The sequence below is a fragment of the Anser anser genome (assembly GCF_964211835.1).
Source record: "Anser anser genome assembly, chromosome: 11".
NCBI lineage: Eukaryota > Metazoa > Chordata > Aves > Anseriformes > Anatidae > Anser > Anser anser.
In genome coordinates, this window is record NC_139732.1 from 4,133,888 (window position 1) to 4,194,835 (window position 60,948).

The 60,948-nt window shown below is 41.5% G+C and overlaps 2 protein-coding genes and 1 long non-coding RNA gene across 6 annotated transcripts; 1 reads left to right on the plus strand and 2 right to left on the minus strand.

Moving 5' to 3' along the window:
- Window positions 1–21,993: 21,993 nt before the first annotated feature.
- On the minus strand, window positions 21,994–35,377 carry CCNE1 (cyclin E1). Of its 2 annotated transcripts, none has more exons than XM_083852175.1 (12): window positions 34,794–35,377; window positions 34,499–34,565; window positions 34,293–34,383; window positions 33,971–34,039; window positions 28,579–28,721; window positions 28,366–28,501; window positions 27,024–27,170; window positions 25,723–25,818; window positions 25,223–25,357; window positions 25,025–25,136; window positions 24,778–24,935; window positions 21,994–23,953 (listed from the first exon to the last, which is right to left on the minus strand). In XM_083852175.1, exons 1-12 carry the CDS (start codon window positions 35,359–35,361, stop codon window positions 23,831–23,833), a joined length of 1,845 nt encoding a protein of 614 aa, XP_083708301.1. In that variant the 5' UTR covers window positions 35,362–35,377; the 3' UTR covers window positions 21,994–23,830. The 2 variants fall into 2 exon arrangements, with proteins under 2 accessions (XP_083708301.1, XP_083708302.1); XM_083852176.1 differs by having other exon boundaries at window positions 34,895–34,983.
- Window positions 35,378–36,328: 951 nt separating this feature from the next.
- Window positions 36,329–59,899, plus strand: LOC310905633 (uncharacterized protein F13E9.13, mitochondrial-like). 3 transcript variants are annotated; one of them, XM_083852187.1, is made up of 5 exons: window positions 36,329–36,411; window positions 42,775–42,955; window positions 50,675–50,825; window positions 52,831–52,958; window positions 58,963–59,899. In XM_083852187.1, exons 2-5 carry the CDS (start codon window positions 42,796–42,798, stop codon window positions 59,151–59,153), a joined length of 630 nt encoding a protein of 209 aa, XP_083708313.1. In that variant the 5' UTR covers window positions 36,329–36,411; window positions 42,775–42,795; the 3' UTR covers window positions 59,154–59,899. The 3 variants fall into 3 exon arrangements, with proteins under 3 accessions (XP_083708313.1, XP_083708312.1, XP_083708314.1); XM_083852186.1 differs by lacking the exon at window positions 36,329–36,411 and adding an exon at window positions 39,693–39,823; XM_083852188.1 differs by lacking the exon at window positions 36,329–36,411 and adding an exon at window positions 39,705–39,827.
- On the minus strand, window positions 36,418–39,693 carry LOC310905636. The gene is made up of 3 exons (XR_014589190.1): window positions 39,566–39,693; window positions 38,034–38,108; window positions 36,418–37,673 (listed from the first exon to the last, which is right to left on the minus strand). It is a non-coding gene; the product is annotated as an uncharacterized lncRNA (long non-coding RNA).
- Window positions 59,900–60,948: the final 1,049 nt, after the last annotated feature.

Sequence of the window (60,948 nt, forward strand, 5' to 3'; positions counted from 1 at the left end):
CAGGCGTGCCCCGTGAGCCCCGGGGAGCCGCGGCCTCAGGCCCCGCCGTCGTGGGTGTGCAGGGCCCTCGCAGCTCCGTGGCCCCAGAGCTGAGGGGCCGAGCAGCACCACAAGGCACGGGTTGTTCACAGCCACCATGCACATCCGGCAGCACACACCCAAAGGGGCACCGCCACGGTTCAGCGGTGGTAGCCCCACATGGGCACCTGTGGGGCTGAAGTTTTTCTTCATAAGCTGGAAATACAGACACTGAGCCTTGTCCACGCTGATTTTTCTCCTCAAAGATCTCATGCGCGAATGGAGGCTGCTCCACATTGCCTCAATTAAGCGGCCAAGATGTGCTGAATAATGAATGAGCATGGAAAGGCCTCAGCTGCAGCCAGGCCCGAGTCCCTGGGTGGCTCCAAGTGCCGCTTTGCTGGGGAAGCATCTCTCTGATGAACGGGGGCATCACGGGTACCTCTTCTGTGCCCATCCCACCCAGGACTGTGAGCCCGCAGGCGCTGGTGGAGAGAGGATCGAGCCCAAGGGCAGCAGGGAGAGCTTAGACCCAAGCATCCCACAACCCTGTCCCTTCATCTCCCTGCTCAAGGCTGCCAGGCCCCCACTACATTTCCATCTCTTGTATATAGACCACTGCTTGCTTTAAAGGAGTTACAACGCCTGCGTGTATGCATATGAGAATAAAGTAAAAGTTAATTAAAAGATACATCAAGCAAGACCATCAAGTGTTTGTTACAAGAAACGAGCAAAATAAGTCTTCCATTCCACTCTGTTTTTGCATTTATTTTGGGGAAAAGTATACGCACAATGGCATTTTGCTCCCACCTTGTGCAGCAATATACCTTTGTTTAAAAGACTATAACGAGCAGAGATGTGAAATGAGTGAATACAATTTGAGGTTATTGCATGGGTGGGCAGGAGACCATGAAAATTTAAAACATCCCAGCAGCCTATAGATGTAGGCAAACTCCTGGCTGTTCAAGGAACTGATTGTTCAATAAATGCAAACGGACGAAGCAAAGCATCACTGAACTTGAAAGATAAAGGTCCTAACAATAGAGGCTTCTCAGAGTGGGAGTCCTTTTTTCTCGTTTTTCCCTGTTTATATAAGTAAAACGCAATTTGAGCAACCGGAGCATCAGCTCTTTGCAGTGAAAGGTAATTTGGCTGGAGCAGCCAATCAGATCACGTAAGATCCTCTAAAGAAAGCCCCAATGTGTATCCTCGTTTCATTAATAAATGGCTTGAATCCAAGCATAAAAATGATGTGGCTATAATGGTTTATCCAACTGGTAGCCACATTCCTTGTTAGCGAGAGATCCCATGTGGGAAAGTTAAAATAAGACATCCCCACATAGGCTGGAAGTGATGAAACGCGACCTAGCGGCTTCAGCACGCATCAGAGGATGGAGCTTGGTAATAAAATATTCAAATAAGCAATTCAGCCCTAAATGTTTCTGTACCTGCTGGGTGTCCAGATTTTGAAACTGGGATTTAAAGATCTTTATATTTCTATGTGCCAAGTTTCCATAAGTAAATTTGAAACGAAATGTAACAAGCTGATAATTAGGAACTGATTTGTAGCTGGAAATATAACTGGATCATTTAAACCCGTATGTTGGCTTAGCCCAGGAAAACCAGCAAAATCTAGCATCTCTTTGTGAATAAATCTTTGGCATGCCACAGGTAGGAGAGGACCATGTGATATGGTAGGTTCTCATTTTTTGCTTCAGTAGACTCATTTTTTATTGAATAGCAGAGTAAATATTTAAGCAAAACTAGTGTAAACTGCTGGCAGGTATGCCATGCTAAGTAGCAGTCATTTACTTTTAAATAATTAAAAGTCAATATACAAGCATAGCATTCTTGTTTCTGTGCAGAGTACAGTACCACTGCTCTGCCTACATGTCACTTCTGAGCTTGATTTACTAATAAAACGTTTAGCTCAGCTCATTTTGAAAAAAAAAAAAAAAAGAAAGAAAAAAATAAAGGAGATTTTTAAAAAGCAGCCCACTCTGTTGTGTATGATTTCAGGTATTTTGGCTACACAGACCCCAGCTATTTCTGTGTGTGAGACTGAATTTGCATTACTTGTGGGGCTGATAGGGAAAGCCCTGATTTCCTTTGCATTATGCATAGTGGAAGTGTCAGGATGGCTCTGATGGCGTTTAATTAAATATTTGGCAGTGTTTAATTAATTAAATATTTAAACATTAAATACTAAATAGAATGTGATATCTGCTTAGTGGACATTATGTCTCAATAGCCATTAGTCATTAAATAGGACTCAAATTGGCCCTAGAAGACTCCCCTTAGCTAAGCAAGGTCTTAAGTACATGCACTTTCGAATCTTCATTAATAAGTAATAGAGGCCAATTCAGACTATGTAGCAACACAGATATCCCTATTAACGAAAATGTTAATGTCTCTGTTTGAGACCACGCTCTCCAGCCCAGACAGCAGGCGAGGCGCTGGGCTTGCCGGCTGATTTATGGGCAGCTGGCCGGAGCGGGAGCGCCTGCCCGGACCTTCCCAGAGAAGAACAAAGGCGCAGAGCTCAGATGCCTGTGGTCTACCAGGCCCAGTATGTCTGTATGGGACTATTTTAGGTTAACTTCAGGGAATTTTAAATTAATTACATGGTTTAGCATTTGCACACACTTGCACTCTCTGCAAGAGCCCTGCTGCCCGGGGAGCCATGTAGAGCCTCGGCGTAAATGAGAATCAGGCTCTGCACATCCTCCCTCTGCCAGATTCTCACAACCATTTGCCACGGTCGGATCCAGCCAACTGCTAACACATGCCAGCACTTTCAACGCACGTTCTTCCCATAGACATCGGGAGAATGACTTACACGCTTAAAATTAAGCACGTGAGTAAGAGCTTGGATGAAACAAGGTCTTTAAAAAAAGGGGGAGCTGATGCTTTAAAGATTTTCCTGTAAGATATTTTTAGCAGGGAAACAATGTTTTACAGGCCCTTGTGGTTTCAAATTTGCTATTTCATTATTCTCTATTCCCTAGACAACTACTAGTGGCAAACACTTCATACTTTTCATCTCAGCGATATTTTTGGTAAGATTTATCATTTTTGCCATGAAGCCTGAATGCTGTACTCCAGGACGTGCTCTGAGCTTCTTTCAACACCGCTCTGCTCAGCAGTGGTTTCTCAGCCCACACAGGCAGTGCCCAAGGGCTTGGCGGGTCCTGGTGGGTCAAGGGGGGGAAGGCGGGTAACCAGCACCCCCAGCAGCCCAGGACTTCTCAGAATTGTGCACTGCTGTAAGTTAAAGCAAATCTGAGATTGTTTTAAGTGATGCTGAGGCCAAACCAAAACCTGGCAAGGGCATCCCTGATCAGCTCGAGGTCCCTTTTCTTTGTGGATTTGGTGCCACTTGCCACACGTGCTCTGAGGCTCAGTGGAGGCTCAGCGGAGGCTCAGTGTGGGCAGAGCACGCCTGCCCCACCTCCTGCCCAGACTCCTCCTGAGCCATCCCACGTCGGCCTCAGCTCCCAGGCTGCCAACACGCTGGTAATCAAATTGCGCTTCTGCCCGGCGGTTTTTACTTGAAGTACCATTGAGTTAGCTCTTGAGGGATTTGTGTCTGGTGACATATATATTGGTATAGAAGTCAGAGGTCTCCTATTGCAAAGATCCTCTTGATAGGATGATTACGGAAAAGCCGCTCTGGTTAGAAGACTCTCTAACTAGATTTGGTCTTCTCCCTTCAGCCTCACATTAGTGACTCCTGGTTTCTCTCTCTCTTTTAGTGATCCAATCTTTCTTCTTCTGAATTTCTCCCTTGGGACCTCTCTACACAGACATTTTAATATATCACACTATTCTCTGCAGAAATCACTTGCTCAATAAAGAGACCAGATTTTTTTTAATTTTACCATTAGCAGCACTCAGCAGCAGCCGCAGTGCCCTGTGCCTGTGCCTGGCAGGGACTGGGAGGGGCTGATCCTGGATCAAAACCCACTCAGGAGAGAGTCAGTCCTTGCACCCAGATGTCCGCACCGCGCAGCTGCCACTGGCAGCCATCCGCCACCACTCTGTTCTTTGCAAACCCTCGCTGCGCTCTTCGTGTGTTTTAAGAAACTGTCAGAAATGGGATAGGCACTATAAAGCCAGCGACCTATCAAATATTAAGCAGCACAGCCACTTGTTGCATTACTAGCTAAGTGCCAAATGCAGATTTATTTCTCAGTTTTAATGCTTCCTGTTGCGTGATGTCAAGTTGTCAGAAGACACCGTCTGTGGAACACAAAACAAACCTCAGTGCCACACTTGGGAGTAATTCAGACAGCTTGCTCAGCACCCTCTGCCCACACCAGCTTCCAGCCAAAGCCAGGTGAGCGCGGGTGCAGGCAGGCTGCTCTGCTCCCCTCACCTGCTGCTCACCCAGTTATTTCTCTTGGTGCTTTTGTATGCTTGTTGCACGCTGTTAAAAGGCTTTTCATTTCCTGACAATTTATAAATATGTATTGGGCCTGAAGGATGAGGGTAAAGCAACTGCTGTTTCTTTTTTAAAGAAAATTAAACATGACAAACTTAGTTATTCATGCAAACCATCCGCCTGTTATCTCTGATTATGCAGGATCCAAATGGTGAATATGAGTGAATGAGTACATTCATCAAAGTAAACTGTCAGAGGCAGGAACACAGTTTTAAGTTTACCCTTACCTATTCTCCTTTGTACTTACATTTCATCATCTTCAACAGGCAGTTCAGTTGCTTGGTACCACGGGCACTTATTTCTCTACTATCTCTCTATTTTAAAGGGATTAATTAGCCTCCAGAGAGCAGAGGAGAAACATTGCATGTAGCTCTCTCATGCTTTAAAACATCACTTCATCGGGATATTTTAAGCTCACCGGCCAGAACATATGGTATTTCAGGAACAGAAGCTGGAAGTGCAGTACCCATATATTCCTTCGCACACCCAGCACTGAAGGAGGTTAAGTATTTTGTTAAGTGTGTCTGTATGCATGCATATGGATGTACACATGAGAGAAATATGCAGAAATAAACTTCACACACAGAAAACTGATAGTTATTTTTACCCATCCACCAACCTGCCCCACAGCAGCAGGGAAATCCTGAGATATGTGAACTGGAGAAAACAATATTTCATCACGCTGCCTGAAATCCATGACAAGTGCCACAGCACACCAGCCCACTAATCTGGAGAGGCTGCCCCAGAGGCACCCATACCTAGGAGCAGGATCAGGTTTGATGTGGCTGGGCACTGCTGAAGCATTTATGCCAGGGAAGCTCCTGTTTGCCTGGCCCAAGGAGGAGGCTCCCGCAGGTGCCGCAAGATCCCCCATGCAGTGGCCACGTCCTCGTAGCATGGCCTTGGCCATGGGCAGGAGAAGGAGGGGGTGGCCCTGAGGAACAGTCCAAGGTACAGCCTTTCTCTTCTGTGCTGTACAGCCGCATGCTGCTGATGATTGATTGCTCGTTACTCGTGCCTCGCTTGGTAACCCGTACTTGTGTCAGCCAGTGGGCGCAGCTCTAACCGGGTTGTGCTGCAACGAGGGGCAAGGCACAGCACGGCGGCAGCTGAAGCACTTCAGGGTTCCTACGCTGCAAAGCTGGTTCTGTTCACAGCCTCTTCAGTTCTCTCCTCCAGGTGAACAAGGACTCCAAAATGGCCCAGAGGAAGCAGGGCACGTCCCATGACCCCTCGGCCATCCCCAGAATAGAGAGGCGGCAGGAGGACACAGGCCTCTTGGACAGACAGACATAGAAAGAAGGATGGGCTGAGAAGTGAACTAGAGGGAAAGGACTGTGTTTTTATCCCTATTACATTGGGGTTAGCCAGATATGGAAGCCACACCTTCTGGTATTTGAATCTGGAGAGCAGGCTGGGGCCTTGCATAGGCCTAGGAGTGCCTGCGCCCACCTTCAGGGAGGCCAAGCACCAGCAGCTCGGCCACTGCTGACTCCAGGCCAGCTCCTGTACGGCACAAACTCAGCAGAAGCTTTCCGTCTATCCAGCCTTGAGAACAGAGGGGAGGGAGCTCAGGGCTGCTCAGGGACAGTCCTACACCTTCCCACCACTCATCAGAGAAAGGGAGGAGGCTATGATGAACCGAGGAGGCTCGGGTGAAGACAGAATCATTTTGAGCACGCTTGCTTCAAGTAGCCGACAGGCTAAAGACCACAGTTAGGCAGAAAGGCAGCGTACCACAATGCCTTACTAGCACAAACGCAAACATTTGCCCTGTCATTTCTGCCTGAACTGTAACAGCTTGCACCAGAAACCAGGCTCAAACACATACATTAAGAGGCCTGCACTACCCTGGGTGTGCACAGGCAACTCTCTGTAATGTCTTTTAATACCTTTTTATTTATCTCAGAGTGCACACACACACTGGGAAGGGCCAATTACTGTTTAATGTGGCACACTTGGATCATCTGTGCAAAATTTGCAAATTAATTAATTGGTTACAACTCTTCTTTTCTTCTTCCCCCCAAAACATTAACAATGTGCTGAATAGCGATACTCAGGAGACCCCAGAGACTTCCCCTCCTCCTCAGCTCTGCCCTGCACCTTCCTTTCACCACTGATCCCACCCATTCTGGTGCAAAGCAGGGACCAGAATTTTACATTTTTGGTGATGCTGAGAGCAGACACCAGCACTGTGGCGCTGTGCAGTGCTGGAGGGTTGAGCTGGCCAGGGGCTTCAGGGTGGGTGGAGGGCAAGGAGGGCTCTTTGCAACTTGAAATCACTTCTGTAGTACAATGCGATGCTTCAGCACCAGGAAGAAGCCACCGTGCTCTCCACTGTGATTTACATGCTGGTTGAGTCAGTGTGACAGCGGGACTACTTAACGCTACACTCCGCCCCCACTGTTACAGAGTTACAACTTTAAACGCCGAGTATGAATCAAGAGTTTGCTTCCCATTCAAATCCTCCTTCTGCCCTTCTCATCTGACTCATTTCCAAGCTGACCACTGACCTTCATGCTAATTGATCATTACTAATAGATAAGGCTAATGCAGCTTTTGAACTGTACTGACTGTGTGCTCTGTACTTCTTGATTGGCACATGCTGCATTTTTTTTGCATGGACTATGGTCATCCAAAATTCAATCAGAAGCTGGTGGACAATACCTTGAGAACCCTGTTGCATGCCGGAGGGAGCTGCCATGTTGTTACATGCATTGCTAAAAATGTCTGGAAAGGCCCCCTTCCACCCAAGCCATCTGTGATGGGGTGACAAGGTAAGTGATCACTGGTTGCACTGCGCTGAACCCTGTGGTGCCTCACTGATGTTGGCTCAGGAAGCCACTCAACACCACCGATGTGCCCTGGTGAGCCATGCTTGCCTGATTTTGGGCACAGTGAGCTGGAAAAAGTGCTGGTGACTCACCTAGAGTTACCGTGAGAGCCCGAGGCACAGCTCAGAGCAAGCTCAGTCATCACTGTCCATAGGCTCTGCTCCAGCTATCAGGTTATGCCAGCCCTCCACAATGCACGAACACTGCAGAGCACATTTCATACACAATTATTACTGGAATCTTGTGGAGTCACCTTCTGAGACCCTTGGGAGCCTGACTAGTTAATACATATCACAGCAGAAAGGTATTTAAGCACGCAATACAAAGACAGTGAAAAGCACATATAGAAGTGTTGAATGGGAGAGAAGAGCTGGAGTAGTAAAACAAATCTGCATGAGATACACGACTCAGCAGGTGGACATGCAGGTTGACCATATAAACCAGATCTTCAAGCACTTCAAGGTGACATCTTCAAAAGTATCACCTCAAAACCTTCAGATTCCAACTCTTTGGCCACCAGTTTTTCCAGAAACCCTGTCAATGATACAGCAATGCTCACTCCTTATCAGATCTGCACAGACAGGACAGCACCCACACATGTAATCGGGTGCATCACAGAGCAGTGACTTGGACACACAGCCTGCACCACTCAGCTGCTCATACTTTTCCCCCTTCATCCAGCCCTAGTGCCCAAAATGAAGGGCAGCAGTCCTTACACCCTACTTCCACCAGTTGTGCCCTGGCAGTGAGCACTCCAAGAACCCACTTCAGGCAAAACAGAAAATACATGAAGGAAAAAAAGAGGTTGAGCCACACATCTTACATCTCAACTATATGCCTTGCCCAAATCAGCTGTGACAAATGGTTGTACGAAGTCTGCATAAGGCTCCTAGCTGGCCAGAATACAGATAAAGCATGTGTGGGCTTCTCACACATTAAGCAGAGCTCATTACAGGGAGATGATATTCATTCTTTTAATTCTGACCACATCATTCACTTGTCGCCTCATTTAGACCACATTTTTCCCCAGTCAGGCAGGTGATATGATGGCACTGGTGTCCTGGTTCCAGTTAGGACAGAGTTAAGTAGCTCCTAGTAGCTGGTAGGGTGCTATGTTTTGGATTAGGATGAGAAGAGCGCTGATAACATGCTGATGTTTTAATTGTTGCAGAGCAGTGGTTACACCAGGCCAAGGACTTTTCGGCTTCTCGCTCTGTCCTGCCAGCGGGCAGGCTGGGGGTGCAGCAGGAGCTGGGAGGGGACAGACCCAGGACAGCTGACCCAAACTGGCCAAAGGGGTATTCCATACCATCTGACGTCATGCCAAACAATATATAGGGGTGGCTGGCCGGGGTGGGGGGGCCGGCTGCTCGGGAATAGGCTGGGCATCGGTCAGCGGGTGGTGAGCAATTGCATTGTGCATCACTTGTTTTCTTACACATTATTATTGTTAATACTATTACCATTATCACTATTATTATTATTATTGTTATTATTATTTTCCTGTCTTAATAAACTGTCTTTATCTCAACTCACAGGCTTCACTTTCCCGTTTCTCTCCCCCATCCCAGAGAGGGAGGGGGGAGGGTGAGCGAACGGCTGTGTGGTGTTTAGCTGCCAGCCGGGTTAAACCACAACAACTGGCCTTGCTACAACCACAGCTGCCCCTTGCCAGACAATCCAGCAGCAGTAGTGACCTTTGTGCTGGTGCAGCCAGGAGATCCCACCACGTAAAACTACACAACCCCACAGAAACACCACCAGTGTCTTTGTGGGGCTGTGCAACTTCCAGTCCGTGAACACATCTCGTTCAAAGCAAAGAGAACACTCGCCAGCAGCAATGCCAAACACACATATTAATGACAATGCTTTGCCTGTGAAAATGGCCTCGCTGAGTCCACACACGTTCTCCTGAGGTGCCAGATTTTGTAAGTTAGCGAAAATGTTGAACTGTCTGTTTGCTTTAAACAATTATGTCAGCTCTGCAAGTAAAATATGTTCCCTCGGCTAACCTCCCCGTGCTGCTAGGTAGGGTGGTATTTGGCTGTCTCTGGGTCTAACACAGACGTCAGGGGACAACTGGAGAAATTCCTTGGGAAAAGCAGGGTGCACCTAGCCAGGGAGCAGCGGAGGCACCGGGGTGCTGATGGGCTCCTGCAGCACCGAGCTTTGCAGCACCAAGTGAAGCCCTCATGCCCCAGCACAGACACAAGTCCTGCTCAGGCATGGATATACTGAGGGAAGGACCACAACCACAAACCATTTCCCCAACTGTCTCCCCACACAGCTACCTTCCCACCTTTGGACTGGATTTCCAGATACGAAAATTTCCAGAAACATCCCCCTTACCTCTTCACAAGGCTTTGACCAAAGGTGGAAGGTCTCTGCCTCCAGAGCCACCTCTGGTCACAAACCTCTCTAATGCAGACCAAGTGCCAAGTGAAAACAGACCTGTTTTGAAAAGGCAGCTCTTTGAATAGAAGGCATCTGGTGCCACGTTTTTTAAAAAAAATACATTCCTAAGATGAGATGGAGGAGGCTATTGTTACTCCTCCCACCTCTCTCCCCAAAAGGGGAACTGCTGCAGAAAGAGCGATTCAATTATTTATCCGAGGTCATGCTGGAAGTTTGTGGCAGCAGTGGGAATTGCTGAGCATCCCCTGGATGCCCGCTTAGTACATTAAGCACAAACTCAGCCCTCTTCTCCACAGCATGAGGTCCAAAGGCCAGGGCAGGCAGCCTCGCTGCTGAGGCAGCCTGTCAGCACAGGCACTGGGCTGCTGAGAAGAGAAACACTCGCTGTCTATAGCGAGGGCAGAGCAGGAATATTTATATCGGAGCTAATGGAGGCAGACACCCACTGCTTCCTGATGATTTATATCAATTTACGCCAATCTCAACTGGAGGAGCCAGGTCCCTCTGCCACCTCCCCAGAGGACATGAGGCTGTGCCCAAATGCAGGGGGAGCCACACCAGCAGCCCTATATCAACAGCACTGGGCAATGCCACACCGCAAGAAAATTTTCCCATGTAAGTGCTCACTTGATTTTTTTCCACTTTCAGTAAAATGCATCTAACATAGCTTAACCTCAGGGCTGATAGGTAATGTAAAACCACACAAGGCTCCCAGCCTGGAGGACGCACCAGAGGACCACAAGAAAAAGCACAACTGGGTGGCTACAGCCTGGAATGAACAGCACTGGAGATGAAACCAGAGGGCAACCTCGTGCCAGCTCTGGTGCACAAGCATATCCAAAATATTTCTTTGTCACTATCTCCACAGCCCATCTAGGCAGCTTTCTGGCATGTGGAAGATCAGGTTTGGGGAAGCCAGAAACGTTTTGAGGGTTATGCTGAAATGGTTGATCATAGAACAAGACTTTTTTTTTTTTTTTTAATTGGGCGGGGAGGGGTAGTCCGCTTTTGCCACTGTGCTGGAGGACAGTGGGATGGCACATGTGGGGATCCCCAGACCACACAGCTCCTGGGCATACTGGTGTTTCACATGGGGAACGCACAGGTGGCTGGTGTTTAGAGCTGTCTGTCCTGCAACAGGAGCACCACACCGCCTTTCAGCTGCTAACACCAAGGAAGTCATGTCTCAGGATGCAATTGCATATAAAGGCAACGTCCATCTTGGCTGAAACACAGAAAAATGTGCACAGGGTGGTTATAGAAAGTTATTTCCCACATTGCAATCACATGAGGAGAGACCACAACTGTGTAACAAGTACAAAAACTACAGCACTGTTGTCTGTGATGTTTTAGCCTCCAAGCTGTCAGCAGGTGAGAGGACAACACAGCTTGCTCTCTCCAATATTCAGATACAGTTTAGCATCAAAAAATCTTTCAGAATGATCATAGTCCAGGAGAATACATCTAATTCCCTCTAAAATAATTTGGAGCTTCACTGAGTAGAAAATTGCTATTTCTGCTCCAATGCCAGAGAATTCCATTTTTAATTATAGAAATTTCTGTTATGCACAATTATAATATTATTTCACATTCTCTCTCGCTCTTAGTTCAAACATACTATTAGCTTTTTAAACTACTGCTATGCATTGAGCAGACAGAGATCACTCCTGATGCACAGGAACTCAGACATCCACGCCTCTTGAACCAACTCAGGCCTAGCAAGAAAGTACAAAGCCTTTTTTGTATGTTCTGAGACAAATTATCCTAAATATCAATGACTTCTGGCAGCGACCACTTTTGATAAGACTTTCAGTCAATGAAATGAAAACAGAAAAATGCTAAAGACCTTCTCCACAGTGTGGATACAGGACTGATAATGCCTTGTGCAGACATGAGTGGTCTAAGGACCCACTTCTGGAAGGAGTCACAGAAGTCAGTGAAAAATGTCAGGCCTTTGGTACCATATATGTTTGCAGGGTCATAAGATAAATAAATCCCAAACTGATAAACACAAATTTGCCTTTATGCAAAAATCATCCTGTAGAATTAATCAGTCAAGTAATAATAAAATTAATTAAAAAAAAATTCTGACAGGCTGGCTGTTCTTGGGCAATAGTCTGGGATTCGCAGCTCACGTCTGTCCCAGATGAAATGAGAGACTCAAAAGGCACAGGAGCTGGTCAAGACCTACATCCTGAGGATTAGTGTTTGTAAAGAGACAGAGATGATAAATCAGTTGCTTTAATCCACTGCTGCATTAAACAGATTGTCTCCGTAAGTTTAGTACCTGCTTTTTCAGTTCCGACTGGAATTTAGTACCTTTACTGATCTGAATCAATAACTTTAATTGGTAGTTTAGAGTTATGTGCAAGGCGCATTGACACTAATGAAAATTAGTTGCTTAATTCCCCAGCCGTGCCGGGGAACATGCCAGATAGGCCACAGGGAAGGGGGAAGAAGGAGCAGCTCCGTGCCCAGACCTCGCAAGGAAGACAGGATGGGGACAGCTGCAGCCCGCCAGTGACAGGAGGGCACGGGGGCAGCTCCCCATGCACCAGCATCAGGGAGAAGTCACTCAGATGGAGACACCGCGGAGAGACGTGTCTGCCTGGTGCTGCCGTTGGTCAGGGCATAGAGTGTATGCACAAGGACACGGAGGACAGACAGACTCCTGGTTGCTCATGTCACACATGCCAGCTGTACAGCTATTCAGGGTTCAAATGCACCAAACAGATCTCTTGCTGTTTGATGAGGAAACTTTTTCTTGATGCCAAACCCAAACCCCAGCTTCTCTGCTAGGAGAGCAGCAGTGTGGACCAGCAGTCAGCCCACCACGAGTCAAGGGGCTGCAGGACCACAAGCACCATAATCCCTGCACCCCACATACCCCATGTCCACTTCCCAGAAGCCTTCCTCCCTTTGTCCAAGCCCTCATGCCTTCCTGGGCTCAGAAGGGACTCCTGCACTATTACGCTGAATCCTCTGGCGTCTGTTCTGACAACAGCCACGCTCACAGAACTGAAAAGGACACATAGATTAAAAAAAAAAAAAACAAAAAAAACCAAAAAAAACCAGTACCTTCCAATTAAGCTCTTTTGGTATGGATCAAAAATAAAACACAGTCATCATGTAGGAGCATTTGAAGCCCTCACTAGCCAGCAAGTAAAGGGTCCAGGCTGTCCCTGCTCCCTTTGAAGCATGCCTGCTGGCTGTAGGTTTCTATAGTGTTCTCTTGCAATTATGCAGTTACAGCTCTTTTCAACTTATCTCTCTCTCTTTTTTAATTTAAAGAGATTGAGAGGAATTAAAAAAAAAGAACCTCATCAATCAGATTTATCAAATAAAACTGTAGAGGTAGGGCCAGCTGCAGCTACACATGTCAAACTCAGCTGCAGATATGAAAGGGAAGGCTGTAATTCACAGTCAGGGTGCTGTGCTTTTTAAGGGCTTTGCAGTGAAGTCAGGCCGCCTGCTCTGTTCCTAAGCCTCGAGGCAAGCCCAGTGCGATGCTGGGTGAGGGTACCCTGTGCTCAGGCTCTGTGCCTGTGTCTGGAGACCTCACCTCAGGGAAGCAGGGCTGCGCTGCACAGGCTGCAGGCCATACACCTTTGGTGACTTTGTGGATGTCCCCACTCCTGTGGACTTATGAAGTTCCTTGCCCTGCTCCAACATATGGATGGATACAACATTTGTCTAAGACAACAAGCACAAGTTACTCTGGTCACAACAGTTCAAATGAAAGCAAAGAGAATAATGGCAAGACTTCTCATGGATTTACATGGGCCTGTATTTTATTGGCCTTACCCAGTTTTCTCACCAAGGCCTACTCTTGTTGAATGCCATTAGCTGAGTGACAAGGCAGAGAAAAAAAAACAAAGCAGCCAGAAGCAGTTTCCCCAGGTGCCCACACAGGGATCTGGGGGACACACGAAGGTGCCTGCCCCCAGTGGGGATTGTGAGGGGAGGCTGCCCCGCCACACACTGTGGGGCTGAGGGGAAGCGCCGGGCTGTGCAGGGCAGCTTCCTCACTGCTCTTCTGGTGAAAAGAGGAGGGCGAGCTGAAAATGATGATGGGGCCTATACATCACAGGAAGGGATAGAGTCAGGGTTGGAGCTTGAAGTCACAGTTATTACCACACAACTCCCCAGGTGTCATGGTTCTAGGACACAAGCGAGGCCTGTGGTTCTCCTGCAGGCCCTGCCAGACCTTCGTGTCCTCCAGCAGTCCTCATCTGCTGTGCTTTTATACAAACAGCTCCTGCAAGGACAAAAATACATTGAGTTGGATAATATATACTTCATCTTTTGTTTCTCTAAGCAAGTGTGTGCAATTTTGGAGATATTTTGTAAATTCAGATTTATGATTATTATTTTTCATACTGTGGCTACCACAGTGACCACAGAGAATTTATTGAGGTAATAATGTCTTCAAATAGCCAATTTTCAAAAAAATGGAACCATCGCAATGGATTAAAATTCAAACCATTAATATTCAAACATATTAAGTCACTTAAAGGTTTTTCTGTGTGTGTGGAATTTTGGGGTATATTCTCCTCATAACACACAAACAGAAGATATGCTTTACTGTTGACATTTAGCACATTTTCTTTATTGCTTTTCATTTCATTATGAGTAAAAATGTTATTTGTCCACCCAGCCTTTCCTAGGACAAATGCCATCGTTTCTGTTTGTAGAGGCAACCAAAAATTAAAGGAAATATTTTAGATGTCAACATTAAATGTCAAAAAATGATTTTAAGTAATTGCTAATACCCTGGCATGTATGCATTTTATTCAGAAAATCCCTGTTAAAAATATTCATCTGGGGATATTCAAATTTATTATGTAGAACAACACAGCGTTAACGCACTAGCTTCTATTTAATGCTTTGGTTCATAGCAACAAAGATACCAATGGGAAATCATTAGACAAATACGCAATTTTTGCAGCATAATAGGTCTATGTTTGGTATCATCTGAAAAAAAAAAAATGCTCACCAAGCTCAAACTGACAGAAAAAATGCAATGATCAGGCAAAGTACAGCAACATTATAAATGTTAACAGATTTCAGAAAGTGATTTTATGTTAATTCAAATGTTAATGTTGTCCGAGGCTGCTGAAAAGAAGGCAGGGCTGCGAAACGAGATAGACGTGGCAGTCGGTAGGAAAGCAACGGGAACACAAAGGGCCGGTTTGTGGTGTGGGTGTGGGTGTTTTATTAATTATATTTCCTTTAGTGCTGTAACAACAACCTGTCAGTAATCTGCACATTCAGTACTTAATTGACATTAATGATTTTGCTGGCTCCCTGTCCTTGCCGCCATCTCCCTGCACTGGCCCTGGCCACAGCTCGGTGAGAAGGGGTGGTGAGAAGCCCAGCCATCTCGCACGTCTCTTCACCGTCCCAATTAAGTCAATGAGTGCGGTGCCACTGAGCTGGGGCTGTTATTTGCAAGCCAGGTCTCATGTGCACAGCTCCCAGCCTACTTTCTGAGTCTCTCAAGAAGCCTGCGACCCCCAACGCAGCCCCTCACAAAGGGATGTATTCAGGCATCCCTTGCCTCGTCCCTGTGCCACAGACACAGGGATGCCCAGCAGCTCCTCCAGCTGTGGTGGGCAGAGATGCGGATGAAAGATATCCATCCAGTCCTACTTGGTGCTGACAGCTAAGGAGAAGTCAGGAATCTCTCTAATACTCATGAGCAGCAGGTGCCAGGAAGGACACAGCCATCCCAAACCCAAAGCGTCCATTGTCCCTGCACTGCCTTCATGGTGAAGGCATGGATATCTTTAAGCACTTTGCTAAATCAGATGAGCAATTATAGAGGGTGAATTGATGCAACTCAGAATTACCCTCCACCAGGGCTGCTCTGGTATCTCCACCGATTTCCTGGTGCCACCTGCAGCTGCCAGACAGCAATACATCCCAAATTCCCCATGGTTTACCTTCCCTGGAGCTGAACCCTGCCATTGCATCTACCCATGAAACAGTCTCTGCATGGTTAAGCCGGTGGGCAGCACAGCCCCCTCTGCAGCAGAAGGATCCAAACTAGCTGCAGCTACAAGCACAGCCCTGGTGCCACCAGGCTCCAGCCCTCAAGCAGCCTGTGGAAACCACAGAAGAAATCTGCAGGCTGAGCACAACTCAAGAGCATGTGCAGCATGCAGCAGAAATGACAAAGACGGGTTGTTCTGGACAAACACACAAAGGCTTCTTTTTAGGTTCAACCGCGACATTTCTTGCATCATCCTAGCACAAAGGTATGTGCAGAAGTCAAGCAAATCGGCCTATGACAGCAGGACCAACAGAGCTGTGCTCCTGCACAGTGCTCCATCCCTCCTTGGAGGGCTCTCAGCCTCTGCTCATCCCCCTTCAGGACCCTAATTCCAGCCCCTTTGGATACCAGAATTAGGTCACAGCTGCCAGTGCAGCACCCCCGATTGCCCCCACACCCGTCACTCCTCATCCTTGTCTTCCCCCAGCTTCCTACCTCTGCCCTCCCAGCACCAAACCCTGCTGTTGCTCACCCAGGGCTCTGGCCAAGCTCTGAGCAGGGTGGCCAAGCCTTTGAGCCTTTCTCTTTCCCAGATCTCATTTTTCCAGTGGAGAAAGCCAACAGACAGAGAGGAAGAAAACGAAAACCCCCAAGAGCCTAGTTTTGATAGGAAAACAGGCTAAAAATTAAACATAAAAATCAGCACATTCTCACAGCAAGTAAATGCCATCTTCTACCAGAAGACTTCAGGGGGAACCATCCAGCAAGAGCCTGCAAACACCTAGGTGCTTCTCTCACTCCATGCAAAGTAGGTGGCCCAGGCAGCAAAATATTTAACAAATTGTTCTGCTGCCACTTCTCAGGGGAACACAGTTGCTTAAAAAACTCAGATGAATATGGAGTGATCTATGGGGCACTTTGTTACGTTAATGACTGTTACCAACTGTCTCTCCTATAATATAAAGTGTTGACTCATTGTCAGTGAGGGTGAGCCAAGACAGCCTGCTTGTGCCTCGCAGTCCTTCCACACTCACCCATACTGCTCATGTGAAGACACTTTAATACGAAGAGGCACTGTCTGTGGCAATTATTAATCTCCAGACTGAAGCCCAGAATACTAATAAAACCACAGAGGATAAACTAACTTTTCTTCGGTGCATTCTTCATTCTGCAAGATTTTGGCCAAAATCGAAATATTTTTCTTTGATCGTGCTAGCCTGTGGCTGACAACCAGACTGCCCAAATCAAGGCTTAGGGAGGTTTTCACTTGACTTCCACTGTGCTAAAATAACATCCTCATCCTGACACATCTAAGAGGGGACACCTCCAGCTTCACAAACGTCAGAAACCAACATTTTGCAGATCTGGCTGAGATGAGAGAACAACTTATTTATTCTCAGGCAGACCTTAAAATGTAACGAGCTTAAAGTGTAACAACCAAATCTCACTGCAAGCTGTATGGTCCAGATATTACACGGAGAGCTGGCAGGTACTTGGAAGATGAATGTTGGGGTGAATTGAAATGGTTATCTGTGAATTCTTGTCATGGTCAATAATCCTTAAGCATACAGAAAACTGGGGCTGAGGCCCTGAGCTGCACAGACGGGCTTCTTGGTAGAGTACTGCCTTCAATAAAGGCAAAAAACCTTGCATGGAATTATCGAATAAAGCACTGTATTACACTTTTCTCTCTGATGTTGTTACTCTGGGATTCAATCCAAAAATGTTCATACCATTGATTCTAGCTACACGCAGGGCACGCAATAGGTGAGTTCATGTTACTGGAGTCTGAACATGATAACCTGGCAAACCGCTGTTGCTGCTTTTTGTTTTCCCCTGTGAAGGAAAAAAAAAAAAAAAAAAAAAAAAAGGAAAAAACATTCCTACAAAGCTTTATTACATCTCTACTTCCACTGCAGCAAGTGCCTAATTTCCAGACAAGCCGTTCATTTTCAGTCCTACCTGACTGAAAAAAACAGGTTTAAAACCAAAGCGACTCCTGGAGTAGAGCGCAGTGACCTGTGCCACTGGCTGGTGTGGCAGCGGCAGTTCCAGCCTCCCAGCCTTAATCGATTTCTCATCCCTACATCATCAATGTGCGCGGCCATTCCTTTTCTGAAAGCCCACATCTGTCCACAAGTTACTTTAGAAATTTTTGTTTAAAGTTCCCCTGACATTACTGAAAACAAAAAAATCTGCCTCCAATACAGGAAAATACAACTCACCAAGCTGAGCTTTCAGTACTGGGAAAATCATGGCCGTGCTGTGTCCCTCAGCTGCAGGATTTTCCAGGAAACATCCAGGCTTGTTGCTTGCCTCTGTCAGGAAAATTGTTTAGTTCATGATTAAAACAAAAATCATTTCAGTTTCAAGGAATTTTATTATATACAGTTAGTAAACAAAAACACTTCATCATTTGATTTTGCTTTTATAGCTCAAGAGTCCATTAATATATGTAGCTGAATACTGTTTTTTTTTTTTAAACAAAGTGAAGACCAACTGAAATATTGCAAGGCATTAAATGCATTTAGATTTAGAGCACCATTTCCCCACCACAGTTATGAACACTGTCCATAAATCCACTAGCTCCTCCTCTTTCCCAGGTTCATAAAAATCTAATAAACTAAACCCTTGTTTCTGTAGCAAAGCCCAAGACAGAAGTGTAACATTTAAGACTTGCAGTACATCACAGGAATACATGCTGATAAAGTAAATATTTCCTCACTCAACAGAAGAGACAGTCTTGTTGGGTGACTGCAGGCAGTTCTTTACCCCATAGCAGAAGTTGGTGCCTGCATCCAAGTACATGCACCAGTCAGTAGCAGTAAGCCCTTTGTCTCAGGCCTAAGGGCAGAGGATTTTTGCGCTCCTCACATTTAGACAGCAGTCTCTTCAATTCAAACAAGCAGATACTTAAGAACTGAAATGCCTGGGAAGAGGAAGCACAGGTCTACCTGTCGCACATCTGCTGGACAAAGGAATATCGGGGTATGCTCTGTGCATCGCTGTTGCTTGTATCCCAGGCGATCACGTATCTCAAACCAAACAGAAACAAACCTTTCTTTTTTTTTATTTTTATTTTTTCTTTTGAGCAGGCTGGCTGAAGTCTGATGGCCTGTCAGCTCATGCATCTGCTGTGCTGCTAGAGCATGCAGGGACCCTGCACCCTGGCTGGGTGCTTGGAGTGCTGCAGCCGCATCCACCCAGGCCTCGCAACCAAGTGCCAATGACCATTTCCAAACCACTGATGCTACAGCACAGGGCACTGAGCTTTAAAGACTAACAGGAGGAAAGTTTGTTTTGGTTAGTCAGTTTAATAGTAAACCATTGAATTTCATCCTGGAATGTTATTGCAGCCCTGTTGAAACTTCAGAAAAATCAGTACTTCATAAAATACATTTGCCTTCTCGCTATACTTGTTACACAAGAACATACTCAGCTCGGTTAAACAAAAATAGTTTCCAAATACACAGTCAGTCTGCTTCTCTGAATCGCCAGCAGTTTTAGAACCAAAGCACTCTGGGATCAGAAAGTTTTTCCATTCTTCCTTCATAGCCATTTAATCTAATGTGCCCTCAAACGTACCAGCCTGCAGACTTGAAAACCCTGGTTTTATTCAGTGTACAAACAACACTTTTTCTTCTTCCAATCTCAAACTCACCATGAACAGAAATAAACAGCTTCACATACAAACTTATTCTTTTGTGCTTGGCTTGGACTGATTATTTCAAGAGACTGAAAGAAGACAGATTACACAGTATTGAAATATTCTGCAGTCTTAATTAAATGTTTGATTAAATATAAGTTGTGTCAGTAAAAGACAATTCAAAACTTGAGATGCAGATTTTATACTTTAACAATAAGACCTAATTTGAACCATTTGCAGGTAGGATGGCTGAAAGAGCCAAATCTCCAAAATATTTACTGTTCAAAAACCCAAACCAAATGGCTGTTTCGTGGAGTCATCAACTTCGAAGCACAGAAGTTTCACAGATCTTCAAGAAGTGCTACAATGGCAAGAAATGTACGTTAAAGTCTTCACCCCGATTATTAAAGGGTATATACCCTTTACTTCCTGACATCTTACAGATAAAAGTCTGTTACTCCACCTTGGCTTTGTGTAAGCCACCCTTTGCAAGTCTGCAGGCTGGCACAGGTAGTGCAGGGGAGAGGGCAGAGGCAGTGCTGCAGCAAGCAAGCAGGGCTGCTTCCTGACCCAGCATCGTGCAACAGATCCACGCATGGTGATCATGGCACTCGGTGCCAGGGCCCAGGCCCAGCAGGAGAGCTCTCCATCGAGGCTGCAGCAGCTCAGGTCAAGCTGACCTCAACCTTGATAGCAAGGAGATGTGCTTAATTCCCAGCAAATTCAAGGCTAGACAAAATCTGAGTCAACCTGTGTTATTTCACAGTATACGCTGCTGGTATCACCATCTCTCTCCCTCCCATTTATTTATTTATTTATTTATTTATTTATTGGAGGTGACAGGGTTATGGGGAAGGAAGGTTTGGAAGGGGAATGGATGAGTAACGTGTGATACTTTACATGCATGCCGTTAAATGCCCAGAGGAAGCGCTTTCCCAGAAATAGGAGAGGATTTATACCATCAAGCAAGGTAAAGTGGGTCCATCCCATAACAGCCAGTGCATTGCCCATCCCTCCCACCACACTGCATATTGCTCCCCTGACTATTTACCAGTGCACCTTTACCTAATCTTGCAGTACCCTCCCTGGGTGCGATTCCCACGGAAGTCTGGAGGAGAGCCTCATGTGGTCTTGGGCAATTCCCAAGCTGAGAACCAACAGGAGATACTGATCTGAGACCTAGAAACTGACAGCCTTGGGCAGATGATCCTACTGTTCTGTAGGAGACAAACCATGCAGGAGAGCTATTTCTGTGAACTACCATTAGATAATTGCAGCATTCTCTGCAACTTAGCATCTAACAAAACCATAGTACTACCTATGCATTTTCATCCTTTCCATTCACCATTGCTCCTGTTTCCCAAGACCAGCTCACAATTACAGCCTCCACTCAATAATTTGGGGCCGTTTCCTTCAATACAATCACAGCTACCACTAACTTTCAAGGGCAATTTTACAGTAGCAGTAAGAGAGAATTAGCACTTTCTTTTCTCTCAAAGTTCCTCCGATGTCCCCAGCTTTCAGACCAAGGTGAGGTTTTGATACATAGTTATGACAAACCTTGCAGGAGGAAGATAATCATATGCCACCTGGGTTAGCACAGAATTCAATTTCTCTTCCAGCATGCTTTACACCAGTCTATAGCTATTAAATGGAGACAGTTTCAAGCCAGAGAATGCACAATAATGCACAGCTGAATTGTTTTCCTGCCATTCCCAAGAGCCTGCGAGCCCCAGGCTCCTGTGCCAGGAGCACATACTGTCTTCAGTAAGCAGCATCATGTGTTAACCTGGGGGCCTTCTTCCCCTGGATCCCTCCCCCCATCTTTCAGGTAATGTGCTCTAGGTTCAAAGCAGCTTGCAGAAGCATCTTATTTCATGTCAGCTCATCTGCTGCACAAACTTCAGCCCACCTGTAAAACACACTAACCCTTTTTCTCCTGTCTCTTCAGGCAGAGACGCCTACTTGCTTCTGCCCACCCAACAAAAATCCATCTCCAGGCTGATTCATGACTTGAGATAATCTATGAGAATAGGATTCTCAGGCAAAGAAATAGGGATAAAACTTCCTGTTTTTATTTTATTTTTTATAGGGACAATTATTTTCCTTCAATAAATATTTTCCTTTAAAGAGATCCCCTTAAAAAAACATCCACTGTTCTTCCCCAAAGTGGTTTTTACTCTATAGCAACTAGTGCATAATTTCTTTAAAGCTACCCTAGAAAGCACAGAGACATAAGTATCTACACATAGAGCAATGTTTTAAGAATATTTTGTTTGCGGCTGTGTGAGAAAGGGACAAGAAAATAAATAATACAGTAGGTTAGCCCTCTGGGGAAGTATAGAATCTCTGGTGTGCAGCTGCATTCAGACCTGGAAAGCTCCAAGCCAAGATCTCCACACACTGAACAGACCATTTTCACAGAAATAAAGCAAGTTGACCTTTGAGGGGAGTGGAAAGAAGTTATCATATTAGCAGGATTAACATCTAAATTGGAGATATGATTTAAAGAGGCCAGTTACGTGAAGAATTTTAACTGTATAGCAAATAGTTTTCCCACACGGCCCAGAGAACAAGGAATAGATATTGACTAGAAAGTTCTATTTTAGCTTAAACTAAAAGTTAACATTCATAACTGTGACACTAGTATAGTTATTTTATTGAAGTTAAAAGTAATAAAGTGTAATTCTCGTTTATAAGGAGTCAGTTTAAAAACGACTTTATAAAAAAACACTTTATAAACTTTATAAAAAAAACAAAAACATGGACCTTCAACTAAGCACAGAAGTAACAGAAGAACTAGTACTGAAGTCCCAGGAAGAGGTCCTCCCTGCCTCCCCCCCAGGGTTTTGAATTCTAAATGTAAGGACAAGTACCAAAATGTGTCCTGACACTTCCTCCACTGTTACAAACACTTTTGATAGTGGACAAATATAAAATTCCTTTGTCTAGGACATATAGTACTCTGAAAAAATGAAAACTTCTCTGAACCAGCAAACTTGTTGAGCTAACATTTACACTTGATCACATAACATCACTTATAACCATTTGTTACAAGGAAAAACAAAACAGCAGCACCAAATAATTCACTTACTATTAGTTACAGTAGGCATTTTTATTACATCAGAGCTTTAACATTTATCAGAATACTGGGTCAGGTAGAAGGGAAAGGGAGAATAACTTAAAAAAGCAGCCTCGGTGGAAACTAGCATTTAGAAAAGTTAACCATCAGCAGAGTAGGAGCTTCCAGATATACAAATGTTCTAGCATCTACACAATCTACAGGACACGGTGAACTCTAGTAGTCTCACAGATGTTTTCAGTGTTGTTGAACAGTCCTTCAAAGCAAACATCATAAGAAAAACAAGCAACCATTTTTACATCTATTTCCCTTTTCTTCAGAAACATGACTTTCCAGAAATGGTCTTACTATAAATTCTCAGATGTTACAAAGATTAAGGACAACACTTCCTATGTAGGAACTGTAGATTAAAAGGCACACAACATTCAGATTTGAAATTTGCACAAGTGACTAATTGTCAAAGAATATGCTGAAATCCCAAAGTTTAAGTAATTGTTTTCTTTAAACGTAAGCTTCTTTCCTACTGATCACTTCTTGCTATTAAGTACAATGATCCTGACACACTGATTCAAGAAGTTCCCAACACATTTGTCATTAGCATGTGTTGGGGAAGGATTCCCCATATACTTGTCATACTTATTATCCCCTCTAGTCATTTGCAACTGAATAAGGAAAATCTAACTAGCCCAACATGAAAATTTTATCTTTAGTATCCAAAAATGATGCTTTCATTGGTAAGCCAGTAGTGGTAAATAAATAAAGTGATAGTTACTATATTCTTTGCACCCAACTCCCACGCTACTAGTGGTCACAGTCTGAAAAATCTTAGCTGACCATAATTAAAAGAAAAATAGGAATATACATAAAACCAGCTGTCTTAGACAGCATTTTTATTAAAAATGGATACACAGAGACATAGCAGCATTTACAATAAAGAGTTTTTAAAAAGGCATCAGGTTGTAAGCCAACCATTTGAAAAAAAGGCTTTGAAATGTAGTCTTCCACAGTACATTTTGCCCATATGTCAATAGGGAACAGTATAACTGCCAATTACCCAAAGGACAAACAGGCACAGACACAGTAACTTATCTAAATTTCAAGCCCTTTTTCTGAATAGTTGGTCACATCAAGCATCACCCTCCATAGCAGCATTTGGAGCACTCTTCGGTGTGCTTTTAAGTGGCTGGTGTACTTGATCCATTTCTTTAAAATATTTTAACGTTCAATAAAAATATTCCAAATAGAAAAAAATCTTCTGTCATGAAAAAGGCAAGGTTTCCTTTTCAGATTCCATAAAAGCTTATGAACTTCACTGGCAGCCTTTCCATAATGGAGCAGAAGTTAGAACCAGCAGAACAGGCACTTCAGCAAAATTGTCTGTCAACAGTTTGTATAGTCACATCTGCTTCAGTCCGGCAGACTGTTTCTTACTACTTTGTGGTGGTGTAAGGACCCCAGTGGGAAAAGGTGAAGTCCTATTTTGCTCAGCCAATATGGCTTGTTTTGCTTGAGCTTTGTCCTGAAAGCACAGAAAAAGGGAGAAAAAAAATCTTTACTTTGCTATATCAATGCAACAGATTAATATAATTCGGTGTTTTATAACTTCATATATTAGCAATCTGGAAATGCATATATACTAGTAACTGATAAAAACATGCAATACACAATAGCCAGTGAATGAGCCCCATGAGATTAATATTAACTTTTGGAATCTGATGGTCAGCATTATAGTATTTGTATTTTCAAGACAGCTAAATTTAGAAGCCACTGAACAGTAAGAGGTTTAACTTCTACTACAATTAAATAACCTAAATATGAAAAAAAGCCTGATTGTTTAGATTAGGTAGATTAAAAGGCACGATTGTTGGACACGATTTTGATCTTTTGCAAGTTTCTCAAATTAAGAACCACTATTGCTCAACTTCTTGTCAACCACCGTCACATAGCAGCCCCACAAGATCAGTCTCAAATGATCAGTCTTTATTTTCATTTTTTCATCAGATAAGGTTTTATTTCCCATTTTTCCTATAGAGAAAGGTCTAATACACAATATTTGAAGTACCCCAATGGGCAGAAATATGCTTCCCATTTCTAGGGTAATTATTTGTCCTTCGAGATGGGGCTGAAATCATGATCACCTTTTTGTACTAAACACTGCAAGTCAGGTCTCTTCCCCTGTAATTCTGCAGCCAGAGTACCACCTTATGTCTTTTACCATCCGCACACACACACAGTCTCAATCTGATAATGCTTCACTTGAACTTACTGTATGTTCTAACCAAAGAAGAAACAAGATTTAGGAGATTTTAAGACAGTTTCTGTCTTCATTGTGCACATACGTACCAGCAAATCCAAGCTGTTTATGTGCGTCTGTATATTGTGCAAGTCTTCAGGAGCTATACCTCTAAAGTGTTTGAGTTTGGAGCTTCCTACTTCCCGTATAGCCATAGCAAATGGAACCATCCATTTTACGCATTCCTCTATCTCACACCATTCATAACCTGGAAGACAAGACACATGCTTATCCGCCTGAATTAAGGCTTATATTTGAAAATAAATTAGACTGTCTGTAAATACCAGCGTTACATACCTGAAACTTTCTGCATCAACTCAGATGAAGAGAAGTGGTACAAAGCAGAAGCTGCAAGTACACCATATGTATATTCCAAGCAGCCAATATCCAGCACACAGAGATCCAAGAGCTACAAGACGACAGATGTTTAATAAGTCTATTGCAGAACAACTTTTTTCAGATGAAAAAGCATTTGAAGGATGAAATCAGCCTTACCTCTGCTATTTGTACAAATATTTGTTGTGGATATTGTCGCAACAATACCTCATAAAGCTCATTTAAATACGCAACTTGCATGTAAATGTTTAGCCATGATACAACTGTCAATGGATTTAAGTTCCAATTAAGAGCCTGAAACAGTAGACATACACAAGACTTCAGTATTAGTAAAGAACTCATAACTTAGACCATGCAACTTTATTTACTCTACATAGAAAACTGTGATTCCAGCTGGTCAAGGCATCTTTGGAACATGCCCATCTAACCCTCTCCCGTACATCCTCCTATTGACAGGGCTGATGAACAATTACTTCTGTTAAATATTCATATATTGGTGGATACTTTAAATCACTTGTTACCTAGAAGACACTATTTTTGAATTAGAAATTGAATCTCTTACCAGCACTTAGGATTAACTGAGACTCTCTGCTTTTAGTTGATTATGCTATGCCTTTTTAAAAACCTAAAGCAGAACTAATTCCACTTAGAAATATTACCTTCATAATGATCAATTCCATACTGAGGATTTCATCTTCTGTACAAGCTCCATCTGTAACATAGGCAAACTGGTGCAACTTTGGTGGATAAATTTCCTGAGAGATAGGAGATCAAGCATTCAATATGAGGAATAGTTTGTAACTAGTCCCATGGGTTAAAAAGCAGAACAACCCACTGCCACTTCAGCATTTCAAGACAGATGGGGAAAAAAAAAGAACCAACCTCCCCATCCTAACTCATTGTTCTCCTTAGCCTTTAATATACATAGACTTATTTTTTAACCTTTCTGCCCCTAGTCTTCATCTTTCACTTCTGATGGATCAGTACAGCACTCATTGTTCGACTATAGCATCACTGAGGTGGTATCATAATTGACATTGAGATTTATTATTTTTAAATACACCCTTTTATCCTTTGTGTTGTGTAGCTCTAATGGTCATAGACACTTGTATACCTACCAGGGTGTACAACCTTATAAAAACTGTTAGACTAACAACCTCAGGTCTTGCAAGTTGCAGACCAATACCAATTACCAATAGAAGCTCCAGTGGACAGTTAAAGGCAGTAGCTGTATCAATGCAACCACTACCCTTATTAGATTTTCCACATTAAGGTTACTGCTAACACAGAAGCTGAGATATATTGCTGGTCCAAGGTTAGCTTCAAAAGATAATGCATGGATTGGAACAGATCACACAACTCCTCAAATCCTACCATTAGAACTGAGCTGCTTTTTAACCTGAGGAGACAACTTGGCCTAACTGCTCAACAAGTGTAAGGTTCACCTTAAACAGAGTTCACTAATGAAGTCTAATGGTTTAGAAGCAAAATACTTTGTGCTTAAGAATAGACTGAATGAATATGCCTCTTAAAAGACAGAGTGAGAACTTAAAAATTGCTATTTTAGTTGTTCAATTTGTTCCAGTAAACACGGAATAACTTAGACTATATTATCTGGTAGATACTCCACTGACAGTAGAATTGCAACAAGTGGTCTCTGTACAGAGCAGCCAGCCAAAAATTCATTTAGCAACAACAATTAAAAACATTAGATTTATCCTAACACTGAAGAAACTATTCTTTTAGGATTAAAGATAGATAATGCGATGTTAGCTAGTCTTAACTTTAACCACTTCTAAAATTTAGGAGGAATTCTGAAAATAATTTTTTTTTTGTCTCCCACTCAAATCATAGCATCAAGCTCCATAAAGCTTGCCAAAATGCATCTAGTGTGTAATAAGTCTGCTGTCTATCCCATTTACTTTTTTTTTTTTTTTAGGTAAAAGCTGGAGATACTTACCTCAAGCTTTGCTGCTATGAATAAAGAAGAGATCCCAATAAGCTGTAATAGTGTTTTTACAACATTCTGTTGCGTTGCCATAAACCGATCAAAGAAATCTTGTGCTAAATAAAAAGTTTCTCTATGAAGCTTGTAGACTTCACAAACCTAGAGAGATATCAGAGGTTAAAAAGGTCAAAAACAGTGTTAGAGAGTCAAAAGCAGATGCATTAAAAAAATCCAAGACCTAGACATAAAGTTCATATTAGGTTTCTGCTTCACTGATACTGAGAACTAACAAGTTAACTAAGAGGAGAAGCTAAGCAATTTCCTTTGACTCACGAGACAACTGCCACTACAGTAACTCCTCAAAAAAACACAGATTAGAGTGAAAGCCCTTTTAAGAAACACACGTGTTCTAATAATGTCAGAACTGCAGTTCCTCATATTCACTAACATGCATCACTCCAACACCTTAAAAGAGAAAATTCTCACAACTGCTTTAGAATGAAGAACAGAGACTATGTCAGCAAGTCATTCAAGCAGCAAAAAAAAAAAAAACAACTCCCATACAGACAGTGGGGTTGCAGTACATTCTACAAGTCAGTAACAGATAAAGGCTCCCCAGAGAACTTAGAGCAGCCTACCTAAAGGAGGCCTACAAGAATGCTGGAGAGGGATTATTTATCAGGGAGTGCAGGGGTAATGCACTCAGGGGAGGACAAGGGGTAATGTCCTTAAGCTAAAAAAGGGTAGATTTGAGATTAGATATAGGGAAGAAATTCTTTACTCAGAGGGTGGTGAGGCACTGGAACAGGTTGCCCAGAACAGTTGTTGACCCATCCCCGGAAAAAGTTCAAGGCCAGACAGGATGGGGCTTTGGGCAACCTGGTCTAGTGGAAGGTGTCCCTGCCCATGGAAGGGAGGTTGAAACTAGATGGTCTGTACAGTCCCTTCCAATCCAAACCACTCTATGATTCTATGTTGTGAGATGCATCTGGTCTCTAATGCAACACCCCTTCCTTCTTACAGTAACTTGCATAATCATCTGTGCAGGTTTTCTCTGCAGCATGAACTTAAAAAGCTTACATTGGAGAGCGTTAGGGACTAATTGATTATTATACACTGTTAATCTAAATGAATATCAGAATACATTGTCAGTTCATGCACCATCAACTCAATTCACTGCGTGTATACATAAATATATGTTTTGTAATTTGGTGCTATTCATTGATGAACTTAAGATGACGACAAGTGTCTAGTGATAATGGATTATCCAAAGATCACGAACAGTAGTCATGGCAGTTACAGCATACTTCAGCAAAAGCTCATTTGAAATACTCACAAGCACAGAAAAACTCACCTCCATTAGCCAGTCTAGAAGAATTGTTCGCATTTTAGGTTGCAGGAGAGGGTGCCTTTGCATATAAAGTTTATCCCTCACATATGTATCCTCTTTGTTTATCATGTTTTTCCATACATCATCTCTGTTGGCCCAGCTAAGACAGAGGAATATGTTTAGTCTCAAGTCATAAGACAAAAAGACAGACAAGCAGTAGCAAAACAGCAGACTTACCCCAGAACTGGTAATGGTGAAGCTCTAGTTGGAGCAACATTTAGATGTATGAAGTGAGAGTAATCAACACCAACTGGATCATCATCTTTATCTGGAGTAGGAATCAGCATATGGGGATCTTTGTTAATGTTATTCCAGGACGGCTATTAAATGAGAGAAAAGATTTTACACTATGACTTTAAAATAATAATTTTAGCTACAAATAGATGATAGATGTTGGAAAGAAACTATGACAGAAACCGTGATTAATTCTTTAAACTGTACAGAATCACAGAGGCTGAAAGGGAATTTTGGAAGTCATCTTGCCCAGTGCTCCTACTGAAGCAGGGCTATCTACAGCAGGTTGCTCGGGAACACATTCAGACACCTTTTGAGTATCTCCAAGGAGAAAGACTCCACAGTCTCTCTGTGCAACCTGTTCTAGTGCTCTGGTCACCTACACAGTAGAAAAGAATTTCCTGAAGTTCAGACAGAACCTCCTGCATTTTATTTTGTGCCCATTGCCTCTCGTCTTGGAGACAGGCTCTTTTCAGTGGTGCCCAGAGACATCTTATTGTATCTTCCCTTAGGTATTTATATACATTGACAAAATCCTCCCTGAGCCTTCTGTTCTCCAGGCAGAAGGGTCCCATCTCTCTCAGCCTTTAGGAGAGATGTTCCAGTCCCTTAATTATCTTAGGGAGCCTTCACTGGACTCTCACCAGTACTCATCTAGTTATGAGTCTCCCTTGTAACAGGGAGCCCAGAACTGGACACAGGACTCTAGTGGAGCAGAAAGGTGTTGCTCATTTTCACAGCAAAGTTTGCAACTAAATCTGAAGAACATTTATCTTGTTTTGCTTTTGAAGGACCATAACTATACTGTGGAAGGATATTTAAGACAGTGTCTTGTATTGTCATGTCACATTTTGCCTTCAGGTAAAGAATAAGCAGATGCAACTTGAAAATCTAATTTCTGATTGTAATTATACAAATACAAGGTCAGAACTTCTGGTAAGCAATACGTAGGCAGAATGCCTGAAGTTCTTGGTTCCCTGTGAAACATCCTTGACAATGAACACAGTAAAACAGTAGTTTATAGAACTTTCCTTTTACTTGTTCTTTGTGTAGTGTTATGTTGTTAAAAAATAAAACACTTCAGTTGATCAAATTGTTTCATGAATAAAGCAAGTACATGTTAAGCAACTGCCACTAAAGCATCAATTCAACCATTTCACATAGAGAATTTTGCCAAGGCCTGCAAACATCAGACATCAGAACCTATCATAGCCTTTTTCTCTGATTTGGACCAGAATGTACATTGAGTTACTTTCCTCCTGGCTAACGTTGTTAAAGAAGCCATGGGTATGCACTTTTCACATTTCCCCAGAAAAATACTATTTCTTTTATTTCACTGTAGACTACAAAGCCAGCCCCATTTCACCATGCATAAGCAAGTCAAAACTCAGCATTTCTCTTTAAGTGTAAAAGTCAGCCATCTTGCTGCAGTGATCTATTCTGCAGCAATAAAAGGACAGAAATCCTTAACAATATTCCTAATATACTCCATTAAAAAAATAAGGAATCTTTAAGATGTCAGCAAGCAAAACGCTCTACCTGAAATTTTGCCCCTCTCAAAGAAGCTTCCACACCTCATTTTTGCCCTGTCCTTGCTACAAGTGACATCGCTTTCCAACAAAATGGCTACCTCCTAGCACCAGCTTCAGAAACAGAAACCACTGACTTCAGAAATGAAAGCCACAGTTCACTCATAGTTATGACTGATTTATACCGTGAGATAGATAGGTAGTTCAATCTCTTGGATTTCTACGTTCAAACATAGCATAGCTACATACTACCCAATAGTATGTAGCCCATAGCTACATACTCACCCAATTCCGTAATTTAATTTAGGCGGCATAGAAGGGAAAAAGACAGAGTAGAATCTTTATCATAAAAATGTAAGATTTCTTATGAACTGAAATTTGAATAAGTGTCACATTAGCATTGCTTTAAGTTAATTTTTGCCCTCCCTCACAGCTAGACTTTAGACACACTTTGTCCTCCCAGCTGCATGACAAGCCCAGCTGCCAACAGCTTTTGGAGAAGCACTGTCTTATCAGTTAATCAGCAAACCAACAGAAAAGCCGTAAATTATAATATTTAAAGGTATCTACTACACCAGTAATATGTAAAATAAATGGGTTTTGCTCCACAGAGTTCTTTACCAAAGTAGATATCACACATACTACAAGGAAACAACAATGGCAATTGTTTTAAGAGAGATTTCACTACTCACAATCTTCTGTAAGGAAACAAATCAGGGTTCAAGAGCCTCTTAGATGTTTTGAGAAGTGAAAACAAAGATACTAGATTGCATAGGAGTGGGAAAGGTCTGTTGGTCTCACTCCAAAAAATAGCATCTTAACAGACATCAATATCAACTACTAGACTGCAGCCTTACTTTGCCCATCAGAAACAGTAAGAGCTATAATTCGAGCCATTTTTCACTCACAGGAAGCATTAGAGGTTGAAGCATAGGGCTTTTCTTTGCCATTAGAAAGGGATTCCAGAAGTATCAAAAAAAGAGGAGAGAAAAGAATAACTCACATAATTGGATTGTTCCCATTCTTTTTGAATAGCACAGGAGATTCTGGTACTTTTAATTTTCAAAATGGTCTGAATATCATCCTGCCCTACATTAGGCCAACGTCAAGCTCTCAATTTGGATATGGTTAGCATTGCTAACATGCTTGTTCAAAGATTTGTGGTGTGTCCCCCCCCCCCCTTCATAGAATCTTTTAAAGAATCTTTTCAGGAGATATTTTTCAAATCAGTTAGAACATTCTGACAACAGTAAGACTGGATTCTGGAAAAATATCTAGTGAGAAACTGATCAAAACTATTTCTGGAAAGTTTGCTCTGTCTCCTAAATCAAAGCATTAGCTAGTTCCATCTCAAGACTTCTTACCACTTCTAGTTTCCATTCTCCACTCTAGATTGGGGAGACCATGTTCTTTGAATCATAATTGCATGGATTACTCTAATCTAGTTAGATGAATTTTGTTTTACACAGAGCCTTGGAAGTGCATGTGTCCACAGAAAGCAGCCAGAATTAATATGAGAATTGCTAGTAGAATTACAGCAGTGCCACTTCTCTGAAATCAAACACAGAATTTATGCAATATTCTGCTGTCACAAACCTGATGATATAGCCACCCTTTCATCACATAAAGGGTAACGGCATCCTAATTAAGAACTCAGGCCTTATGTTCAACAGAAGCAAACTAATGAATTGACTATGAAGATGCCGTCAAGTGGAATGTGACTATGATATTTTGCCTTATGTATAACCTAGTGTCAGTGAACAATTTATTTAATGTAGAAGTCATGTGGTATATGCTGCAGTGGATTTATAGCTACTTGCATTTTAGAATTGTTGTGCCTCAACAGAATAACTACCTCACTGGCTATCATACAAGCCTGCTATACTGCTGCTGGAACCATAAACATATTCTCATTAGTGGCCCATGGCAATTTGTATCAGAGAATAGCTTGTGTCCCACCATAGACTGAAGAGCTGCTGCTGTGCAGCCAAATGTTAGCTTTTTCAAACAGATCTGTAACAATCTGGCTACTTTGTCACAACAAAAAAACTCCTCTATGTAGGGCCTGATACACAGGTATCCATTTTTATCTGTTTTACAGAACCAAAGAGCCAAATTCCCACCAGTATCCTATGCATAACTTGAGAAATTCCTAAATAAATATTTTGGACATCAATTACTTAAATTACCTACATTTCAATATACCAGTTATTCCTGAAAATAACATTTAATAGCAGCACACAAAAACAAAGCAAAAAAAACCCACAAAATTGGAAATCTCTACTTTAAAAGTTGAAGATCGATATATGCAAAATATATTTCAAGTTTCTTTCCACCATTTTCCTGGATTGGGTCCACAATAATATTTTTTTTTAACAATACCTTATTATTATGCAATAAACACATATGAGAAGCCTTTGCTCAGCCCAAACAGAATGAATCTTTTGGTAAAGAACTGTGGTGAAGGACAGACAGCTCTTCCTTGTCAGAAGTGAGAAATTAGTTTAATATACTGCACAAAAGAAAGACAGAAGGGAAGGAGAGATCCCCTCATTAAATGCTCACCATTTGAGCCCTGCTTAATATGTTGACTGATAACTAGTATACGCAGTTGCAACAAGCAGAGGCCATTCCAAACAATGATGCCCATCTGTTATGGTAGCACTTTAGTCTTAGAATTTCCAGCTGCCACTTCTGGTTAGATGTGCCACATTATGCATAGCCTTGCGTACCAAATGAGTATGGTCTGTACTCCCTGATCATGACTTTTGCAGCTTAAGTATCACTCTGCATGTGCATTAACTGGCTGAAGTCCTAGCGACAGAGTGAGCAAGCATGTGTGTATACACAGGAAGAAAAAAAATGGAATAAAACTACTTCAGAAAGTAGGCTAATCTTGCTCTTTTATTTAGAGCACGCATCTCAATATACGAACGCATCATGCTTTCAACACCATATACCAACATAGTCATCCAATATAAATACCAATATCCAGAGCATGTCAGATTTGAAGAATATTAAAAGGGCACTTAAGGGAGTTAGAGGATGCTAGTGGAGTCCATTTTGACTTTGTCACTCAGAACATTCTGTGTCCTATTTGGAAAGACTGGCCCTGGTCACTACTAACCTCCGCTGAGTGGCCTGATTTAAGTCCTTTAGCCACAGCTTAAGCGGCTTTCTAAAAGTTATCCACAGAAAAATTAAGCCTACTTCACCACCACGGTAGTATCTGATAGCATAAGCCTCAAGGTTCTAATCATGAACTTCTAGTACTCTGTCAGCCTCATAAAGACACTTGCCAATGGGAACAGAGCTGACTGTGAAAGGAACAAGTGATCTTTCCTCTCTCCCAGGTGATTTGTAAGCATAGACACAGCTGCAAAAAGACCAGTCTAAAACATGACTCAGTTTGTGTGCTAAAATGCCTCATGCTTCGGCCTGCAAGATACGGTACATAAGAAAAGCACCATATACCTGCAGGTCTCTAAATAAGAGAATGTGGAGTCCCATCATGTGGAACTAAATGCATATGAAGGCTTTTGTAAGGTGCACTCCCGGGACAGCTGGGAGTGTTAATGTACGGGTTTAGGCCAATACAGGTCTTGTCTCTTGCAGACTCCAAAGCTGCATGAACTGAAGTGTTTTGTGTTCTTCATCAGCCAGGGTTGGTAGCCCTCTTGGCCACTGCAATACAGCACAAGGTAGTTGCATATCTGTGGCATTGTGTTCACAGTATTAATGTACTGCAAAATAACACTAGAGTTAAGTGAGAATGCAGGAGCATGACCTAAGGCCAAATCAGTTACCTGGTTTTCATATTGCTTTTTTCTATTCATTTCCATTTGGGCAATTTCTTCATCAGGATCCTGTAAGAACTACAAAAAGAAATATACAGTATTAGGAGCAGAAACCATGGGACAAACCACCATCCACTGCTGCAACACACACCCAGATCCTTTGGGACCACAGCCCTGTGACAGACCACCCCTCGAGCACCCCAACCACCACATGGTCGCCAGCCACCCAACAGAAGGACGCAGGAGCCCACAGACCAGGGCACACCGCTGGGCAGGAGCTGGCCTGCGAGGGCCAGGGCGAGCCATGCTTCCTGCCCCGGCCTGCACTCACCGTGGCCACATCAGCTTTCCTCTTGCGGGCTCGCATGGCACCCTCAGCACCCCCTTCCCCCTTGGCGGGGGCCTTCTCCTCCGCGAAGTCGCTGCCAAGAAACAAGAAGTAGAAGGAGCCCGGCCGCGGGGAGCCTCCTCCCAGGTTCGCCTAATGGAGACTTCGGCCTAGGCAGCCCCAGCCCCGCGCGGGCCGGGCAGACTCACCTCTCCCGCCGCATGGTGCCTTGCCTGGGTCGGGCCGGGCCGGGCCGAGGCGAGGCGAGCAGCGGCCCTGCGAGGGGACGGGAGGGAGCCGTGAGGGCAGGGGCCACGAGGGCAGGGGCCGGTAGGGAGCCGCCGCGCAGGCCTCCGCCAACCGGGCCCCAGCCCTCACAAAGGGCCGCGCAAAGGCCCGGCGGCGGGGCGGGAGGCTGCGGCCGGGCACCCCGGGGGGGCGGCGGGGCACCCCCGGCTGCTCCTTCCCTGCCTCCGTCCCTCACTCACTCACCCACCCACCCACCCGCGGCGGCCGCCCGGGAGCTCGGCGGCGCCCGCCCGGCGGCAGGGCGCTGGGGCAGGGCGGGAGCGCGGCGCGGGCGGGCTCCGCTGGGCGCCTCCTGCCTCACAGCGCGGCCGCTCCCGTCCCTGCGCACAGCGCGGCCGGCGCCGAGCGGGACATTTAAACGCGCGGCTGCGGGGCCGCCTCTCCGCCCGCCCGCACACGTGGCCCCGCGCCCAGACACCGGGGGACGGCGCCCGGCCGGGGCGGGGTCTGCGGGGGGTGCCGCTCCGCCACCGCCGCCGGGTCCCGGGGGTGCGGGCTGCGGGGCCGGGCCGGCGGGGCGGGACCGCGGGGCGGGCCGGAGCGCCGCGGCCGCGGGGGAACCCCCGCCCCGGAGGGACGGGACGGGACGGGACGGGGCTCCCCGCCCGCCCCGGCGTGTCCTCAGCGGGAGGTCAGAGGGGGCCGGGCCGCCGCCATGCCCTGCCCGCCCCGCCTCTCCCCTCCCTCCGTCCCCTCCCCGCCGGGCATGGGGCGGCTGCGGCTCTTCGGGCGCCTGAAGGCGGCGGTGCTCGGCGTAGTGCATGTGGGAGCGCTGCCAGGTAAGCGGCGGGGCCCGGCCCGGCGGGCGCCCATCTCCTCTCCCCGCGGGTCGGGGATTGAAGGAGCCGGTGGGTAAGGCGGTGGCGAGCTCGTAAAGGGGAAAGGTGAGGGAATATGGCAAATGAGGCTCGGGACGGGCTGGATGGGGGTGGAGCTCCGTGCAGCTCCGGGAAGCTGAGGGAGCGCCGGACTGGCAGCAGCCCGCCTTCCTTCCTCGGCCGCCCCTCAGCGGCTCGGGGCAGCCCGCAGCAGCCGGCCGGCCTCCTGACAGCCCGCTGCCAGGCGCTGCCATGCTCCGGTTTCCCCGGCCTGCAGGCTTTGTGGCCAGCTCGCCGCGAGGTGTGACCATCCAACGGTGCTGCCACCGAGCTCGTCACAGCCCTCACCTCAGCGCCTGGTTGTAGGAACCGAGCATCAGAAAAGACTTCAATGAATTTCCCTTAAAATTAGCACAGAATCCCGAGGAAATCCATGCATGCTCATTTCCGTCGTGAAGTTCTTATGCTGCAGATCAGATAACATCCACCTTGCAGACCAGAATGGAAGATTACTTCAACTGATTTAATATTAATTGGTGATTAACATAGGTATTCTGCTGACCTAGAGGTCAGGTCTTGCCATAGCATTGGATGGAGCATCACTAACATGAGATAAGCTGTAGTAAGTACAGGATTAACAAGCTATAAACAGACATGGTACAATAAGATATTATACAGATACTCTTCAAGTTTGCAAATTAGTTTTAGGAACTAAACAGTTACAGCAAATCTGTCAAGTTCAGCTAAGGAAAGAGATGCCATTAAGGCACATCACAAAGAGATACAGCAGCCAAGTCTGACACTTCTCCCTATTTCAGCGTGCCAGTCCCTATAGCTGTTTTACCAGAAAATTGTTACTGTCTGTGGTATCAGTTTGCGCTTGCTCTGGGGTAAACAATGTTGTTCTTGCAGGGACACCAAGAAGTTCTCTTCCGTTGACACAAATCATTGATCAAGCTTGTCAAGAAGCAGAAATTTACAAGGATGCTGGAGTTGTAAGTTTTGGTTTTCTTCCTCCTATGGCAGTATTTACACAAAGCTGCTTCTGCATAGCGAATACTTTAAATTGAGTCCAAGTGATGTAGAATTCATTAAATACGTCTTAAGCCACAGAGTTCAGAAAGACATTTAAACATACATTTTGTATTTCAACATAATGCATAGGCCTTCTAGGTTTCAAAGCCTAAACTATGCATCACATGCACCCAGAATCGAAAAACCTTGGATTCAAACTTTACAATTTAAGTTGCTTAGATAGGATTACTGTCAATTTCTAAGAATTAAGTCAATTAAAAGAAAGACATACAGAAAGTTGACTGCAACATGAACTGTTGCTGCCTTTCTAGGTATTTGAATGTAGGATGCTTCATCATCCAGTTTGACAAGCCACTTTATTTAGCTCTGTACAGCATACTCTGGTTTCATGAAGTCATGAAGGAATGGCACACGCACAGTCGTAGGTACTGAATATTTCACTTATAGGCAGCAGGGTTCCCCCACAATTAGCGTTTGTACTACAGTAGTATAGTTTATTCAGGGACCAAAATATCATCTTACACCCCTTTTTGCCTGATTTAATCCTTCCATCCTAGCCCCTCGGGAGCAAGCATGCAGGCTTTGCACATCTAGAAGAGAAGGCCCAAAAGGCCACTCTTGACCAGAGGCAAGAGGCAGGTACTATTGCAGAACTGCCATTGGACCTAGAGTGCTGTAATCATCTGTGTTAGGTCAGCAGAATTTAACAGGGTGTATGTCCTTTTGAAATGTTGGATGTTTTAAACATTTCATTGCCCCTTGTCTGCACATTTTGATGTGATTTTTATTTGACCTGCCTACTGTATTATTTACATTTTGGTGTGCTAAGGTGGTGACCTGATGTCTGGGGTTTGAAAATGGCTTAAATGAACAAGTAGTCACAACTGAGCTGCTGTTTTCTGCAAAACTTTAAACTGGGTTATTCTTTTTAACAGCATAAGTTACAATGATACCTTACAGACAGAGCAAAATTAAATCTAGGAGTTTAGTCTAGATTATGGAATACCAAGGTCAAAATGCAAGACAAGTCACGTGAAGTAGGTTATGGACAGAGCACTTGTAAGGCTACATTAGGAAAGAGTGATGACAATGGAATTGTTGGAAGGATAAGCAACAGCATAGAAGAATGAAGTTTATGTAGACGAGCTTCAGTGCACTACCAGTTAGAATAATCTCTAACTGCAAGTGGTACAGAACAAGTCAGTTTTCTTCCTTTTTATACCTGTAGAAAGAGCAAGTGTGCAATTGCTCTGTGTTCTGTACTGTGACATTCTGTCTTGTCTTTGCTTTTGCTGCATCAACACTAGGTATAATGTGATTTGATCTACTTCAGAAGAATAGAAAGTACTAGTTTGTTTTCCTGTGTTAGAGGAAGTGGTTACATAAGTGATCTGCAACCCAAAAGCCATTGCCCCAGATTCCAGTACTTGTTTACTGTTTTCCCTTATGTATACACTAACTATATATTAAAACCGTAGCAACAGAGAGAAAACTAAGTATATCTAAAGGTGACTGAGAGTATAGAAGCAGTTACTTTCACCACAGTTGACTGCACTCAACTCAGATATATTTTTAAACCTACCTTTCAGGTAGACAGATGAGGTGAATGCAGTCATTCTCTACATATTTGAACAAATTCAAGGCATAACTGCATTTCCTGTAGAAGTTGTAACAACATTAGTATACAGGCCAAACCAATCTTTATTCTAAAGGTCTGTACATAATAGTGTTAAGGCAATATGACAAGCAAATCCTTTATTAATGCCATAGAGGTCGGAGATAATCAGGAGAGCTTCCATAAATATCACTATGGTTGCCTAATGCTTACTGCAATGCCTTTGTCTAGTTTTTCCCCAGTACTCTAAGAGAAACGTATACTTTCATGATAGATACTAAAGAGCTTCATGGCTTTTGCACAGATCCCACTCTTCCAAGTTAGCTCTCCTGATTCTGTAATGGAATTATTTGGTTTCTACCCTCCCCAGTACTCAGATTGAACTGTTAAACTGTCCATTTTTTTGCAGAAAAAGAACTAGAACTATAAAGGATTTTATCCATGGATGTTTTTACTGTTATTTCCAACTGCTTGCCTATGGTAGCCTTTAGAAGATTTGTAACCATATTGCTGCCACTAAATGTCTGTACGTTGTCTCAAGTTGCTTGAACTGGCATTAACATTCAAAAATATGCTGTGTGGGCTCGCTCACTCACTATTACACTTGGAAGTAACTCCTAGTTTGTTCAGAAAAAGGTGACTTGTCTGGCGTATTAGCAACTGAACATAGTAAATATGAAAGATTTGTGATATTAGAGCACAGTAATGAAAACAAGTGAGTGCTCAGTTAGGAAGCCATCTGTGCTCAAAATGTATATGCTTTGTACTTGTGTTGCTAAACAATGGAATTCCCTAGACAAGATTTTATAAGAAACAAGCTATGAGATGTGATCTCTCAGATTCTTATCTGCTTTTGTTTAAGCAAAAAACACTTGCAAAATATAACGAAGTTAACTTTTATTCATTCAAATCAGCCTGAGTGAAGCTTGCTTTATAACAGAGCACAAGTTCATTCTAGTTTCACTGATGAAACACACCTTACTAGTTGCTATTACCTAGCTGTAACTATGTGAGTAGGTGACATTGAAGATTAGATACATAAATAAGGGTATTTCTTAAAGAAATAAATATATTGCTGCATTGACTTGCAAGCATTATTATAGTGCCTCTTAATAAGCAACATTTTAGGTTTGCTTCTTTTACCTAGATTGTTCCTGGAGATGTGTTTATTACAATTCTGATCCTCCCAATCCTTCTCTTGTTTCTGTACCTGGAAGGGTGGTTGCCAGTACCTGCTCTGCATTAAGGTTCTCAAAAGCGAGAAGTTCCAAGCCTACTATCCTTATAGCTACAATAATGGTTAAAATTATTTAGGATTCAATAACAGTTGAGACAGAGTAAGTTATCATTTCTGCTATAGAAACATATAGATAGCTAAAATTGGGATTATAGAGATTAACATTTTAAATCACAGCTCTATTACAGTAGAATAAAACAGGGAAGTCTCCCCACTGCCATCTCCTACAATATATACAGGAAAACGTAAGGTGCCTACTTACCTGAGTTAAGTTAGCAATCTCTTGTTCTGGAGGTAGAGTTTTTTAAAGAAATTGTCTAGGTACAGCAAATAAATGCTTTACAAGGCTGTCTGATTTCCTTTGTCTAGAGGCAACTGACTGTGGTGGTGGGAGAAGCTGTAATTGTTTCAGTGCACACCTGAGTCTATTTAACAATGGGTGACACACAAAAAGCCTCTCTTCAGTAGGAAGGAACAGTTGTTTTCAGCTTGCAAAGGTTTTGATAACACATAAATGTTTGTAGGTAAAGTTTTTCTGTAAGGAAAACATTGAGGTTAAAGTTACTATAACTAAAACTTATATTACAGAGGGGGTGAAATAAAGCTTGTATGGTTGTTATACCTATTATGATTTATAGCATTGTGGCTATTTTTTGAGGTTTTTCTGAGGTTGCATATGTGTGCACAACAAGTGTTTTAAGAGGTCACTTCTATAAATAGAGTAAAGCTAAGGAAATTGTTTTCCTATGTAGTCAGAGAGGTATTTAACTGACCTGTTTTCCAGTAGCAAACTGGTACAAGAGGCACTTTCTGTATATGTAGCTCTCTATTTCCTTCTTACTTTGAGTGACTTCTCTAGTGTTCGAGAATTCCTGAGAATAAGACTACTTTACATATAAGCAATACTCAAATTGTTCTAATATTCAATGGAAAAGAAGCCCAAAAGGTTTTTGCTAGAGTCTTATCTCATACTATTCGAGGGAAATCTGCTTTGGAGTGTGCAATACAGTATCTGTTCTGATAGACTTCTACACCATAAGCTTAAATTCCTAGCACTTTAATCCAGCATAACTGTTTTCTTTCCACCATTTTAATTAGCTGTCTGATAGTACTGAAGTCTGTTTTATATATGTATAAATTCAGTAAACACAGAAATCTGTGCTGTTATATTTTTATATAAAAATATGGAAGAAAGCTTTGCGTTAATGCATCTGTGGTTTTGCTCTCTGTATTGCAGAACATATGTTGTTCCTTTTTTAAATTAAACAAAACATAATATGCAAAAGAACATAGCCTATTGGATGGCACCAAAGGAATAATGCGTTATTAAACTAATACCAAAAATATTCACAGTAGCTATGGACCTTGAGGCTATGGGAAGAGATAACTGTTAAAAAGTGAATATACTAAGTATAAGGTAGAAAAGAAAAATGCTGAAATCCTCCCATCTGCCTGCATTGTGAACTAGTATTCGATCAGATACTTGTTTTATGCGCAGTATTATGGCTAGAGTGTCTAATTACTTTTAAAATAAATTTATTAATATATCTAATGGAATAATTTGCTTTATTCAAATCCTGAGTTGTTAAAATAGAAACAATTCATGGAAAGCTCAGTTTCACTGTGATGCTGCTGTGGAGTTCTGCTAGTCTGTTCTGCCTTTTCAGCTCCTAGCTGAGCATCTGAAGCTCATTTCCTAGGCCTTTTTTTCATACTGAGGTTGGTTCTTGACTGCCCAAAGCTTTTAGTTTGTAGATCCTAGCTCCTTGCCTTCGATCAGCTTGGAGTTTCTAGGTTCTGGTGAAGTCTGCCAAGTTAAGCCTCCTTGAGCCAAGGATCTCATCTTCCAGGTTGTGTGGCCTCAAAGAATCGCCTTGTTTTGAGGGTTCATTGTATTCTTTGGGTTTATTGTGTTTTGTTAAAATATTGAAGTCCTACATTAATCCTTCTGCTATGTGTCACTACTGACCAACTTCACTTTCTCTCATAAACTATTAACCTCTCTCATGACATTGTATAATTTAAGTATAAAGAAGGAAAAAGGCTAAGAGGGTTCTCTTTCTGTTAGTTCATTAAAAAGGATTTAGTAGCTTGGACTGAGGTATGAGAAGACAACTTGGTCACTTCAACTTTGTGTAAGAGTGCTGACCTCATTCCAGAGAAACCAACTAAAAGTTGTTTGTTGTTTTGTTTGTTTTGTTTTTTCCTGAAAATGCTACAGGTTTTCTAACTAAAAGTTGATGTACATACTATATACTCTATTATCGTTTACTGTCAAAAGGGCTTCTACACTACAACAAAGATTGAAGAAGCGTTACATACGTGATTTTTTTTTTAAAGGAAACCTTTTTTTTTTTTTCCTTCTTCCTGATTCTCTGTTATTATTATGTGACTTTCTTTATTTCATCTCTGGTTGTCTTTTTTTTTTTTTAATTTATTTTAAAATGTTCTTTGTATTCTGTCTCATTCAGAATTTCTTTGAAGTGCAGAGCCTCCATTTTAAGGATTGTGATGTGTGGTAAAACTTCGGAGAGAATAGAATTTGTTTTCTATATGTACAATTAATTTGTCTTATAAACTTTTTGTATTTTTAGATTGAAACAGGTCAGAAATTTCTGGCTTCATTTAAAATTCTCACTGCAAATGCAAAACATCAGGCTTGAAATATGTTTCAAGGCTATACTTTTACTGTTGTTATTAGTCCTTGACAAAATTACATGATTTCCAGTTGTTGAAAAAGTTCTATTATATACTATATGATTGAAAATGTACAAGGCACTATATGATGTATAAAGATTTTCAATAAATTGCATAAATTATATCAGCAGAGTATTTTATTGTCACTCCATTGTTTGCTAAATGTATGTTCATACGGAGTGAGAGGTACCGTAGATAATAAATAGCGATATCTTCCTTCAAGTAAGCCTGAATCTGGAGTGGGAGAAATATCAATAGTTAATACAATGGTATTAGGCACACTGGAAATAGGCATTTAATAGTCAAACAAACAAAAACCTTTATTTTTCTAAAATAACACATTTTCTGACATTAATTGAATTGAAAATTGCCTTGATTATCTCTAAATCCTCCATTATCTAAACATACTCAATATCCTATATTCCATTTGGATAATTGAAGTTTCTCTACACTACTTTATATGAGGTATAAGATTTAACTCATTTGTCTATAGTTCACATTCTAGGATGGATCAAAGGAAGACTAATTGATGAATGTATAATTAAAATCACATTTATTTCTCTTCCTGATTTCTTTGCAAATACCATGCTGTTGATGAAAGCACTTTTACAAGTGGTTATATGCATCAACATAATTTACTGAAGATAATCCACCCTTTCAAGGAAAACCTTTAAACTTGTCTTTTAATACAAAACTTAGCATAGTACTAAACTAGCCATGTTTCTTAAATTCCTCTTTCAGCTTAATCAGATTTCCTTATTACAATCTCCACAGGATGGCTTGATAGTAGAAAACATGCACGATCGTCCTTACACGGTGTGTCCTGGGCCCGAAGTGACGGCAGTGATGACGGCCATCAGTGCCGCCGTGAGGCGAGCCTGCCCGCACCTCGCACTGGGCATCCAGGTCCTGAGCGCTGCGAATCAACAGGCGATAGCAGTTGCTCTCGCTGCAGGTAATAGAAATGACTCGCATGTTATTACTGTTGTTTGTTATGGCATTTACTCTCTGCAAATTGTGCATTGTACTAACATAGATACCATGAAAAATGAGATGTGAAAAGCTCACTGTACCCTGAAAAAGCAGAAATTAGATTTTGAGAAAGATGCCTGCTTGATTATAATAGATGATACTCGCACAGTGCTTCAGTAGGAGGCAGCTTAAAAATCCCAAGGCCACTGGTGCTGCTTTCTGGGTGAAACCTGTCTAAATGTAATGATTAGTTTAAACCTACTGATGTCTAAAAGCCACCTTTGGTGTAACTCTATTTACTTCAGTTAAATTATATTTGAAGATTAATTTAACCCACTGTGGTTAAGCATCCTTTTTCAGCATTTAATTATATGTTGTTGCTACTACAGTTATCTATTAAAACTAAATTTTAAAACTGCATTTGTTCATGAATGAAACTTTTCGTATAAAAACAAAAAATTGAGTGTACAGGTACCCAAACTACTTAAAATTAAATCACATTCAGGGAAATTAAATATAAATTAATCTACCCTTATTACAAGAATCCTTGACTTGCTGACCTTTCTTTTCTACTCCTTACTGAAGCAATTTTAGTTTTTCGTATAGAATGTTCCCTGATTCAAAGATGGAGACTGGTTTAATATGGAAAGCTTGTACTTCCTAAATACTTCATAAATTGAGGGTTGATGCCTATGTTTACCCAAATTGCATATGTAATTATAGTAAGGTTGCACATTTTGTAAATTGTACAAATTTTGTAACCAGGCAGACTTTTGTAAGAACATAAAACTAAAAGATGCTCATACTAATTGAAACCCATGCTTCGGTTAAAATAATAGGGAGTAACATCTGCAGTGGCAGTTTTAATTATGTTGAATATGTTCTAAAAATCTTGAATCCCTTTTTCTTGGGGGAATTTGTTACTCTGTGTTTGGAACACAGATTTGGTTTGAGTGCTTTAGAATCAGAAGTTGACACTTATAAGGTATGTAACTCCTTGACAAACTGACAAAACACGGGTTTTATTTCTGCGGTGGAACCTATGTGAAAAGCTAAACTAAAAAAGCTAACAGAATCCAGTTTTAATTTTGGGGGATTGTATGCATGTAGGATACTTGAGATGCATCGGCATTTGCAAAAGTATTTATGCACCTTATTTTCAAAAGTAATAGACTGCTAGTGGGTTATGCTTCCTTTTATGAGCAAAATTGATCACTGTATAGGGGATGTAGTGTGGGAACAATGTGTTTCTCTTACTTCTCAGCAATTACTAATGAGGGAGAGAATTCCTGAAGGGCTTGGGTTTTGCTCAGCTCTACTACTGTTCTGCACTATTTGCTCTGTAACTGGAGAACAGCAGCTAAGAAAGGCCTGTGTTCTGTGTTTAATGCATTTCATTGCACTTCTCTAAAAATGATTCTCAAGCTCACTGAACAGGAAAGCAAAAAGAAAGAAAATCACTTTAGACAAAGCCATAGTAAAATGACTTATTTTGTAGATAGCAAATCTCATAGTAGTGACTTTAATATCAATACAACTTTAATAGTCATTAAAGGTGGCTACTAATAAAGCAAGTCCAACATGCTTTCACTACAAAGTGCTTACTGAAGGTGTTATACCCAAAAAGCATATGTAGGATCTCCTGCTACTATGCAGTCATTTCATTTTCCTTGTAGATACTCCTGTCTCTGGTAGAAATAACTTCTGAAGAGCTGCACAGGGAAACCATAAGTGGTTTAGTGGTTTTTAGGCATAGGTAATTTTATTTTGTAAAGGGGGGGGAAAAAGTCAGAAAGTTTATGGTGTGACTGGAAGGAACTCATCTACAACATGTGGTTATGCTGATAAGTATATTGTAGATAGCCGAATAGTAACAGATTAAATCATTGCATTTTCCTAGCATAGAATCATTTAGGTTGGAGAAGACCTTTAAGATCAAGTCCAAATGTTAACCTAGCACAGGAAATGAGCCAGGACCTCTGTCCCAAAGCAGTCCAACTATACAATAAGATTATAGACAGCTGGTGAATAAATATTTTTATATATATGTGTGTGTGTATTTTAACCTTTGTTCATTTTTCCCTAGCTTCCTTAATTTTTACTTTGTAATACTGCAGTTCTCTTAAGGAGGGCAATTTGGAAACTACCTGAATTAATCATAAGTTGTCAAAAACTCCTAAGTTGTTCGATTCAAATATTAACAATGTTTTTGAACATCCTTTCTTTCTGAGTGAAATAAAGAATGGCAACAAATCCAGAAAGCCCTGCTGTAAACAAATTCCACAGGTATTCTCATCATTAGGCAGTAAAACAGACAGGACAGCATATTGATGGGTTACTGTTGTTTTCAGATTTATCCAATAATAAATTCATGGGGTGAAGAATCTGAGAAGGCTGAGGTGTTTTTGTTTTTTTTTTTTAAATTTATTTCTTTAGGAAATGTTTGTGAAATTAGGCACCTAAAGGAAAGAAAACACCAAAACCATGTTTGTGCTGAGAGCTTCAGCACAGATATGGGGCAGTGGCAGGGAAGTAGCAAGGGGCCTTGCAGAAGAAGGGAACAACTTTGTCTGCCCTCTTCTGACAGAAATAACTTTCAACACAAGCAGTTCTTCAGGTTACCAAAAAACATCTAGTGAGCCCAAACAGTTGTAGCCAACCTCCTCCCTGCCCTGGAAGGCTCAGCAAGCTTTTGCCTCCATGCCAAATGCGCGCTGCACAGAGGCTCGGGCTGGCGTCTGGCAGGCCGCGGCCTCCTCCTGGCACGGGCCTGGTGCCCAGCTCTGCCTCCATCCACCGCCACAGGCCGTGGACCTGCTCACCATGACAGAGCACGTGTGGGGATCTTCTGCTTTCACTTTTGCTTTCAAGACTTTGAAAGTTGCATGATTTATCCTTGTTTCTAAGGGCTGATATGATAATGTTAGTATGTTAAAAATTAGTATAATTATATACACAGATAGTGTGGCAGTCACATCATACTTAGTGAAGTCCTCTGCTGCTCAATGTTATACCCTTCTGATGTAGGCTTTTTAATTTAAAATAGAATAATATACCTAAGTAATTGTAGACCACAAAACATTGAGATAATACAGAATAGTACAGTTTTATATTTTTGACCGGAAGCCATCTCAATCTCAAATATTTATTCTTAGGAAAACACACCTTCTTAAAAGGTGTTTTTAATGACATCTTCCAAACACTGTATTATCTTCTTTCTTTCCTGTTTCATGGAACTAAACTGTTCTTTGTGGAGAAGCACGGCAGAAATTGTTTGCTAGGGATACTTTTCAATTGGTTCGTTATTAACAGGCGTACCATGTGATTTTTAGAGGTGTATAATCTCGTGTTTATAGTCCCTGATTTAATTAGCTACAACTGCTTAAGGTTGAAACAAAATGATATATCTAAGCAGGTCCTCCATGCATTTGTAGAGGATACAAAAATTCTCCATTACTTATGTTACTGTTTATTGCAAATAAACAGCAAATGTTACTGTTTATTATTTTTCAGTGCTCAGGAATGTTCACTAAATCCGGGTCAGATTTGGGCATCATGTTAGGTTTTCCTTATTTATTTATTTGCATACCTTGTTTCCTGAAGTTAACCACCGTTTGTGCTTGGTCTGTTTACTAAATTTCATGTAGTCATGCTATTTGTTATTAACCTACTTCGAAATTACATGGCTTTTCTTTTACTGAAAGTTTGCTAATTATGAAGCAATAGTCATCTTAGAGAGGACTGTTGCATGTAGAGGAATCACCCAAAATCCCTCAGCTGTTCTCTGCCTTTTTCCTTGCATTAATGAGATATTGTGCTTGGCTCTGCTCTATCAGTGTATGTCTTTGCAGAGGAGATGCAGAGCCCTTGCAATACAGGGGATATATGATGAGGACAGTCTCTCTATCCTTTTGAACATTCTGGGTGTTCTCCGTAGTAGCATGCGGCAGTGATTGAAAGAAAGAACTGGCCAATCATTAATCTAATGGAGACAGACTTAATGGTGAAAAGGTTTTCAAGAAATCATTGCTTTGTGGAATATTGTCCTAGACATCTGCTGATCTTTGAGACATAAAACAATCCCCATATCTGTATCTCAACAGTGATGCAGAGAAACAGTTTGCATATTCTAGGCACCTGAGAAAAACCTGAGCACGTGGGCCAGAGGCAAGTTGCGTTCTTGTGGTCTGCCAGAGCTTCAATCTCTTTGCCTGGGAGCAAGGACAGCAGGGTCTACTGTAGAGTGCAGCTTGCCTATACCTGGGTGAGCTTGTGTTAGTCGTCATGACTTATGACTCAGTTTATCTTCTACCATCTCCAGCAGACTCTGAAAATGCCCTTTTTTCTTTAAGGACCACGTTTTAGAAATCCCATGCGGTCACAGTTTCTTAATTAGTCTTCAGTAATGATAACAGCACAGTTGGTAGCTGATTAAGTGAGGCTTCATATCAGAAGACATCCTAGGTACCCAGATATCTCCAGGTCTTTTATAAATACAGCTTTCCTGTCTGAGACTGTTCCTCTCCCACAGCCACCCACCAGCAGAGAGATACTCCACAGAAATTCTCTGCTTGCTACATTCAAAGATACTGTTTAAGGTGGGATAGAATTAGGTTAAACTATATGTGAAAATGTTTGCTGATTTATTATTATTATATTTTAACTGATACCATGCTAATGCTTGGGGATGTGGGTGCATGTTTGGAAGCATCTGCAGGTGCTGTGGAGCAAGGCACCAAGTGCTGCGACTCTCACAGAGATGAGATGCTGCTGCAAGCACTTCTGGAGAAGCTGCTTCTTCCAGGCTTAGAATTCTTGTAGAGTCTGCAAGAAGCTGCTGCAAGATGATGTCCTGAGTAGAAATGGTTTTCCATAGCATAAAAACTGTATGGCTCTAGCATCAATAGCAAGCGAGGTTGATACTCCTCTGAGTTTTTATTTTCAGAACAAAAATTATCTTTTCATCTTCTTTTTGAATTAAGGCATCAAGAAGAGCTGGGATTCAGAATTTGCTGTGCATATAAGCCAAGATTCTACCTGTAAATTCACCTGCATCATCTTAAATTTGTGTAAAGTTCAAATTTCAGCAGCAACCTGGAGCTGCAGCCTTGCAAATGCCAGATCCTATTCTGTGAAAGCTGTAAATCCTGGCTTCCAGCTTCTTTTGACTTCATAATTCAGGGAATAAAAACATATATGAGAAAGGGCTTCTTAATGATTGTATCCAATTCACTGTTCTGTGGTGTTAAAATGCACATTTGCATCATTTTAAGATGGATAATATAAAAGTACTATTTCCTCAGTCAACTTAGTGTTGCAATACTTTCTGACCCAGCAAAGGAAATATTTGTCTGTCATTTTCTTTTTCCTTTTATTCATTAGTTATCACAGGAAGAAAAGAAAAAATAAAGCTTTCCTGTATTATTGATAAACTTTCACCGCTGCTTAGGCAGAGCTGTTTAAGTAGGATTAAAGTGTAGTAACGCTAGCTTTTGAAAAAGATACAAGATCTATATCCTTAAACAGGCCCTGCTCCAGATGGTTACGTGATTACACGTTCTTAACAGTCTTGAAGCTCTGTTTGCTAGGTTTTCTTGGAAACTTCCTGTTCTTGTTTTCCAGTGAGATTACAAGATTTTTTTGTTCCCATGTAAGTCAGAAAAGGGACTACCTATTAACTATTAAACAGCTATTACTTTTCAACTTGGGAAATGTGAAAATAAGAAATAGTACTGTTCTCACAATTTTATGAGCATAAAAATGAATTCATTAGCGGAGTCCAGTTATGGTTTCATAAAAACAGAAGAGTAACAATTTGGTGCCTTTGCCTATTACAACTAGTTAAAATTTGTATCTTCGTAGCTCCCCAAAACCCAAAGAGAGTATACAGCTCTGTTAAACTAAGGACAACATTTAGCAGAAAGTCTCAAATTCCTAAGTTAAAGGACCACAAACCAACATCAATAAACATGTAAGCAGGGAGCTTCAGTAAATGAATAGCCCTCATCCTGAGGTATCTGTTATGATTGCTGTGAAAATTTATCATATTTTTATTCTGACTGATAGTCTTGTGAGTAGAGGATAATTATTTTTACTTATTTAACTCTGAATTATACTGTAAATCTGGATGATTTACATGAAAATATGTGGGTTTTGTTCCTAGATGCAGAAATCTCAGTCTAGCTATTTGCACTGTTTCTTTCCTACTAGCACCTTTAATTATACTTGTGACATATTCGTATCTTTGGATCCTGAGAATACTCCATGCTTTTCACCTGCTAATTTCAAGGCATAGGACAGCTCATATTTGATTTGGCACCATCTGTGATGTTTCTTGTTAGCTGGAGTCTGTGTTGCTAAGCAATAGAGGCTCTCCTCTATCAGGCATAAGCTTCTGTTTCTGCAACTTCAGGGCTTTTGGAATGAAACTGAAATTTAGCTTTTAAAATAAGCAGGCACCTTGTCATTTGGTAAATATATTTTAAAGATCCTTTCTGTTTATATTTGAAATGTGTTAGGATGAGGCCTCTGTTGCCTAAGCAGTTCTCGGGTAGGTGGGGTTGCATCCCTGATGGCTGCTTTCACATGCGTTTGTTTCCTTGGTATGTCAGCTCTAATTAAATGTGCAGCTGACTCAAAGCTGGAGGAGCAGCAGAACTTCAGAAGGGCCTGGAAGAGAGCTCTGGAGCAAACTGGAAGAACAGCAAAAGCTGCACAAGATGAGTGCTGAGCTTTTACGCATCTTAAAGGACAGGTGAAATAAGCTTCAAGGCTACAAAAGATTGGAGAGAAGAGAGGACCACAATAAAGGAGTCAGAATTCTGTCATCTTGTGCCTAATCGCGGTGGGTTTGTTACGCCATGGCCTAAGGCATCAATATTTAAACATAAAGATATTCAAAGGCTGTGTAGGGGGAACCTGGGAGTAAATGAATGGTCTGTGGAAGTTGTTTCTATTCTTAGTCTTCCTCTTAAGTACCCATCCCACAAAACCTTCCTAATTCAAAGAAAGAATGAATATGGGGAACACTGGGTACTGAGGTAAGGTAGAGTTGATACTTGCAGTAAATTTGGAGTGGAGTAGAAACCTTATCTTTCTGTACCTTTCGCCTAGCTCTAGAAGTAATTTCTTGATGTTGCGCTGCGTAGAAAACAAGTTACATTCAGATGAAGAGTAAAATAATGTGTGTAAAGTGTTGCAGGCTATGTTTTTTTGCTAAAGTTCCTGAAGAAAAGAAGACCTGTGCTGTTCTCTCTTTGTCCATGTCCTTGTCGCTTTTTGACCTGTTGGCTAATTTCAGGCATGTTTAACAGAGGAATAGATGTTGGGAAAGAAGTAATACAATCATAGAGTATCTGGAAAAAGGTGAAACCAAAGTTAGTGCCCTTTTTTGGAGGGAAGCCACATCATTAGGACAAAGGAGCTATGCGTTGGCCTACCCACTTCTTCGTTGGCTCTTGCCCGCTGGACATCATGGCAGAGTGGCAGGGCAGGGTGTGCAGTTCCTGATTCTATACCGTGGGTACAAAGACTTAAATATGTGGGAAAGCAAGGGTGATTAAGTCTTAGAGCACACGGAGTACCTTGTGTCGAGACCAGATAAGAGCCGGGTAGTAGGGTAGACTTTGCTTTTAGTTTTGTTTTTCAGTCTTTGGTTCTGGCTAAGACAATGCTTTTTTTTTTCTTTTTTTTTTTTTTCCAGGTCTTGATTTTATCCGAGCTGAAGGGTTTGTGTTTTCTCACGTTGCTGATGAAGGGATCATAAATGCCTGTGCAGGTAACCTGCTACGATACAGAAAACAAGTTGGAGCAGAGAATATTCAGATTTTTGCTGATATTAAAAAGAAGCACAGGTAAATATAAGCAATATTTATGTAAGTATTAATGTAATAATGTTCTTACGTTTTTCTCGCTTTTTCTGATTATTTTATGTCTATTTAACATCAACAAAGTTAATGATAAAGGGAGAGCTTTATTGTTCAAGCAAGGTCTTGCAGCACTATTAGGGGATATGTTCAAAAATAAATTTGCACCTGTAAGCTGCAGGTTGCTGCATCTGTGAAGTTTTCAGCTTAACCTTCAGGATTTATAAATGCAGACTGTAAATGTCTTGCATCTGGTATCAGGTGAGATTTTATATCCTCATATGCCTATTATGTTTAAAGAAATTATGTTTCAGGAGGCTAAGCATCCAAGGTTATTTTTAGTTATGCAAGCAGTTTCCACATACAAAGGATCCAGATCATAATATTCTGGCGTTTTAGAAAGCTATTCTCTTTTTTTTCTCCTTGCTGCCAATAATACTGGTTTCTTCTACTTAAAGTCGGTGCTGTCTATGTATGGATTATGTTCTGTGATTATCAAACAGAAGGAACTTATGACAGATGAACCCAGTTTTTCTGTTGATATTTTATCGTAACTGTCACACAGTACTTTTAGCTATTCATATGTCACTTTTTTCCAGAAGAACTGCTCAAGTGTTATGTATTATACATGCTAAATAACCTAATTAAAGTGTTTGTGTGTAGTACATGGGTAATCATGAAAATAACCATGTTTGGAAGATTCTAAATACCTGTTTGTGTTTTTTTGTGGTTTTTTTTGTTTGTTTGTTTTTAAATAAATTTCAAAATAGAAAAGAAAACAATGTCTTATGGTCAAATTAAGCTTTTATGGTCCTTTTGGTGTTGTTTCTTTTTAATGATTTCTTCATATATATAAAGATATATATTAAAAATACTTTTTTTAGACATAAAAATTGATGAATGTATCATGTGATTCTCTTCCTTTGTCTTATCAATTGATAGGTTAATATTTGGATTATAGTTCGGTGAAATGATTTGTTTTTTTAAGAGAGGAAAAGAGTTGTTTTTTTTTTCAGGGGGATTCCGAAGTTGAGAAGGAGATGCTGAGAGCCCTATTATTACTACCTTATTATATGTATTAGAGATTTAGGCCCACCTTTCTCCAGCTACAGAAAGGGATTTAGTATACTTTCTCTTGCACCCATCACCACTAGTAGAAAGCACTGCATAGTAAGCATGTCCTACCACTAATATGGAACAAAACTGGGCCCCCCATGTCTATTGTCCATCCAGGCTAATCCAGGGAAGAGGTTGATTCTGCCCCTCATTGGTGCAAAGGATTGGCCATAGCCATTATTGTTTCTATACTTCCAGTTAATTAGGATGTAAAGTCAGGTGTTGAACCAGCAAAGACTGGAATTCTTTCAAGGTTTAGGTCCGTTTAAATTAAAAACTGCTATCGCTATAGGTTTCAAAGTGCATCACCCATGTATCAAAGCCTGCTGTTGAAAAGCTAGTCTGCAGGTAATTGATGTTTGTAATTGCTATGTAAGATGATTCCTGTGATTATATTATAGGTAATAACTATACTTTCTGTTAGCTGGACTTCATGAGATGAAGTGGAGGGTGTTATTGCAGTTCTAAGTAACAGAATCTGATTTATGAATGACCGAACATCCACAACTCCCACTTGAAATCAGAGCTTCTTGTGTTCAACGTTTCTGGGATACAGGTGCTTGACGTGCAAGCAGTTGCCTCAGTTGACACTTGGTAGTTCACACTTGGCAATCACTCTTTAGAGACAGAGGACCCAGAGCAATAGAGCGATCAGTTATGGTGCTGTGATGGAGGAGGTTGGGTCTTCTTCCTCTTGTTTGTACAGCAATTTTACTTTCCGTTTTAAAATAGGCCGCTTACCATCTCTTTCAAAAAGCCTGAGTTTGATTGTTCTGACAGTGGGGAAGATGAAGAAATGCAGTCTAAACATTGAACAAGATGGATAACAAATGTGTGTGCTGAAAGTAACCACAGGGTACATTCCTGCTGTTTACAGTGCTCATGCTCTGACGGCAGATGTTGGTGTGGCTGAGACCGCGGCGGCTGCCGAGCTCTTCCTGGCTGACGGGCTTGTATTGACTGGCAAGGCTACTGGGCTGCCCGCAGATCCTGAGGAGCTGAAAGGTGAGAGCTGTCACACGAAGGTTGGACAACAGGCAGTGAATCAGCTTCTGGGTTAATGGGTTAATGTAGAAAGAAATTTATATGTCTGCTGTTCTTTAAGTAAAAAGGAAAAAAAAAAAAAAAAGAAGAAAAGAAATTTTCACTGCAGACTTTGATATGGTACAGCAAAGCTGATGTGATTGAGGTTCTATTTGGATTGTCTGTGGTATGTTTCTAAACAACCATTTGACAGGACAAAAATAAAAATTATTTCAAGCTTTTATAATACTGAACGATGCTGAGGCTTATTTTTTTTTAAAAAAAAGTATGTAAAATTTAAGTTGTAAAAGTTAACCCCCCCTTAAAAAAAATAAATTGATTAGTATAATGAAAAGTTACTTCATAACCTTATTAAAAAAAAATAACTAAATAAAAATGTTTAACTCTTCAGTGGAAAGATTTAAATATTTCACAATCTAAAATAAAGTCCTGCAAGAAAAGGGTCGTTTTGATACGGCACAATTACAAACAGTAATACCAGGGAAAACACTGCTTAGGAGGTTTTCAGAAAAAAATGCAGGTCTGTTGGAAAATAGAAAGATGTGTCATCAAAATATATATTTTTTAATGGTCTGGACTTTTTATTAAGGGAAAGTTGTTTGGCCTATAAGTCCTGTCCTTTGTGTTAATGCGTTTCTTCCTGGCGTAAGTTTGGGCTTTCTTCATGAAACTTGATTGCTTCCATACTTGAATGAAAATTCTAATTTTCATCACTTAATTTTAGTTCAGTTTCATGGCTTGAATTTGGGGGTCTGTCTACATAAAATAGAAAGTGTTGTTTTTAGGTTTTACTTTGATGAACATGATGTAACCTAGGTTGTTTTGGAGTGCAGAGTCAGTTACACTCAATTTAGTCAATCAGGGTGAACTCTAAGTTGGGAGCCCTGTTAATGTGCATTAAAATATATTCATTTGGCTAACGTGGAATTTTAAAAGCATGCTAAATGAAATGTATCCAAAGCAAATATTCTTCTTGTATAGACAAATCACAAGGACTATTAGACATCTGCATCTGCCCTTGTACAATTTCTGTTTCAAGTTGCAGTGATACCTGTAAGGACCAATATTCAGAAATAATTACTGCATGTTTGGTCAAATAACAGTACCTTTTGGCAAAAATAATGTTTTTGAATGAAGGAAGATACTGGTATGTTCTCTGCTTTTTTAAGCGTGTTCTGATCTAGACCATTCAGTCATTATTCCATCTTTGTTATCATACAAAAGGAGGAGGTGAATAACATGCTCTTTTTGGCATAGAGACCTAGGTCCCAACATCTTCTGGAATAAAGTGAAATATTTTAGTGATTTCAGGGCTTTACCCATATTGTACATCTTTATCAGCATTTAAAATGAATGTTGAACTTGTCAAAATGTTTTTTCAATTTCACATATGTTAAAACAAAACAAAACGTTTTTGCCAAAGAACAGATGATAAATGACTCCACTTCAGTCACCAATGTTAAAAAGAAAATGATTGGTTGGAGTGAATACTGAGCTCTTAAATTAGTTTGTTGCTCAGTACAGTAAACTAGAAATGATACGTGGGAACAGATCACCCTGAAAGCTAGGGACATATTTTAGAGACTACAAAATTTCCTTAATCTAGAGCTCCATTTTCTGTCTGAAATTATTATCCCCATATATCCCCCTCTCTCTTAGTGCAGATTAAATTAAGGAAAAAAAAAAAAGAAGAATTGATGAGTCTTAGGGCAAATCCTAGTTTAAATTCTGTTTTCCAACATGCACATGCAAACTCCGTTGATTTCCTGCATCTCGTGAAAAGTACAGTGGCTTAAAACAGTTGAGAAGAGCTTAGAAATCAGTACTTCATGGTGTAAGGAAATGACAAATTAGGCATATTTATGTCAGTAGATTCTTAAAAGGAATCAGATGTACAGTATACAAAGTTGGTTGTTGATATGAGTTAAATTTTTGCATTTGACGAATTTATGCAGCACTGAAAGTGCTGTACTGTGGTGATACAATTGGGCATCTTTCATCACACTGCAAAGCATCTCCTGATAGAAGAACCAAGAGACAGATGAGGTTTTGTCATATCTTTTTTTCAGCTTTGTTGTGTAGTAATATGGAAGTGTTTTTGCCTTTGTGTCTGCGTGTTGAATTGACTGATTTGTGATGGGGTGTGGGAAGCGAGTGTTTCCCTGTCAAGACAGAAGTGTGTTCAGCAGGGTTGTGTTTGTAGTTGGTGTCGCTGCCTTCCTGAAGGAACCTGCAGCATTTCTCCTCGCAGCCCTGGGCTCCCTGAGCCTACCAGGAACCAATAGCCAAGGGAGCAAGAGGTCTGAAAATCATAATGCCAACTCCAGGCTGTTAAGGAGCAGGAATTATAGCTGAGCATTTTGAATTACAATTTAATTCTTAAAGCATTTTCATTTAAGAGGTTATATAAGTCTGTTCCAGTTTATGTGGTAAAGTGCTCTTTGGTTAGAGGATGTGAATCTATCAGGTTTTCTCTTTGGGATAAATGCTGAAGAACCTGGTTCAAATCCAGCCTGTATTTAAGTGACCAAAGCCTGTGTGTAAGGACTGTTACCTGTATGAACAAACTAAATGGCCTAAGCTGAGCGACTGGTGGAAAACTGGGCACATCACAAAATCCAACATCTGGCTCTGGCTGTCACCTCATGCTTTAGTGTTCATAGAAGGGGCATCAAGACTGATTCACCCTCCTACCTTTTGATGGTCTGTTTAGGTCAAAATAAGAGGCTGCTGCCTTTGCGGTACCCTCCTATAAATAAATGGGAGATGTCTGATCTGTACTTTTCTATAAGCCCTAGATTTAATGACAGAGGAAAAAAGTCCTTTGAATTAAAAAGCTAAAATGGGTTACAGTGGAATATTACCATAAACATAGCATTGTGTATGGTACAGTGATTATTGCATATGAAAAAGCTGTTAAAGAAGAGTAGTCGAGCAAGTTATTGGCACAGTGGTGCTTATTTTTACACGGCTCTTTGCCATTGTTTTCAAGCTAGGAGCATTTGGCCTTTATTTCATGTAACTTGTACATACCATAGTTCAAATGCTTTCATTGTGCTTTGCAACCAAGCACTATTTCATTTGATTTTATTAAAGACATGTCTGCAGACGTACTGTCAGAAGAAAGAGCACAGTGCCCTCTAGTTACAGTTCATTGAAATAGAGAAGCATGCAAGTTCTGTAAAGTTTAGGATCTTGTTACTTTAACATCACAAAATTGTCTCCTTTTCTCTTTTCATCAAAAAATATAATCAGAAGAAGAAAGCTGAAAAAGACTGTAAACAAGGTTCTGTGCTTAGAGACATCTTGACAGTGACTGAATGTCACCATGTGGAAGCATCTCACCACTGTTGCTTTATTTTCTTTTGCAAGTTAGAATTTGTATTAATGCAGCCAGTAGACAAATCATCCTCTACTCATCAACTATAGGCCTTGATGTGCTTGACTTAAAAGTAGTATTTGTAGCATACTTAATTAGATAACCCAGTCTCATTATAGACTGGGCACTTCCATTGCTGTTCTTCACATTGACAGTCTGAATAAATCTCCAGTACAGCAGATGCATGTGGACTGCACGTGTCACACACGGATCACAGCAGGAGTTGGATACCTTGCTATTTAGGGAAGCTTTGTGTTTTTTTTATAGTTTCACAGCAGTCTCGTGTTTTGCTGTTTCAGTCTTTGCCTAGTAGGACTAACCTATTGTCATACACCTGTGTGATCATGCTCTGTTTAATTATTTGGCTCTTCATTTTTCCTGCCAATGTGAAATAATTACAAAACAACTACCTGCTAATGTGCCTTATGCATCTGTCATAAAAACCAATATTGACTAGGAACACAGTTCCTCTGGGAATGTAGGAAAGTACAGTTGCACAAATCTGCGGTCAGTTGTAGCACCTTAATTACGCGTTGGTATCTATGTAAAGCAAATAAGATTTCCAAGAGTACATAGGTGCTATATAAATAAAATTCTAATTTTTCTAGAACAGGATTTCAGTAATAATGTTATAAATAACTAAAAATGAATTGTTTTGTTGCTGTAAGCAGGACAACCACAGGAATATAAAATATGCAAAGAAATAACCGTAGTTTTAATCACATATATATGATTCTGCTTTGTTTGAAATTTTCAATAAGGATTGTGTGAAATGTTTTATTCTTTTATGTTAAAAATTTTGTAAGAAGCAGTTATTGTTCCTAGATGGAAAAACGGTAGGACATGAGACCTAAAAAGAAATTCAAGAGCATTTTAATTGATCCCTTTTCTTTGGTGAAGTAGCAAGGTGATACACAATTATTCTTTCCTGAAGCATCTTTAATAACTTAGGCTTCTGCTGAAATTTTATTTAAAACAAAAAGTCTGCTTCAAAACACTGTTTACTTACATATATGTTTTTCCTAGTTTTCTCAAGCTCTAACCATCTTGCATCAGTATATTGTCACCAATTAAAGCAATTTATATGTTCTTAAAGGTCAGAACTAATGCTTCACAACATTCCTCTACATAAGGGAAGAAGTCTTGAGAGTGACTCTTAGGATGGTCAGTTCAAAATGAAGGGATGAAAAGGATGCTTAGTAACTCTAGAACGAGGGCTTTTCTAGTTTTCCCAGCTAGTACTGGCTTGTGTTCTACAGAAAGTACCCTAATAACCTTTTGTGTCCATGGAGAACCTTTCCATGGTCAAAACAGTAGCACATACTGTATGCAGAAAAATTGTCTTTTTCGTTCCATTGATATTTATAGAAAGAGAAGAAGTAGAAGAAGTCTTTATCAGTGCTGTCTTTTGAGTTTTAGGAAACTAGCTGAAGCTATCAATGCAGCCTATAACCACTGCTTGCTTTACTGTTTTTGTGTCCCTGAAACTTGCCATGAAGCAGAGAGCATGTTCTTTTTCAGTTCCCTGTGAGTAAGGCCCTTTTTGTTTCTTCGGTGAAGATCTTCTGCTAGTTGTCAACATAAATTCAGCAGAGACCTGGCAGAAATACACACCAGTCCAACTACCATTATGGTGATTTAAACTGATGACTGAAGAATTGTAATGAGCGCAGCTCTGCTGAATAGTTCTGCCACTTTAATGATCTCACCAGACTTGCAAAAAAGAGTGTGAGCTGATATAATAAATGGAAGCAAGAATTTCGTCTTATTCTTGTGTCTATATACTGATTACTTCATAGAAAGATTGAGAAGAGGTGGTCACTCACTTCATTTAAGGTGAGGGAAATTGAAAACGCAGTTAAAAATCCCCATAGCACAAGATAAACCCCATGGTCACTCCAGCAGCAGTAAATCCTTTCTCAAGACAACGGAGCTGGTTTGTTTGGAATCTATACTAGGTGCTACTGCAACACAGTAGAAAATGATAGCTATTTTCTGCATGTGGTACCCCAACCACAGCAGAGCCACTTAAGCAAAATGGTAAACAGTCACATTAAGTAGATGGGTCAGGTCTTGCTGTGCAAAAGCTTCCTGAATCCAGCATCTCTTCTTACCAGGGACGTGGAATAGAAATGAGTTTATAAAGGAATATAGTAAAATGCAGTGCACTCCCTGCCCATCATTTTCACTTAATCTTGCTTGAATCTTTTTCCTTGAGGGCGAAAAAAAAAATGGGTACAGTTATGGGTACCAAGACTCAACTTTCATCTCTCTTGTAGCACCGAAACCATCGTCTAATATGCAGTCAGGAATATTATTCTGCAGTGTTTCATACAATAACAGAATGCAAAATTAAATGAAAGTGAGATTTTCTTAATAGTCGTTGAGAGCTAAAGGTGTTTTCTCTAAATCAGTTGTATCACTCTATTATAGAACTAAGAAATACTACGCTTATGAGTTTCTTGATACACAGTTTTTCAAAAACAAAGGTAAGTTGGAGCGTGTAGTCTTTAGAGAATTTTGAAGATGGGACAGAGTCAGAGGATTTAACCCTATTTTATTTTATTTTATTTTTTTTTACTTCAGAGGTTCAACGTGCTGTGAAGATTCCTGTGCTGATTGGGTCTGGAGTGACTATGGAGAATGTCAAGAATTATGTGGATGCAAATGCTCTAATAATTGGTTCGTATTTCAAGAAAGAAGGTTATTGGGCAAACGGTGTTGATCCTGACCGAGTAAAGAAATTTATGGATCACATAAGTAAACTGAGAGAATGAGTTTGTCAAACAGTATTCTTTTTGTGTGTATACAAATGCAGTATGATATATCACACAGAATTAAAGCACAAATGTGCACTTGAGTGGCTAATAACTTTAAATTAAAATGCACATCATCTCCATGACTAACTGGGGAATGTGGTGACACTTTACAATGAACTGGTGCTATGATGTTTGTTACTAGGCAGCAGAATTCTGTAGCACTCAAAGCCATTGCCAAGACAAAACCAGCTCTCCAAAGGCTTTTGTAATATATTCTCTCCTATATGCAAAGTGCTCACAGAGTTTAAGAAATTGTAGTAAATACTGGTTGCAGGATGAGCTGAGTTTTGCTTTGCATGTGAGTACAATAGGACATACTAAGTTTACAGCTACCAGTATTGTAAATTGGACAAGTTAATTAGCATTTCAGTTTCCCCATCTGTAAAATGATGATAATAGTACCTACATCACAGGGGGGTTGTAAGGCATAATAAATGGATGAATGTACAGCACTTTCATCTCCTTAAATGAAGGGCTCTATTAAAGTTCAAGATCATTATTTTTTCATTAGAATTGCGCATTTATTACAAAAATGTAATAATTGTATACTATACAAAAATTTAAGATAATTGGGAAATTGATTTACTTACAATACTTATTGGAGAATAAATGTAAATATTTAATTACATTTTAAGTAGAGTTGGAATTCAGTCAAAATGTTTTTGCAAAAATTGGAAACTTTATTAAAGGCTTATTGTTATTTTCCAGCAAGTTCCTACAGCTTTGTACCTCTTCAGACTATTATTAGTGATGTTTAAAACTGCCAGGTTCCTTCCAATACACAAGTTATAGTTGTGATGGAATCCTTTCTACCAAAACTGACAGGTAAACATGGATTTTCATTTTTTTTCTGTAAAATGTAGAGGAAAAATGTGATGGTCTGTCTATATTGTTAAAGATACCCCTAGCAATTGGCTAACGGGCAGGGCCCAAAGGGTTATAGTAAATGGGGCTGCGTCAGGCTGGCGGGCGGTCACCAGTGGGGTCCCTCAAGGCTCCATTTTAGGGCCGGTACTTTTCAATATTTTTATAAACGATCTGGATGTAGGAATAGAAGGTATTTTGAGCAAGTTTGCTGATGACACCAAACTTGGAGGAGTTGTGGACTCGAATGAGGGTGGAAAGGCCTTGCAGAGGGATCTGGATAGGTTGGAGAGCTGGGCGATCACCAACCGCATGAAGTTCAATAAGAGCAAGTGCCGGGTCCTGCACCTGGGACGGGGAAACCCTGGCTGCACGTACAGACTGGGCGATGAGACGCTGGAGAGCAGCCTAGAAGAGAGGGATCTGGGGGTCGTGGTAGACAGCAAGTTGAATATGAGCCAGCAGTGTGCCCTGGCGGCCAGGAGGGCCAACCGTGTCCTGGGGTGCATCAAGCACGGCATCGCTAGTAGGTCAAGGGAGGTGATTGTCCCGCTCTACTCTGCGCTGGTGCGGCCTCACCTCGAGTACTGTGTGCAGTTCTGGGCACCACAGTACAAAAAGGACATGAAACTGTTGGAGAGTGTCCAGAGGAGGGCTACAAAGATGGTGAAAGGCCTGGAGGGGAAGACGTACGAGGAACGGCTGAGGTCACTGGGCCTGTTCAGCCTGGAGAAGAGAGACCTCATCACAGTCTACAACTTCCTCGTAAGGGGGTGTCGAGAGGCAGGAGACCTTTTCTCCGTTAACAGCAGTGACAGGACCCGCGGGAACGGGGTTAAGCTGAGGCAGGGGAAATTTAGGCTCGACATCAGGAGGGGGTTCTTCACAG

Bases quoted from the DNA above. Each gene is read 5' to 3' on its own strand.
- CCNE1 (XM_083852175.1), bottom strand. From the start codon at position 35,361: ATGCACTACGCCGAGCACCGCCGCCTTCAGGCGCCCGAAGAGCCGCAG. The intron at 28,502-28,578 runs GTAAGTCTGCTG...CCTCTGTCTTAG, and splicing joins TCACCATTACCAGTTCTGGG to CTGGGCCAACAGAGATGATG. The intron at 25,137-25,222 runs GTAAGGCTGATT...GTCGTCTTGTAG, and splicing joins TATTTGTACAAATAGCAGAG to CTCTTGGATCTCTGTGTGCT.
- LOC310905633 (XM_083852186.1), top strand. The intron at 50,826-52,830 runs GTAAATATAAGC...TGCTGTTTACAG, and splicing joins GATATTAAAAAGAAGCACAG to TGCTCATGCTCTGACGGCAG. The intron at 52,959-58,962 runs GTGAGAGCTGTC...TTTTTACTTCAG, and splicing joins AGATCCTGAGGAGCTGAAAG to AGGTTCAACGTGCTGTGAAG.